The sequence below is a fragment of the Panthera tigris genome, chromosome E2, assembly GCF_018350195.1.
Source record: "Panthera tigris isolate Pti1 chromosome E2, P.tigris_Pti1_mat1.1, whole genome shotgun sequence".
NCBI classification, from domain to species: Eukaryota; Metazoa; Chordata; class Mammalia; order Carnivora; family Felidae; genus Panthera; species Panthera tigris.
This window is the reverse complement of record NC_056674.1, coordinates 12,393,138-12,447,918: the sequence shown is the minus strand read 5'-3', so window position 1 is coordinate 12,447,918 and position 54,781 is coordinate 12,393,138. Positions and strand designations below refer to the sequence as shown.

At 42.5% G+C, this 54,781-nt stretch overlaps 1 protein-coding gene and 1 long non-coding RNA gene across 2 annotated transcripts; both read left to right on the top strand.

Annotated features, from left to right (window-relative positions):
• Positions 1 to 2,243: 2,243 nt before the first annotated feature.
• On the top strand, positions 2,244 to 46,127 carry LOC102970337 (zinc finger protein 234). Its single transcript, XM_042970084.1, is given in 9 exon segments — positions 2,244 to 2,345; positions 7,236 to 7,326; positions 9,688 to 9,814; positions 10,338 to 10,430; positions 18,303 to 19,691; positions 26,476 to 26,586; positions 32,854 to 32,948; positions 35,821 to 35,947; positions 43,877 to 46,127. Coding segments are annotated over 8 exon segments (3,825 nt in total). The 5' UTR covers positions 2,244 to 2,345; positions 7,236 to 7,311; the 3' UTR covers positions 45,745 to 46,127.
• On the top strand, positions 26,856 to 31,714 carry LOC122234029. The gene is made up of 3 exons (XR_006211722.1): positions 26,856 to 27,014; positions 28,675 to 28,746; positions 31,611 to 31,714. It is a non-coding gene; the product is annotated as an uncharacterized LOC122234029 (long non-coding RNA).
• Positions 46,128 to 54,781: the final 8,654 nt, after the last annotated feature.

The window sequence follows — 54,781 nt, the reverse complement described above, 5'->3', positions numbered from 1 at the left end:
GCTATGTAAATTTTTGGACTGTTTTTCCTACTTCTGTAAAAAAAAAAAAGCTGCCATTGGAATCTTGATGGGGATCTCATTGAATCTGTAGATGCTTTTGGTAGTCTTGATATTTTAACAGTATCAATTCTTCTAGTCTATGAACATGGATACTTTTCCATTTATTTGTAACCTATCAGAATAGGGCCCCACTCTAATGACCTATTTAATTGCCTTCTTAAAGAGCCTATCTCCAAATACAGTCATATTGGGGTTTAAGGCATCAGTATGCATGGGCAGGGGGCACAAACCAGTCCATAGTATCTTGAGAGTGGGAAATAGTTTCAAACAGACCAACCTCTCTTTTTGATTGAGATATAATTCACATACCTGAATATTCACACTTGTAAGATGTATAATTGCATGATTTTTGGTATATTCACAAAGATATAAACTATCACCACTGTCTCATTCCAGAGCTTTTTCATCAGCCCACCAACCCCTCCACCCCCCCCCCCATCCATTAGCATTCATTCTCCACTCCCAATGAACACGTCCCTGGTAATAACTAATCAAATTTCTTCCTCTATGGATTGATGTATTATGCACATTTCATATAAATGGGATCATAAAACACATTGTTTATTGTGTCTAGCTTCTTCCACTAAGCATGTTTTCAAGGTCAATCCTTGACTGAATCAGTATTTCATTTTTTTTTTTTTTAACGTTTTTTTATTTATTTTTGGGACAGAGAGAGACAGAGCATGAACGGGGGAGGGGCAGAGAGAGAGGGAGACACAGAATCGGAAACAGGCTCCAGGCTCCGAGCCATCAGCCCAGAGCCTGACGCGGGGCTCGAACTCACAGACCGCGAGATCGTGACCTGGCTGAAGTCGGACGCCTAACCGACTGCGCCACCCAGGCGCCCCAGTATTTCATTTTTTAATTGCAGAGTAAGATCCCATTGTATAAATATATCACATTTTATTTACCTAGTCATCAGTTGCTGGATATTTGGATTGTTTCTACAATTTGGTTATTATCAATAATGCTGCTATAAACATTTTTGTACAACTGTGGGCATATGATTCATTTCTCTTGGGTATATACCTGGGAGCGGAATTTCTGTGTCATAGACCCAATCTTTTTGAAGGTCAGTTTTGCTGATATCCGGCTAGGGCTGACATCATAGATAAATAAAGATACTCATGGCTGTTCAGCTTATAAGACTATGTGTGCTTAAAGAGGTGAGAACATCAGTTAGAATAAAGGAGACTGTATCACTCTTAGGTCCAAGTAGGTGGGGTCAGGCCCTGTGCCTCAGGAGGGCCTACAGTATGCAGTGCCCAAATTTTTCATGTTGCCCTCTGCTGCCTGAGTCTGGTTATGAGTGGTAGTGTTATCCAATTAGGGTGTCTAGAGCCTGGATCTGAACCTGTGTGTGTCCAATCTGGTTTCTCCTTCTGGGGTTGTCTCTGGTCTTTATCCCATTTGAGTGGTCTATCAGATACCCCAGGAAACTTCCAAGACTGGTGCCCATGCGGTTGTGTGGAGGTGCCTTGGTGCTTGCTTCCCCGTGGCACAATATTTTAAGCCATCACACGATTAGTGTACTGCCAGAATGGAGGTGACTCATGGATTCTGGCACTCATGATTCAGACTCATCTGGAAGAGTAATAAAGAATCAGTCAAATTACCATAACTGTCTTGGGCCCATGAATTTTGCAGTACAGTTTTAAAGTATTTTTATCAACAGTTCTGCTGTGTAGATTTCCAAACGCTCAGCTTCTTAAGCCTTCACCTTGTGCATTCTTCAGAGTATCTGAAGTTCACCACTGCAACTGAACTGAACTTTCCAATGATATATTAGGGATATATATCATTTATATATTCCTATATCATATATATATATATATATATATATATATATATATATATATATATATATATATATATGTTTGGATAACAGCTAGGTTTAGTGTTATAGTAGAGACAAAACTAACAGCAGCTTAAATAACCTAGAATATTTTCTGCTGCCGGATTTCGGAGAGGTTAATTCTTGCCCCCACTGTGGGAACCCACGTTACTACTGCCCTCGAAGTCGACAGTATGAACTCCGCCCCCATGACCACTGTGGGAACTATGCTACCGAATCTCTCAGGAGGCGCAAGCACTTCCGGCCAAAGAGGGTGGGAATGGCTTTCTGGGAAGTGTAGTCCGGAAGTCCCGTAGACAGTCGTACGCTTCCCCAAGGCCGTCTGGAAACGTGAATTCTGGGTAGTTGATCCTCCCGCAGCCTGGGGCGGGGCGGTCTCAGGCACTTCCGCTCGGGTGGCCAAGTTGCTACAGGCTCTTCCGTCGCTGTGGTGAGTGGTTTCTGGTTTCGAGACCCTTCTGAACTTCCCTGGGTGCCAGTACCACCGGCCATTGATTTGGGGAAAAGAGCTGCGTCAGACAGCGGTGGTTTGAGGACTGGAGTGGTGTTTCCCTCCCCAGGGACCCTCTTGGCGTTTGGGGATCTTGTGCTGTGCATGGCCCGGTGGGGGGGGGGGGGTTCCCGAGCTCTCTGCCTACGGTCCTGCCCCCCACCCCAGGGCAGCCCACCTTTCCCTCGCTCCGCCTTTTCACTCGGTTGAACATTGAGGGACTTAACATCTGTGTCCAATTTTTATTTTATTTTATTTTTTTTTTGGTAACATTGGGATGACTTTTCTACCTTGCTTATAATACAGCGGTTTGAGAATTAAACAAGATGGGTTAGGTAAAGCCTTAAAGACAGTTCCTGCCACGTGGTGAATGGTGATCTCTTGGTATTAGACTTTAATTTTTTTAAGTGCTCAGTATCCTGAAAGCCATGAATATCGGATGGAGTGAGAGCTTCAGCTGCAGTGACTCCTGTCATTTCTCTTTGATCCCAATCGGAAGCTTCATAGTCCCCAACCGCTTCTGAAGAGTTACTCCTGTGAAAATTAGTGAGAAAACCTCCTTTAGGATGGCGTCCGAGGCTGGCAGGGAGAGCCCTCACACCCTGTCGCTCTTGTCAATTGTAAGAGACCCAGTTGGGAGGCCCAATTGGAAGAGACCACCTTGCAGGCTGATAACTACCGTAGCTCTTCGTTGCTATCCTAGAGGGAACCAGAATGGCTTTCCTCCCCCAGCGCCGCATCAGCCCAACCAATGAAAGATTGTCAAAACTCAGCCAATGAAAAGCCACCATATTTCCAAGTCCCGGTTAATCCAATGGGCTTTTTGTTTATGACAGCTTGCCCAGTTTCTCCCTTTCCTCGGTGAAAGAGTGGGTTTCCCCTTTGTTCTGCGGACTTGCCTGTGGTTTTGCCATATCCTGCTCGTCCTGGATTGCAGTTCTCTACTATTCCAGTAAAATCACTGGCAGTTTTATTTTTAAGGTTAACATTCCCAAACCGTTTCTGGCTGAAAGTAGGGGGTCTGGAGGAGGGCAGAATATCTCATGATTTCTCAGGGACAGAGACATAATTGTGGCATTTCAGAGCCTCCTCTCTTTCCTTGGTTTTTGTCGAAAAAAAAAAATTGTGTTTCTCGCTGCACCATTGTGGTTATGTCTAAAAATTGCTGATACTTTTGGAGTTACTTATGATGAGTTGAAGACACCAAGACCTAGCTGCTGCCAGCTGTCAACTGTCCTTGCCCTTTTTTTTTTTTTATTTCACGCATCTCTTTTTTTCAAGAATTTGGGATTATGCTGTAGAAAATACTTCTTCGTCCCTAAATATTTGTATTGTTAGCAAAAATTCAACTGAGTAAACGTGAAGACTTCATTGGCTTTATTAAGCGGTTCATAAATTGGGTGGCATCCCATAAAACAAGTAGGAGGGATCTCCCAGGAGTTGTACAGAATGGAAGGTTTTTATGGGAAGGAGGGTGGGGCAAGGAAGTTATTAGCAAGCGGAAAGAAAGGATTGTTCTGGGCACGGTCACTTTCCCTTAGAGAGAAGAGCAGGGGATCTTAGGCATCTTGTGGGGATGGAGAGGGTCTGTGTGACAGATTACTGTAGCTGGTGCTTATCGGAGAATTTCTGAGTTTCTGGGGGAGTCTGAAACTGCAATTAGGTTAGGCATTAAGCCCCAGTTTGGTCACTTGGCCTAAGTGACCGCGTTTTAGGGCTGTTTTTCTTTTAAACAGTGTCTATTTTCTATGAACAAGGATATTCTCTTCTATACTCACAGGGTCAAAATCAGAAAATGACATTGTTAATATGCTGTTATCTAACCCACAGTCCATATTTAAATTTGTGCTGTTGTTTTTTTTTTTAATTTTTAAAATATTTTTTGAGAGCAAGAGTGCAGGCTGGGGAGGGGCAGAGAGAGAGAGAGAGGGAAACACTCTTTAATTGACTCCTTTAATCTGGAATGATTCCTTCATTTTGATCATGATGTTTTTGTTCACGATGTGGAAGCACACTGTATTGGAGAAAGTCCATCTTGTGAAGTTTGTGTGATAGATTTCATGGTTTGATTCAAGTTTTTATTTCAATTACAGCTACTTAACATACAGTATAATATTAGTTTCAGGAATAGAATTCAGTGATTCATCACTTACATACGACACCCAATGCTCATCACAAAAAGTGCCCTCCCTGGGGCGCCTGCGTGGCTCCGTCGGTTAAGCATCTGACTCCGGCTCAGGTCATGATCTCGCAGTTTGTGGGTTCGAGCCCCTCTCATCAGGCTCTGTGCTGACAGCTCGGAGCCTGGAGCCTGCTTCTGATTCTGTGTCTCTCCATCTCCCGGCCCCTCCCCTGCTCATGCTCTGTGTCTCTGTCTCTCAATAATAAGTAAATGTTAAAAAAAATTTTTTTAAAGAAAAGTGCCCTCCCTAATACTCATCACCCACTTAACACATCCTGCCATTCACCTCCCCTCCAGCAACCCTCAGTTTGTTTTCCACTTAAGAGTCTCTTTTATAATTTGCCTCTCTCTCTTTTTCCCCCCTACGTTCATCTGTTTTGTTTCTTAAATTCCACACTGAGTGAAATCATATGGTATTTGTCTTTCCCTGAGTGGCTTAATTCACTTAGCGTAATACACTCTAGCTCTACCCATGTCATTGCAAATGGCAAGGTTTCATTCTTTTTGATGGCTGAGTAATATTCCATCATATATATATATATATATATATATATATATATATATATATATACACACACAACACACACACACACACACACACACACACACATATCCATTATATATAGAGAGAGAGGGAGAGAGAGAGAACATCTTCTTTATCCATTCATCCATTCTTGTACATTTGGGCTCTTTCTATACTTCGGCTATTGTTGATAATGCTGCTATAAACATCGGGGTGGAGTAAATACCTAGTAGTGCAATTGCTGGGTCATAGGGTAATTCTTTTTTTTCTTTAATTTTTTTAATGTTTATTTATTTTTGAGAGAGAGACAGAGACCGAGCATGAGCAGAGGAGGGGCAGAGAGAGATGGAGACACAGAATCTGAAACAGGCTCCAGGCTCTGAGCTGTTATCACAGAGCCTGACATGGGGCTCAAATTCACAAGCTGTGAGATCGTGACTTGAGCTGAAGTCGGACGGTTAACTGACTGAGCCATCTAGTCACCCCAGTTCTATTTTTTCATGTTTATTTATTTTTGAGAAAGTGAGAGAGAGCGAGAAAGCACAAGCGGGGGAAGTGCAGAGAGAGAGGGAGTCAGAGGATCTGAAGCAGGCTCTTTGCTGGCAACAGAGGGCCGAATGTGGGGCTCAAACTCAAGAACCATGAGATCACAGCCTGAGCCGAAGTCAGACGCTTGAACAACTGAGCCACCTGGGCACCCCAATAGTTCTATTTTTAACTTTTGAGGAATCTTTATACTGTTTTCCAGAGTGGCTGCACCAGTTTGCAGTCCCACCGACCATGTAAGAGGGTTCCCCTTTCTCCGCATCCTCTCCAACACCCGTTATTTCCTGTGTTGTTCATTTTAGCCATCGGACAGATGTTAGGTGGTATCTCATTGTAGTTTTGACTTGTATTTTTCCTAATGATGAGTGACATTGAGAATCTTTTCATGTGTCTGTTAGCCATCTATAGGTCTTTTTTTGAAAAATGTCTGTTCATGTCTTTTGACCATTTTTTAACTGGATTATCTGTTAAGTCCATCTGGTCAGTGTTTCATTCAAAACCATTGCTTCCTTGTTGATTTTCTGCCTAAATGATTTGTCCATTGATGGAAGGGGAGTATTAAAGTCCCCCACCATTATTGTATTATTATCAATGAATTCCTTTATGTTTGTTATTAATTGGTTTATATATTTGGGTGCTTCCATGTTGTGGGGGAAAACAGTTGTCCACAACAATTTAAAAATTATTGTTCAGCTAACACAATATTAGGGAAGACAATGAAGCAGAGTTAACCGATTTTTCAAAGGTTATGAGTGACCTCAGAATAGTCAATGTCAGATTCGGATATCATACAGTGTCTTTTGGTAGAAAATCACATTTATAAGAGAAATTTCACATTACAGAATGTCATCTTTTTTAATATTGGCTACAAAAATAAGAAACTCTGAGTGTATTCAAAGTGTTCTCCAGCTCTCAACAGCTCTAGGATTTGGAAATATTATTCTCCCATTTGTACAGATGACAAAATTGAGGGAAAGAGATGTTATTAAATTACCCAAGATGATACAACTAGTGAGAAGCTGAGGTAGAATTTGAACCCAGATACGATTGCCCCAGAGATGATTCTTAAGTGTTTTTTTTTTTAACATTTATTTATTTTTGAACAATAGGGATAGAGCATGAGCAGGAGAGAGGCAGAGAGAGAGGGAGACACAGAATCCAAAGCAAACTCTAGACTCTGAGCTGTCAGCACAGAGCCCAGCACAGGGCTCGAACCCATGAACCGCGAGGTCATGACCTGAGCCAAAGTCAGACGCTTAACCCACTGAGCCACCCAGGTGTTCTGCCCCAGAGATGATTCTTGTTGGGTGCATTATGTTGTCTCAATTTCCATCATATCAGAATCTCAGCTGCCACCTTGGAAGCCACAAGACGGCACAAGTCAACACACCAAGTCAACACACAACAGTGAATGTGCGTGGGGGGCAGGAATGGAGTATCCGTGCCCTGATCTGCTCTTCAAGTTGTGTATGGCAGGAGCCACCCCAAGGAAGGGGCTCCTGGGTAATTCACAATAAGCATTCATGTGGGTGAGCATCGTCCCTGGTCACCCATTCATGTCCTTTTCTGCCTTTTCCAGACACTACCAGGCACAGATCTGCCTCAGCAGGACTCTATTCCCAGAATCTGTACATCTCCAGAAGTAGCAAGAGAAAATGACCACATTCAAGGTGCATATGGCTTCCCTTTCTTGCTGGTAAAATTCCATTTCACTCCTCAAAGTGTTACACATTTGTGTCTTTTCCTCGGTGACTCAAGGAGAGCACCAGGCTAAATGACCTGTTTGGTTTTTGGTTTTTGGTTTTTGGTTTTTTGGGGTTTTTTTTAGCATTTGTTTTATTTTGCCATTATTCATTTTTTTTGAAAACAAGTGTGGACAAATTAGTAGGAATGCTTGCTTCACTGCTGACACATTAACTATTTTTATTTCCCCCTACTCTTTCTTGTGCACATTCATAGATTTATTCGCATTCATGATATACACCTAATGTTGACTTGTGTCTTTTTCATTTAGCATTATATAACAGCCCTTATTTATAGTTGCTCCTAGACATTAAGGTGGCTTAGGAGTTTGTTGTAAGGCACACCGCATTGATCATTTTCCTGCCTGCAGCTTTTTCTCCAAAAAATCAATTCTCCGAACACGCTGCCTATTTTTTATCCTCAGCGTACTAAGAACTCAGTAACGAAAGAGTACACATGATACGTGCCGTGTTAGGATTTTGTAGACAGATATTCAAATACAGCAGAGTGCAACAGGCTCTAACCACTGCTTTATGCAAATATTGTTGGAGATTTTCACACAGGAGGAGCTAGATTCTGTGTTTCCTGTGTCTGAGTCATACCCTGCATGTCTCTTATTACTTACTGGTATACTTAAAAAAATTTTTTTGGGTGGGGGGCACCTGTGTGGCTCTGTCGGTTAAGCATCCGACTTCAGCTCGGGTCATGATCTCATGGTTTGTGAGTTCAAGCCCCGCCTTGGGCTCTGTGCTGACAGCTCAGAGCCTGGAGCCTGCTTCAGAGTCTGTGTCTCCCTCTCTCTCTGCCCCTCCCCTGTTCATGCTGTCTCTCTCTCAAAAAAAAAAATAAACATTAAAAAAAAAAGAAACTTAAAAAAATTTTTTTGAAACTTTTTATTATCTTTATTTATTGTTATTATTTAATTATTTTGAGAGAAGGAGAGGGAGGGGCAGAGAAAGGGGGAGAGAGAGAGAATCCCAAGCAAGTTCTGCACTGTCAGCGCAGAGCCCGATGTAGGGCTTGAACCCATGAATGGTTAAGATCATGACCTGAGCCAAAACCAAGAGTCAGGCACTTAACCAACTGAGCCATCCAGGCACCCCCTGGTCTATTTTTATTCCTTCACGTATTGATGAGTTTTTTCAAAATAACATATAACCTTAGGTTTGTATATGTGTTTTTCAATAATAGATTTTATTTTTTTAGGGCAGTTGAGCATTGACAGTAAAATCCAGCAGAAAGTACAGAGATTGCCCGTGTACCCCCTGCCTCCACACACCCACAATCCCTCCCATTGTCAACATCCCCCACCAGAGTGGTGCACTGTTACAGTCGATGAACCTGTATTGGGGCATCATTATCACCCAGAGTCCCTAGATTACATTAAGATTCACTCTTGATGTTGTTCTTTCTGTCGGTTTGGACTTTATAATGATATGGCCCCACCATTATAGTATCATACAGAGTAGTTTCACTGCTCTAAAAAATCCTGTGTTGCACCTATTTACCCCTCCCTTTCCCTAACCCCTGGCAACCACTGATCTCTTTACAGTCTCCACAGTTGTACCTTTTCCAGAATGTTATATGGTTGGAATTGTACAGTATATAACCTTTCAGATTGGCTGCTTATACTTAGTAGTATGAATTTAAGGTAAAAACATATCTTTTTTTTGTGGCTTGATAGTTGTTTTTTTCCCCCCTTAAATTATATTCTGGTGTTGGGCACCTGGGTGGCTCAGTCAGTCGGTTGAGCATCTGACTTCGGCTCAGGTCACGATCTCACGGTTCATGGGTTCAGGCCCTGCATCGGGCTCTGTGCTGACAGCTTGGAGCCTGGAGCCCTTTTTGGATTCTGTGTCTCCCCCTCTCTCTGCCTCTATCTCTCAAAAATGAATAAATATTTAAAAAAAATTTTTTTTAATTATATTCTGGTATGGATGTGCATAGTTTATCCATTCACCACCTAAGGGGCATCTAGCTTGCTTCCAGCTATAAACTAAGGTATAACTTTAGTTTAAAATATCCAGTCTTGCTGGATTTGCCAGGCACTTAGTTCTGTCTCTGCATTTACTCCTCAGAGCTGTTGTATAAGGAGGTTCTTGATTGCATCTTCCACTTACATATGTAAAATACAGGAAACCTGCTCAGGTTCACACAGGAAACCAACGGTCAAGAACATTAGCCATTCCATTGAGTAAAAGTGACAGATAAGAAGATAGTATCTTGGCGCTGTCCCTCACAGTGAAGGTTGGTTGTAAGATTGAGGTTATATGTGCTTGGTGTTGTAGGAGGCAGTGACGTTCAAGGACGTGGCTGTGGTCTTCACGGAGGAGGAGCTGGGGCTGCTGGACCCCACCCAGAGGAAGCTGTACCGAGAAGTGATGCTGGAGAACTTCGGGAACCTGGTCTCTGTGGGTGAGGACATGAGCTCTCTGTAACTGAATGTTAGTCTCCAGGAGTAGCTTTGTATCCGTGGGTTTTTGAGGCTTTGGGGCCCTTGAAATGGTTCTCTGAGTTTGGGGATATGACTTTCCTAATATATTTGGGACACACAGCATTGTTTTGTTTTGTTTTGTTTTGATCAATGGGCAAGTTTTTGTTTTGTTGAAGAACTAAATGAACGGTATACAGCTCTACTTTTTGTATTTCTGACCCTATCATGAGTTATAAAACCAGTACAGGGAGCCCTATTATCAACTTTTAATGAAATAAACAAATGAGATACTAGCAAGCTTTTCCCACTCTTCCAAAACATTGAAGAAGAGTAAGTATTTCCTAACATATGTGTAGGAGACTTGGCAAATGATATTTCTTCAAATGGGTCATGAAAAAAGAAAGTTTGAAAAACACTGCTTCTGAATGCTTGAAGAATATGTAGTGGGAACCTAATTCTCCAGTGAATTTTACCTACAACACGTATGACTTTGTGTGCTCGCAGGGCATCAACCATTCGAACGAGATATGGTCCACTTGGTAAGGGAAGGAAAGTTTTGGATGATGAAGTTAGCAACCCAAGGAAAAGGCAATTCGGGTAAGATCCAAGTAACTGTGAGTCGTGGAGGCAACTCACCCGTCTCTTTCACATTTTTCCATGCTCATTTCCATCGCCTTGTTCTAAACTGCCAAACCTCTTTCCTGGATTATTACAACAGCCTTTTTATGGGTTGTCCTGCTTCCACACTTCCCATCCTACATGTGTTATCCACGGGAGCAGCCAAAGTGATCCTTAGGAAGTGTACACGAGATTGCCATTCCTCTGTTCAAAATCCATTATGGCTTCTTTTTTCCCCCTTAAAGTTAAAACCACTTAAAGTGGCTCTTTTTTTTTTTTTTTTAATTAAAAAAAATTTTTTTTAATGTTTATTTTTTTTTTTGAGAGAGAGAGAAAGACAGAGCTTGAGGTGGGGAGGGGCAGAGAGAGAGGGAGACACAGAATCCGAAGCAGGCTCCAGGCTCCGAGCTGTCCGCACAGAGCCCGATGCGGGGCACGAACCCACAAACCGTGAGATCATGACCTGAAGTGACATCAGGTGCTCAACCGACTAATCCACCCACGTGCCCCTAAAGTGGCTCTTAGAGTCCTCCCTGGCCTGTTCTGCATCCCCACTCCCTCTCCTTTGAATACATCTCCTGTTCTCTCTCCATTTTTCTTTCTTTCTCAAGATTTTAAAAAATTTTTTAGATTTTTAAATTTTTTTAACGTTTATTTACTTTTGAGAGAGAGAGGGACAGAGCACGAGCAGGAGAGGGGCAGAGAGAAAGGAAGACACAGAATCTAAAACAGGCTCCAGGCTGTGAGCTGTCCACACAGAGCCCAATGCGGGGCATGAACCCACGAACCGTGAGATCATGACCTGAAGTGACATCAGATGCTCAACCGACTAATCCACCCACGTGCCCCTAAAGTGGCTCTTAGAGTTCTCTCTGGTCTGCTCTGCATCCCCACTCCCTCTCCTTTGAATACATCTCCTGTTCTCTTTCCGTTTTTCTTTCTTTCTCAAGATTTAAAAAATTTTTTTAAATTTGTTTTTTAATTTTTTTAATGTTTATTTTTGAGAGAGAGAGAGAGAGAGAGAGAGAGAGAGAGAGAGACAGAGCACGAGCAGGGGAGGGGCAGAGAGAAAGGGAGACACAGAATCTGAAACAGGCTCCAGGCTGTGAGCTGTCAGCACAGAGCCCAACGCGGGGCTCAAACCCACAAGCTGTGAGATCATGACCTGAGCCAAAGTCAGACACTTAACCGACTGAGCCACCCAGGCACCTCAAGTTTTTTTTTATTTTTAAGTTGTCTCTACACCCAACATGGGGCTTAAACTCACAACCGAGATCAAGAGCCACATGCTCTTATCGATGGAGCCGACCAGGTGCTCCTCTCGCTCCATTTCTCCACCCATATCGCCCTCCCTGCTGTTACGCGGACCTGCCAAGTATACTGTACTTTGCTTATTGCTGACTTTCCAAATTACTAGGAGTGTAGTAGACTAAACGACAAAATTTTAAGGTGTGTTTGTTCTTGAGGTGTGAACTTTGACACATCTCACTGGGATAATAGCAAGGTGCCTACGGAGCCGTGTTCCTCTTTGGATGCTCGAGGGGAGAGATTTTTCCCTCGGGCTACCAGCATGTGCGGCCTGCCCAGTTCTCGACTCTCATTCTCCCCGCTCCGTCTTCGAAACCAGCGACACTGCATCTCCCTGACCGTTCTTGGGTACTCTCCCTCTGCCCGTCTTCTGCCTCTTGTGTCTGCTGCCTTTCAGGACCCTTCTGATTACATTCCTCCCGGATAATCCAGGACGATCTTCCTCTTTTTCTGATCAGCTGATCAGCAGCCTGCATCGCATCTGCAACCCAGTTAACACAACATAACAAAAGTTCACGGGTTCTGGGGATGGGACACGGACATCTTTCAGGAAACATTATTAAGTCTGTTACAGAAGCTTCTCCCTCAGGGTCCTTTACTTCTTTGCTCTGCCTGGAACAGTCTTTCCCCAAAACTTCCTGCCGGCTCTTCCCTTCTTCCTTCTGGTCTCTGCAGGGTTTTATTACCATGACACAGGCCTTCTGACCATTCTGTTTAAAATACAATGCTGTCTTTACTCTTCCTGCCTTATATTGTGTCTCATATGTCTTTGCCTCTTACCCCCCTCTCTCCAGTGGATATAATCTTCAGGAGGAGAATTTTGATTGATTTGATAATTGATGTGTCCTCAGTGCCTAGACTAGTCCTGGGATATGGCAGATACCTGTAAATATTTATTGACTTAGTGAATGACTTAATGGATAGGAGAAATGGACTGTATTTCTTGCTTGTGGTGATGCAGGATAGTTTATTTTTCTGAACGCTTATTACAGGCTTTTAAATTTATTTTACAGTGCACTAAAAGGTCTTTCATTTGCAATTTGGAAAAAACTGCTGAAGACCAATTTATCTATGTCCAAAGTTTTTCCACGCCATTTTCAACGAAACAGCCCAAAGAAACATCCAGACCTTCTCTAAGAAACCAGTGCATAGGCTTCCTTTTCACCCAGTCACTCCATGACTCATGGAAACCACTAATAAGTGATCCATAAACCAGAGTGAATTGAAGATACTGCAGAACATGTCTTGTCCTCAAATGGCCGGCTATCCAGTTTCTATTTATTTAGATGTAATCACACTTAAGTTTGATTCTTTATGTACCCTTGACTTGTATCACAAGGAAATTTCTTTTTTGATGTTTAAAATATTTATTTACTTTTTATGTATTTTTAATTTATATCCAAGTTAGTTAACATACAGCATAATAATGATTTCAGGAATAGAATTTAGTGATTCATCACTTACTTTGAACACTCAGTGCTCATCCCAACAAATGTCCTCCTTAATGCCCCTCACCCATTTAGCCCATCCCCCCCACCCAACACCCCGCCAGCAACCCTCAGTTTGTTCTCTGTATGTAAGAGTCTCTGATGGTTTGTCCCCCTCCCTGTTTTTATATTATTGTTGCTTCCCTTCCCTTATGTTCATCTGTTTTCACAAGGAAACTTCTAAGCACTGTGCTTGTGACCATACAGGCAAACATGCTTTCCCTATGGCTTTCCTTTTATAGGGGGCATAGTCATTTCTGGAAAGAAATACTTCTTTTTTTAAAGGTTTTTATTGTAATTCCAGTTAATGTGCCATGTTACATCAGTTTCAGGTGTACAATATAGTGATTCAGCAATTGCATACATCACCTCATGCTCATCACAACAGATGCACTCCTTGATCGCCATCAGCCATTTCACCCACCCCCCACACATCTCCCTTCTGGTAACTACCGGTTTTTTCTCTGTAGTTTCTTGGTTGGTCTCTGTTTTTTTTCCCCCCTTTGTTCATTTGTCTTCTTTCTTAAATTCCACGGATGAGTGAAATCACATGGTATTTGTCTTTCTTTGACTTCTTTTACTTAGTATTGTACCCTCTAGATCCATCCATGTCATTGCCCATAGCAAGATTTCGTTCTTTCTTCTAGCCAGATAATGTTCCATTGTGTATATATACCACATCTTTATCCATTTATCGGTTGATGGACACTTGGGCTGCTTCCGTAATTTGGCTATTGTTAATAACACTGCTATAAACATAGGGATGCATGCACGTATCCCTTTGAATTAGTTTTTTAATATTCTTTGGGTGAATAGCTGGTAGTGCAATTGCTGGATGGTAGGTTAGCTCTGTTTTTAACTTTCTGAGGGGCCCCCATACTGTTTCCACAGTGGCTGAACCAGTTTGCATTCCCACCAACAGTACACAACTCCTCACCAACACTTGCTGTCTTCTGTGTTTTTGATTTTAGCCATTCTGACAGGTCTTTTGATAGGGATTGCGTTAAATATGTAGATTGCTTTGGGTAGTACAGACATTTTAACAGTTATTTGCTCTTTCAGTCTCAGAGCATGGGATGTCTTTCCATTTCTTTGTGTCGTCTTCAGTTTCTTTCATCAGTGTTTTATAGTTTTCAGAGTATAGGTCTTTCACTTCTTTGGTTAGCATAATTCCTACGTATCTCATTATTTTTAGTGCATGTGTAAACGGGATTGATTCCTTAGTTTCTTTTTCTGCTGCTTCATTACTGGTGTGTAGAAACGCAACAGATTTCTGTACATTGAATTTGTGTCCTGTGACTCCACTGAATTCATTTATCAGTTCTGGCAGTTTTTTGGTGGAATCTTTCAGGTTTCCTATATAGGGTATTATGGCTTCTGCAAATAGTGAAAGTTTGACTTCTCCTTTACTGATGTGTATGCTTTTTATTTCTTTCATTTATTTATTTATTTTTAATGTTTATTCATTTTTGAGAGAGAGAGACAGAGACAGACAGACAGAGCACGAGCAGGGGAGGGGCAAAGAGAGGGAGACACAGAATCCGAAGCAGGCTCCAACCTCTGAGCTGTCAGCACAGAGCCCGACGTGGGGCTCGAACCCCCAAACCATGAGATCATGACCTGAACTGAAGTCGGACACTTAACCGACTAAGCCACTCAGGTGCCCCCCAGGTGCTCTTCAGATCTCCCGTTTCCATGCTCTATGTCCGTGGGCTGTTTGTCCTGCTTTCCTTCCTTTTAATTTATATCCAGGTTAGTTAACATACAGTGTAATAATGATTTCAGGAATAGAATTTAGTGATTCATCACTTACAGAGCAGCCCCAAAGACTTCAGGCTGTCCCCGAGCCAAGCCTGCTGACTTACAGCTCCAGGCTTTAAGCACCACTGGTTGCAAGAACTCATGAAATTTGGCCCCTCTTGCTTTCCAAGCCAACTGCCGTGGGGATTCATTTTCCCCGTGCGCTCCCATGTGCTCGTCTGTCTCACCCCCTTCTCCACAACTACAGCTCCCTCTTCACCACAGCAGCCATGATCCGTTTCTCTCCCAAACTGTGGCCCCACACTTCCTGACTTCTCTGCGGCTTCTTCTCTACCTTTAGTTACAGAGTTTGTGCTGCCATTGTTCAGGTTGATTTCTGGGGTATTTAGGATGTCTCATAGTTATCTACTTGTATTCATGGGACAGTTCATGGGTACTCTTATTCCATTGCCATCTTCCTTCTTCCCCCCAAATACTTCTCTTTTAAAAAAATATTTTTTTAAGTAATTTCTACACCCGACATGGGGCTTGAACTTACAACACCAAGATCAAGAGTCATGTGCTTTACTGACTGACCCAACCAAGCACCCCTAGAACATCTTTTTTTTTTTTTAATATTTTAAAAGTTTATTTATTTTTAAAGAGACAGAGGCAGCATGAGCAGGGGAGGGGCAGAGACAGGGAGAGAGAGAGAGAATCCCAAATAGGCTCTGCACTGTCAGCACAGAGCCCAACACGGGGCTCAAACTCCCGAACTGTGAGATCATGACCTGAGCCAAAACCAAGAATCGTATGCTTAACCGACTGAGCCACCCAGGCGCCCCAAGAAAATCTTTTTTAAAAATGAGGATTCTGATGTCTTTTCCTAGATAGCTGCCCAACAAGTGGAGAAGAAAAAAAAAATCTCAACTTCCTGATCTCTCAAGATAGTAATCAGCTTGAAAGGTTTTGTTTTGCACAGTTTGCCCATCTACAGCGCATTGGCATCTTACAAAGCCTACATCTACCCCACTGTTGCCAAGTTTCCTCTCCATGTGCCAGAAGGGGAGGAGATGAAAGTAACCCCAGTCACACAGCTGAATGTTGTCTATACCTGATCGTTTTGGTCAAAAATTAAGGTATCTATTTCTGCACCTTTATTTTCTACAAATTTAGCCATTAAAGAATAATCATTTCACATGATTTCCATGCATTTATCATGAAGCCTATTGTTTCATCTGCAGTTGATGAACATTATAACCTGGAAAGTATCAGGAAACAGCCCACTGAAAATTGTCACATCCTTGGAGAGACTTCTTATATCCCCCGCCCAAAGAAAACTATTTTAATGTTTATTTATTTTTGAGAGAGAGACACACACACACACACAAAGTGTGAGCAGGGGAGGGGCAGAGAGAGAGGGAGACACAAAAGCTGAAGCAGGCTCTAGGCTCTGAGCTGAGGGCACAGATCCTGATGCAGGGCTTGAACCCACGAACCATGAGATCATGACCTGAGCTGAAGTCGGATGCTTAACCGACTGAGTCACCCTGATGCCCCAAAGAAAACTATTTTAAAGGGACAGTTTATTAAATATAACCATAAACTAGCATGTACCAAGAGGTGCATACACACCTATTAATATTTTTCCAAGTTTTTGCCCTTAGGAATTTCCATTTGAACGCTTTGTTTAATTATAGACTTGCTGAGTTCCTGAACTAAGTTTTCAAACTTTTTAGAGCACGAGCCCTACTAGGAAATGCATCTTTCAGTGTATCCAAAAGAAACATTTCATTTGTGTGTAGATTTATGTGTACGACTTTATAAGAATTCTTGCAATCACCCCATTCCTATGAATAATGATACTCTGATGATTTCTGTCCCTTTTTTTCTAAATGCTTATTGAATGATTTTAAATTTATTTTACAGCCAACTAAAAGGCTATAGTTTTCAGTCAGAAAAACTCATGTGAAAGCCCAATATTCTACATCCAAAGATTTTCCACACTCTCTTTAGTATGAGACAGTCCAGAAGCCTCAGAAGAAACCGGTACATAAGCCTTTATGTATCCTTTCCACCCCTCGCGGTTCTTGCCATCTTCCAGTTCTTTCATTAGGAACACCACACTCCTTGTGGGTATTCCTGTGGGGTACAAATTTCTGACCTCACAGTAAAACTGCAGTTTCCTGTCCCTTTTTAATTTCAGGTATCTTAATTAAGTTACTACATATATTAGCACAAAAATAAGATGAGCTACACATATTGTGTAGAATTTGCGGGAATACTTAGAACATATAGATAAAATCAGTTCCGGGTGCTTGATATATAGGATTGCAAAGAGTCTAAGCAACTGTAAGGTTTCGAGGGACAGTTCACACAGACCTCCTGTACTTGACACCGACTAAAAGTTTGAGGGGTTCCCAAAATTGCCTTCAGATTGAATAATTTTCTAAAAGGGCTGGTAGAATTCACTGAAAGCTGTTATGCTTAGTTTATTGCAGGAAAGGCATGAGAAAAAGCATAGGAGAGAGAGTTTAGAGAAGTACCATACGCAGTTTCCATTGTCTTGTCTCCATAGAATCAGGGACGTGTTATTGTGTTACTTTCCAAAATGAAAGTGTACGGTTATACACAGGATATTGGCAATTAGGGAAACTCATGTGATGCTCAGTGTCCAGAGTAATTATTGGAGCTCTGTCACATGACCATTCAGTGTAGACTGAATGGTTTCATATGGTTATTCTCAGTCTCTTGGTCCATGCCACCAGGTGATTGAAAGCCCCGCCCAACATCATGTTCTTAGTTTTTCTGGTGTGGTCAGTGTCATCCCTAAATCATACTGTTAAAGTAATCTAATGTGACCGAAGTCCCTATTGCGCTCATTTCAGGCATGACATTCCAGGGGCATAGAACTGTCTCTTTGATGTTGAGGACAGGCCTCGTTGTTTATATAACTTATTTGCTGCATATTTTACTATTTAAGAATTGACACCGATTTATGAAATTGAGTGGAAATCACAAAATTAATATGTATCATTATCATTTTTGTTAATTCTTTGATTTCTAACTTGTCCATTACATGTGAGGCTTAGCATGATTCTAAATTTGTTTCATTGGTGCTTAGTGGATAGGACCCTACTGGATTACCTCTTGGTTTCTGTAGGCATTTAAACCAGAGACCATGGTACACACTAGAAGGATGTAGGGAATATTCCCTGGGTTCATTAAACTCTCATGCTCTTTCCTAACTGTTAAGTCTTGAGGACATCGAACAAAGCCTTCATTTGCCCACATCTCTGCATTCTTTGTCTTTTAGGAGACAAAATCCAACACAAGATGGAGACTATTCCTAAAGTGGAACCACATGAAGAACTTTCCTGCTGGCAAATCTGGCAGCATATTGCGGATGACTTAACCTGGTGTCACGACTCCATGATAAAGAGTTCTCAATTCCACAGACAATGGGATTCACTCAGCCACGTTGAGGCAGCACGGTCTATCACCCACACAGGCCAGAAGACTTCCCTGGGAAATGAGTGCAAAAAGATCTTTAGTGATACCTCCCACTGTGATCTTCAACACATAAACTCAGGGGAGAAGTCTCACACATGTCGCGAGTGTGGGAAATGCTTCTTTTATAGCTCAGCGCTTCGTATTCATCAGAGAGTTCACCTGGGAGAGAAACGGTATAGGTGTGAGGAGTGCGGTAAGGAATTCAGTCAGAGCTCATGCCTGCAAACTCATCAGAAAATCCACACCATAGGGAAGCCATTCAAATGTGGGGAATGTGGGAAAGGCTTCAGTCGTAGATCAGAACTTAGTAATCATTGCAGGTTACACTCGGGAGAGAAACTTTATAAGTGTGAGGGATGTGGAAAGGCCTTCATTAATGCTTGCCATCTTCAGGACCATCAGAGAGTCCATACCGGGGAGAAGCCATTCAAGTGTGATGTCTGTGGTAAGAACTTCCGTCGTAGATCAGCACTTAATAGTCATTGTGTGGTCCACACGGGAGAAAAACCATACAAGTGTGAGGAGTGTGGGAAGTCCTACACTTGGCGTTCACGTCTTCGTATCCATAAGAAGGTCCACATGGGACAGAAACCATACAAATGTGAAGAATGTGGAAAGAGCTTCTTTTCTAGGACACATCTTTATTATCATCGGAGGTTCCACACAGAGGAGAAACCTTATAATTGTAAGGAATGTGGGAAGAGCTTCAGGTGGGTCTCACCCCTTTTGACACATCAGCGAGTCCACAGTGGAGAAAAACCATTCAAATGTGAAGAATGTGGGAAGGGATTTGGTCAGAAATCGTGCCTGCAAGCTCATCAGAAAGTCCACACCAGAGAAAAGCCATACAAGTGTGAGGAATGTGGGAAGGGCTACAAGACGAGCTTGGATCTTGATGTGCACCAGAGTGTCCATTTGGGAGAGAACCCATACACCTGTAGGACATGTGGTAAGCACTTCACTAGGACCTCAAATCTTAAAGTTCATCAGAGAGTCCACACTGGAGAGAAACCGTACAAATGTAATGTGTGTGGTAAGGTCTTCAGTCAATCTGGACATCTAAAATCTCATCAGAGAGTTCACACAGGGGAGAAACCTTACAAGTGTGAGATATGCAGTAAGCAGTTCAGTTCCAGTTCGTATGTTAAAATTCATCACAGAATCCACGTTGAGGATAAATCTCATTCTGTCTCATAGGGAAAACATTTGTTTCATTAAAGTGAATGTTTCAGCCGTAGCTGAATGCGTCCTGGTGATCCCAAGGTCACATAAGTGGTGCAGTGTACAAGGTACAAGAACCTTGGCAGTTGTAGCTATCACTCAAGAAAAAGGCCTAAATATAATAATTTCTTTAGGCCTTTATCAGATTCTAATGGTGGACGTTAAAATCGATGTCCCCTGAAATAGAAGCTTCATGAGGGCAGGGAGTTTGTTTGCTGCTGAGTCTATACAATCAGCATTGAATAGCACTCTGTGTATGCACTTAGTACACATTTGTTAAATGAATCAAAAGGAAGAGAGAACTAGGGAAGATTGTGGAGTAGGAGGACGCTAAGCTCCTCTCCTCTCATCGATGCAACTAGACAACACTCACATCAGCATAAATAACCCAGAAATTGACCCCGACACTGGCAGAACAAAGTCAACATCTAAAGGTAGAGAAGAGGCCATATCAGAGAAGGTAGGAAGGGCAAAGATGCAGTTCGGGAGGGAGCCAGACTGGCCGTCTGTGGAGGGGAAGGAACCAGTGGTGTAGAGAAGACAAAAAACAGACTGTCACACTGGGGAGCCCACATGGGGAAGATGAATCCCTGTAACACTTGGCTTTGAAAGCGAGAGGGGCCAAATGGCATGAGTTCTTAGCAGCCAGCTGGACTTAAAGCCTGGATTTCCAGTGTCTGTGGGCTGGGCTCTGGGAGAGCACGATGAACAGCTGGTGGAGACACAACCAGGAATCAAGTTTGGCAAATGCCAGGGGCAGACAGCAGGGACAGCAATTTACTGAGTGTGGCCTGGAGAGGCAGGGATCACGGGGACACTCCTTTGGGAACAAAGGAGGGAACCATTTCCCTCCCTGGCCCCCCCAGCATAAGCACATGGGTACCTGCTGGAACCAGCACGGCACCCACACTCCTTACCTAACTTGGTTACACCAGCCCCTGCCCCCCTGTGCTCTGGTGGGTCTGCCTTTCCCAATCACACCTGCTTCAGTCCCGGCGCTGTGAAGACCAGAGCAAACCTACCTTGTCTCCTGACCCGTGTGTTTTGCAGAGTATCAGTTCCAGAGGTGGCAGCTTCAACAGGTCTCATTTCACAAGCAGACCAACACATATCATTAAAATGGGCTCTACCCAGCTGGGACCAAACACTGCCCACAATAGGCAAAGAGAGCCTCTGCAGGTGACCAGACTGAATAAAAAGAGCCCAGGACACAGCACTGGGGCACAGGCAACACACATAGGAGACCCTGCCCCTGAAGCGACAGGTCCCAGGAAACAGGAGACCATGCACTGCGGGGCACTACAGGACTTGTTCTTCATAAGGGCATTACCTTCGAGAGCAAGAGACACAGCTGACTTTCCTAATATGCAGAAATAGACATGGAGACAAAATGAGATGGGAATATCTCCCAAATGAAAGTACAGGACCACACCACAGCAAGAGACCTAAGCGAAATGGATATAAGTAATATTCCAGACAGAGAATTTAAAGTAATGATCATAGATACTCACTGGGTTTGAGAAGAGTGGAGGACATCACTGAGACCCTTAATAGATTAAAAAGAACCAAGCAGAGATGAACACAATAAATTAAAAATGCACTTGATGGGATAAGAAGAAGGTGAGATGAAACAGGAATGAATGAATGTCCTGGAAGACAGAGTAATGGAAAGTAAGCCACACAAATGAGAGGAAGAAAATCATGGAGATTGAGGATAGGGAACTCAATGACTCCGTCAAGCATAATAGCATAATAACATTTGCATTAAAGGGACCCCAAAAGAAGAGAAAAGGGGGCAGAAATTTTACCTGAAGAAATAATAGCTAAAAACTCACCTAATGTGAGGAAGGAAACAGATAACCAGATCCAGGAGGCACAGAGATCCACCCAAAAAGTCAGCCCAAGGATGTCCACACCAAGATACATGTTTGTTAAAATGGCAAAAAGTGATAAAATATTTTAAATGAACCAAAGAGGCAAAAAATGTGCAGTCTTTACAAATTGTATCTGGAAAAGGAAACCAGCAAAAAACTAATAAATAATTCTGAGGAACGAATAGTTGAAATGCAGAAATACACTGAGTACTGTGTTCCACATCACTATTTTGGTAGTTTCCTATTATGGTTGGCTCTGGCTATCAGCCTGTGTTCTGAGGTTGAATTCTTATTTTTCATGTCTTGATCTCATAGCCCATGGTTTACACAGTAGCAGTTGAACTCTTGTGATTTTTCTCACATTGCAGACTGAAACAATTTAACTTCACAATAACTGGCCACTGCACATATCTTAATTGAATTTTCTCAACAAAGTTAAGGCAAGGGCTCAAAGAAACACTAAAAACATCAGATTTATATAGTAGTGATAAAAAATTTTTCTTAATTTTGAATTTGTCATTGAGTTTTAAATTTCTGCATTTCCATGTAGTCTTTGATATGATTGCCTTCTAATTGTTGTAGGATTTTTTTTTAATCAAACTTCTGTGGTAGAAATTTATGCCAATTTGAAGGATATTTAATTTGTCAGCTTCCCATATTTTCCCCTCATCCCCATGAAAATAAATACTAGAAAAATTTGGGATTTGGTGACTGCATCAAATACATTAATTACAGGGTGCAGAAATGACAGTTATATGTTTTTCTTGGTGACAATAAAAACTTTTTTGAAAAGCAGTATATTTCAGAATGTGTAACATGCAACTTCGATCTGGAAATCATACTATAGGAACATACTATGAGATTCAAACAATGAAAAAATGAATACCACATCAATAACGTCACAGAGTTTTAACAATGGAAATAACAAGTGTTCAATAAGAATTTGTTTAAATTTCATATATTCCCGTAATAACATGGGGCCATTAAATTAATGTCAAAGACCTGTAATAGCAGGAGAAGAACATAATAAAAGCTTTGTGAAATCAGACCATAGCCTTCCTAGTGTAATAAATTCATAATTCTGTGTATTATGTGTTTATATACATACATAACACAGAAATGGATACTCTAAATGATATTTTTTGGCAAGGAGTATTTGGTGGCGTTTTCCATTCTGTAATTCCACTGTGTGTTTTTATTTCTCAGTGAACATCAATGTGATCAAACTGGCAACTTACAATAGAATTTGAAAGATGATTAGGAGTCCCTTATAGTTGGGTCACCTACTAAGATTGTTCTGCATTATCATATGGCAGATAAGATCAAAACTAAGGAATAAGACACAATTTGTATTCACAGATAAACTAATGAGTATGGTCAACCATGTTTGTTTTTGACGCACAAGATTCATCTTGAGGCATAAGCCAGGGAGCAGGCAAATACTGGAGATAGTAAAGTGGTTATGTTGTGGAGGTTAAGAAAAATGCTTTGAAGAAAAAATGTGCATGGGTAGGGATCTTACAGAGCATTATAGCGTTGGAGCCTCTAAGGAGAAAGAAGCTTTGGATGCCATTCCACACTCCGTGGATGCCATGGTGATATTTTAAGTGTATTGACTGAGGGGTTTACTTACAAAGTGTATCTAATAGATTCATTTTCATAATCAATTTTCTGGGCTCTATCTCCACAGAATACTAGATTCTGCGATCCATGCTATCTCAATTTGCATAGTGGCTTGAGGGTCCCTTCTACCACCTTCAGGTTCTGTGACTTGCTGAGAGGACACAGAATATAGTTGGATTTAGGACTATATTTCAGTGAAAGAATACATGTGTGAAATGTCTACAATAGGACTACAAAAGAAAGGGGTTTTAAAAGGGGTTCTTTAAAAAAAAATATTCATTTTTGATAGCATGAGTGGGGGAGGCACAGGGACAGAGGGGGACAGAGGATCCGAAGTGGACTCTGCACTGACAGGAGCAAGCCCAATGTGGGGTTTGAACTCACAAACTGAGCTCATGACCTGAGCCAAAGTTGGATGCTCAACCCACTGAGCTACCCAGGCACCCCTGAGAACCTAGGGTTCTTTTTTTTTTCTTTTTTTAATGTTTATTCATTTTTGAGAGACAGACCGTGTGAGTGAGTGGAGGAGGGGCAGAGAGAGAGGGAGTCACAGAAGCTGACGTAGGCTCCCGGCTCTGAGCTGTCATGACAGAGTCCGACGCGGGGCTCGAACCCACGAGCCGTGAAATCATGACCTGAGCCGAAGTCGGACGCCTAACCGACTGAGCCACCCAGGCGCCCCTGAGAACCTAGGGTTCTTAATGAGGGCTGGTCATGTAGGCCCTCTACTTAGCATGCCATCTACTTAGCATGTGACAAAACTCAAACCTTCAACAGAGAAAGCAGATGTTCAAAAGAAACCTTGTGCAGTTGAGACACAGTGAACAGCTCTGACCAGTGATGGACGGAGTAAGTCTTCCCAAATTCATGTTCCCCCGACACCAGCCAAAATCCAGCGTTGCAAGCAAGCCTAAGGACCATATATAATAGCAAACCTGCTACTCCTCAGGGGATGTGCCAAAACGCTTAATTCATCCAGAAACACACCAGTAGTTGGACACGTTGGGCTTATTATTTGTTGCAGTGGAGTACACCCACCAGGGAAAACCATGAAGCGTCCCGAGAGAAAGAGGGTGTCAGAAAGAATCTACTCTAGGATTTGAGCTTTGTTCGGGTGGTTTAGGGGAGGCCTAAAGAAGCAGGGTTCCTGGAGATGAACTACTGTCGGAAAGCAGGAGGAATTCTAAGAGTGAGTATTTCAATAGGTGTTACCTTTTGGGAAGGCAGCCTGGAACAAGAATAAAGGTCCAAGTGACAAAGAAGTAGCAGTCGCCCATCTAGCAAAAAAGGGATGCTTGGCATCGTGTGATGGCACAGCGACCTCGTTTTTGTGTGCACCTCGACAAAATTAAGAAGGGGACTTGTTTCGTCTCACTTTACCATGGTCTCAGAGAACGCTCATTTGAGGATGGTGTTCTGTGATTCATTTATGTCCCAAAGGAGACTAACATGGCCTAGCTTCGAGGGCTACACCAGCTTCCAGATGTCGGGCCGTTTCGTTTTTAGTTCTCAGTCCATCCAGTGTAACATTCTACAGCCATCATTTGGAAGGAGTTAGACTTTTTGCAAAATTTTTTTAAATGTTTCTATTTATTTTTGAGACAGAGAGAGACAGAGCATGAGCAGGGGAGGGGCAGAGAGAGAGGGAGACACAGAATCCGAAGCAGGTTCCAGGCTCCGAGCTGTCAGCACAGAGCCGGACGCAGGGCTCAAACTCACAGACGGCGAGATCGTGACCTGAGCTGAAGTCGGATGCTTAACCAACTGAGCCACCCAAGCGCCCCTAGACTTTCAAAACTGATATTACAAAATGATCAGCTTATATGGATATAGAACGTGAGACTTCATTTTATTTTTCAATTACTTTTTTTTTTAGAGAGAAAGAGAGATTGTGTGTTTGTGGGGGGTGGTCAGAGGGGCAGAAGGAGAAAGAGAATCTTAAGTAGGCTCCACACCCAGCACAGACCCTGACAAAGGGCTTGATCTCACCACGGTGAGATCATGACCTGAGCCAAAATCAAGAGTGAGACACTCAACCAACTGAACCACCCATGCACCCTGAGACTTCATTTTATTTTATTTTTTTTAACTTTTTTTATTTTTGAGACAGAGAGAGACAGAGCATGAATGGGGGAGGGGCAGAGAGAGAGGGAGACACAGAATCCAAAACAGGCTCCAGGCTCTGAGCCATCAGCCCAGAGCCCGACGCGGGGCTCGAACTCACGGACCGCGAGATCGTGACCTGAGCTGAAGTCGGCCGCTTAACCGACTGAGCCACCCAGGCGCCCCGAGACTTCATTTTAAAAATTAAATATATATGTTGATAGCTAGCTAGCTAGATATGGATAGATATAGATATATATTGATATATGTTTATGGGGAGACAATTTTTATCTTCAGGAGGAAGGATTCTAGGTGCATTTTTCTTATTTTGCTTCATACTATGTTTAGTTTTTAGTAACATACATCTCTTAAAATTAACTATATGCAATAAAATAACTATAAAATATAAAACATTTTTATCAGAAAGTATAAAGGAAAAAACTCTTAATACTAAAATATGCTCTCCCACCTACAGAATCCTCCTCCGTGATTTGCCTTTAAATCATGGGCTTTGGGTGTCAGAATAAGTCCAATATCAAGTTCTGCAGCTATTACCCTTGCTTTGAGATACTGGACAATTTTGTAACTTCACAGAAGCTTGACATGTTCACCTCCAAAGTAGGGATAATAATTTTTAAAAAAATTTTATTTTAGAGAGAGAGTGAGCGAGAGAGCGCACGCGCGCGCACACACACACACACACACACACACACACACACACACACACACACACACGGGAGGGGCAAAAGGAGAGAATCCCAAGCAGGCTCCCTGATCAGCGCAGAGGCCAATGTGGGGCCGGATCCCACCACCCTGAGATCATGACCCGAGCCCAAATCAAGAATCACATGCTCAACCTGCTGAGCCCCCCAGGCACCCCGGGATAATAATTTTAATATACAGTTTAAATAAGGGAAGCGTGCTTTTCCATGAGGACAAGCTTCCACTTGGGCCCTAAATTCCTCCCAAGTCTGTGGTGTGTCTGGAGTAGAAGCGGGTAACTTCCTCGCTTCTCGCCGCCCCTCCCGCATAATTCTCCCTCACCCATTCTTTGAACTCTGTTTTGGCCTCATATCGTCAGATTACATTAAACATCCTCCCCCTCTCAGTCGTCTAGTGTCCCTTAAGCAATCATTCCCCGTTAATTTCTTGAAGATTGTACCTCCTCACCTAATCCCTTTCCAACAACACTCCTGTCACAACTGGAGGCATTTCGAATTCGGAAGTCGTGTCCATGGAATAATTTCGCTGAGGACTCAGGCAGAGGTAACGCAGACTCTTAACAAGGAAACCCGTATTACCACCTAGGAAGTCGGGACTGCGCGACCCCTTCCATTCTGGCATTTGGGGAAGCGTAGACAAGGAGCTTCCAGCAGCCGCAACTTGTTTAGGAGCGCGAGCCTAAGAGCGTTTTGCCTTTAGCATTCTGGGAGATGTAGTCCCCGCGCTCCGTGTAGTCGCGCTCACTTCCGCTCAGGAAGGCGGGTCTGGTGCATCCTGGGAGATGTAGTCCAGAAGCTCCAGGTTCTCGCGGGCACTTCCGCTGGGGGAGTGGGAGGTTGCTCCTGAATTTTCTATGGAAGCGGTGCGTCAGTTCCGCCTCTCCCAGCGCTTCCAAACTTCCTGAATCTGAGCTTGGAACCTGCAGCGACAGGGCGACTTAGGGGGGAAAAAAGCCTGAGCGGAGCACGCAGGTATTAGCGGGGGGGAAGGCAGTGGTGTGCGTCTCTGGGGGAGTCTCTGCGTTCGTGGTGGGTCCCGAGGCCCGGGGTGGGGCGTGGGGTGGGGTCACCTATCGCCTGGCTTGAGTTTCTGCTTGTCTCAGCTCGCCCCGTCCGCCTCCCTACACCCACGCGTGCCTGTGCTTCCTGGTGTTCCAGGATTGTAAGAGGTGGTGAAAGAGGACTTCAGCTGCCTCCATTTTGACCTCAAACTTTCTGGCTGGCTTCTTTCCAGCTTGTCTCTTGGCGCAGGTGGCACAGCCTTGGGGGCAAAGCAGCCCCTGGTGCGAACCTAAACTAACCCCTCAAGCCGTAAGGGCTGCCCTGCGCCAGCAAGACCCCGTTTGTGATTGACCCCAAGATAGTAATCCGTTTGACCTTCGCTGCCCACCTGCAGTACCCGCCCGCCTTCACCCCACCTTTTGCTTACATAAACTTGGACGTATTTTCAGGCACTTTGAAGACAGTCTTGGAGCCGTTAGTCTGCAGTCTTTTGGCGTTCGCCTTACTGAGATAAATTCTTTTCTTATTCCCCTGGACTAGATTCTCTGCCTTCGGATTTTGTCAGCAGCGAGGGACCAAGTGGGGTCTGTTTGGGACCTCCCCAAAGCCAGATGCTCTTGCCCCCTCCTCCCCACCCCGCCCCCGCTCGCCAGCTAGGGTTAGGGTCCCCCAGGTTAGGGTCACATATCCAACTGCGGTGATCTTTGCTCTTCTCTGATTCCTGCTGGATCAGGTTGCTGGATCATCCTGGGCCCCTTCTTTTAAAAAAAAAATTTTTTTTAATGTTTTTATTTATTTTTGGGAGAGAGAGCATGAGTGGGGGAGGGGCAGAGAGAGGGAGACACAGAATTCGAAGCAGGCTCCAGGCTCTAAGCCATCAGGACAGAGCCTAATGTGGGGCTCAAACCTACAAACTGTGAGATCATGACCTGAGCCGAAGCTAGACGCTCAACTGACTGAGCCACTCGGGCGCCCCATCCTGGGCCCCTTCTAATCTCTCTTTTCAGAAGGTGCCGGTAGTAATGGAACTAAGGTTGAGTTCCCACCTTGGTGACTCAGAAACCTTACCAGATTGAGTTGTTGCATAAAGAAAACTTTGATTTGCAAGCAAAGAAGGAAATCACAGGGGAATAGCTTCCGCAGCCGGGAATCCCCAAAAGAGGGTGGATGGGTTCCTTTTGTTTAGGGTTAGGATGGATATTTAGATAGGGAAGGCTTGTCATGGTAGGTAGAGGCAGGCATAGGGATGAGCATGCGCCCTAAGGAAACATGCCTATATGTTGTGTGTTATGTACATGAGGCTGAGGCTCCTCCTTGGGCAGAAATTTTAGGATTATAATGAGGTAAAGGTAATTGTAGGTCAGTCCAGAAGCCACTCTGTGCAGGCACAAGTTGGGGGTCTAGCTCAGAAGTTCTGGGTGGTCTGGGTCTGCGGCAGGTCTTGTCAGGGCAGTTGTCATCACCTGAGGTGGTTTCTGGTTTCCCTGGGATCACGACCTGGGGCGAAATCAAGAGTCTCTTGCACAACCAACCAGCTGAGTCACCCCAGGCGGGGCGCCTAGATTGCACTGTTACTGAGGACAGTGACATGATCATGGCATTTCATGACATTATTTTTTTTCTTCCCCAGCCTGATTTCTCAGAAAGGGCTGCACAGAGGTGGAAAGAGTGACTCCCCTGGCTACTGACAGCAAAGTTCCACGTGAGTGGGATTTGGCTTCTTTCTTTCTTTCTTTTTCTTTCTTTCTTTCTTTCTTTCTTTCTTTCTTTCTTTCTTTCTCTCTCTCTCTCTCTTTCTCTCTTTCTCTCTTTCTCTCTCTTTCTTTCTTTCTCTCTTTCTCTCTTTCTTTCTTTCTTTCTTTCTTTCTTTCTTTCTTTCTTTCTTTCTTTCTTTCTTATGTTTATTTATTTTGAGAGAAAGCGTGTGTGGGTGAGTTGGGGAGGGGGAGAGAGAGAGAGAATCCCAAGCAGGCCCTCTGCTGTCAGCACAGAGCCTGTCCTGGCCTGGGAAAAGGAAGGGGGTTGCTTATTCTCCCTACCTGAGATCATGACCTGAGCAGAAATCAGGAGACAGACGCTTAACGGACTGAGCCACCCAGGGGCCCCTGGGCATTTTTCTTTTACAACGATAGTCACGTCAATTAGATAATGTATAGGTTGTGTAATTGGGCATGGGTATTAGTAATAATTAATCCTTAATTGCCAACCTCAACCATGGCGGTTTTATACAAATAAATATATTGGGCTATACCACAGCTATGCGAAGAAATTCTGCCTTTTTTTTTTTTTTTCCTGGTCAATAAAATGAGATTGAGACCCAGGGAGCATAAGTGATTTGCCCACAGTCCCCACCTAGTAAGAGGCTGAACTGGGGTTGGAATGAAGGCAGCCTGAGTCCAGAGCTCAGGTTGCTAATCTCTTGAGCATGTTCTGCAGCTGTAGGAACCAGCAGGCACCAGACCCTGGGGTAGTTGGTACTTGGGTCTGGAGGACCTTAAAAGCAAGGCTAACGGGCTTTGACTTTTCTGAGTTTTTAAAAACATTGTCAACTATTTTATTCTTACTAGTAATATGCTTTATTCTTTTTTTTGAAGTTTATGTATTTTGAGAGAGACAGAGGCATTGTGAGTGGGGGAGGGGCAGAAAGAGAGAATCCCAAGTAGGCTGAGCAGTGCCAGCACATAGCCCAATATAGGGGCCCGGACCCATGAAACCGTGAGACATGACCTGAGCTGAAACTAAGAGTCGGACACCTAACCGACTGAGCCACCCAGGTGCCTCCTTAAAGAACTGTATCATTATGGAACAATCAAAAAATACAGAAATATGAGGGAAAAATTATTTTATTTTTTAAGAAATTTTTTAAATGTTTACTTTTTGAGAGAGACAGAGTGTGAGTGCGGGAGAGACAGAGAGGGAGACACAATCCTAAGCAGGCTCCAGGCTCCAAGCTGTCAGCACAGAGCCCTACGCAGGGTTTGAACTCGGGAACCACGAGATCATGACCTGGGCCGAAGTTGGACACTTAACCGACTGAGCCACCCAGGCGCGCTGGAAAAAATTTTTTTAATTACCCGGTAATCGAGGATGTAAAGATAATAACTGTGAAACTTTTAATGCATTTCTGTTTGGTGGTTGTTTGTGTATATTTGTATGTTTGTTTATGAACATTTTGCACATTGATCATATTTTTCTGTGTTTAGCCTCTGATGTATTTTAACTATGGAAATTTTGTTTACGATTTAAAAAAAATTTTTTTTAATGTTTATTTATTTTTGAGAGAGAGAGAGAGAGAGAGAGACAGAGCACAAGCAGGGGTGGGGCAGAGAGGGAGACAGAATCCAAAGCAAGCTTCAGGCTCTGAACTGACAGCACAGAGCCTGACGCTGGGCTCGAGTTCATGAACTGTGACTTCCTGACCTGAGCTGAAGTCAGAGGCTTAACCGACTGAGCCACCCTTTTTTTTTTTTTTTACGATTTTTAAGTAACCTCTACACCCATTGTGGGGCTCATATGATCAAGAGTTAAGCCAGCTAGGTCCCACAGAGCTATGGCCAATTTTTAAACATTGCCAAGAAAAATAAATTTCCATTTAATTTCACGATTGTCTTTATTATCCCCGTTATTATTGTTGTTCCTGTGAGTGTTTCCTGACAGTATAAGACTTTATTTTTGCATAATTTAAAATTAAAAATTTTTCCATTGAAAAGTTGCAAAAATAGTGTAAGGAGTTCTCATATACTTTTTTTTTAAGTTGTTTTCTTTTTTCTAATTTATGTGTTTTGAGAGAGAGCGAGTTGAAGAGGGGCAGAGAGAGAGGGAGAGAGAGAAAATCCCAAGCAGGCTCCTTGCTATCTTGTGCAGAGCCTGATGCAGGGCTCAATCCCACGAACCTTGAAGTCACTACCTGAGCTGAGACCAAGAGCCAGATGCTTACCTGATTGAGCCATCTAGGTGCCCCCTCAAATACTCTTTACACAAATTCCCCAGTTGTTTACATTCTGTCTGTCTTGTGGCTCCGTCAGCCACGAAACACCAGGAATATACCTGCAATTCAATGACAGCTTCTTTTAGCTTTCTGAAGGAAGGAAGCCCCACATATGGGTAATCAGGTATCTTGGTAAAAAGGATTCAGGGGAGGCTGATTATAGAATTTTAACATCCCGTGCTTGGTAATATTGGATGTTATACTATATGATAGAGTTATCTATCAGATGTTAGATGTTTAGTAAGTAATTACGAATAGTAGTTAATGGTGTTGTTACTTATTAAATAATGCTAGATAACATATAACATCCTGGTTTGTACTCTGCAGTCTTCTATTTAATTTTGTTCTGTGTTTCATGTAAACGCCTTATAACCAGTCTCCCCTCCCCCATCTCATTTCAAAGTCCAATTTTATGTACTACCTTAAACTGTATATTTGTTGATAGACATTGTACAAAACTTTTATCATAAACTTGATGTTCTTTAATGTGGAATGCATTCCATAATCTTTGTCTTTTTTGTTGATGGTGCTTCTTTTTTTTTTTTTTTTTTTTTTTTACTTTTTGTTTTTCACGTAAGCTCTACACCCAACGTGGGGCCCGAACTCACAACCCGGAGAGCAAGAGTCACACGTGCCATCGACTGAGCCAGGTGCCCCTGTTCTTGATGCTTTTGAAGAGTGTAGAGGCAAGTTAGTTTGGAGAAAGTTCTTCATTTGGGGTTTATCAGATGTACTTACTACGTGTTTAGGTTCAGTAATGCGTCATTAGCAGGGATCCCGTAGAACATTGAGGCGTCCTTGACATTGTAGCATAACAGGAGCCAAAGGACGTCGGTCTGTCCGTATATCGGTGAACTCAACGTTCTTACCTAAGCTAAGGTGATTTCTATTAGGTTTCTCCACTGCGAAGTCACTAATTTTTATTTATTATATTTTTTTAAAGATTGTATTTTTTAAGTAATCTCTATACCCAGCGTGGGGCTGGAACTCACAACCCCCAGATCTAGAGTCCCACGCTTTACCGACTGAACCAGCCAGACTTCCCTAAAGTTACTATTTTTTAAATCAAAATGAGTAAAGTTTATGGGGAGATACACTTACTGGTTGGCATTCTGCTGTGAGGCCAGGCTTCCCCATGTTCCCTGCTTATTCACTCAAATATAAATACCTTTATCAAGATGCACTCAGAATCTGTCAGTTAGTTTTGTGATTTAAATGACACGTAGATGAACAAACATTTATTAATATCAACTTGATGTGTATTGTACATATCATAGAATCTGCCCATTTTAGTTGCACAAATCAGTGATTTTTAGTAACTTCGTTGAGTGGTGCAGCCATTGCTGTAATTCAGTTTAGAACATGTTCATTCCCCCAGTTGGATTCCTCAGGCCCATTTTCAGTTCACCTCCATTTTCTCCCCTAATACCCAGGTGACCACCAACCTGCTTTCTTTCTCCTTAGATTTGCCTCTTCTGGACATTTTCTAGAAATGGAATCATAAAATATCTGGCCTTTTGTGACTGGCTTCTTTGACTTTCAGCAGCGTTTACCAGGTTCATCCATGTTGCGGCGTGATCCTTAACTTCATTCCTTTTAATTACAGTAAAAGCATCTGAAAAACATTCCACTGTACAGATTTGTCACAATTTGTTTATTTGTGCATAAGTCATAGGTCAACATTTCGGTGGTTTCCGGTTGGAGGGTTATCAGGAATAATGGTGCTGTGAACACTCATGTTCGGATTTCCAGTAATCATCCCGGGACGGGAGGGGAGTGACATCCCGGGCTACCTTTAATGTCTTTTTTCCGCCTCCCTAGGCCCCCCACCAGGTGCGGTTCTGCCTTCCTAGGATCTGTGCAACTCTGTGCTCTGCACACTGCCAGAAGTAGGAGGACCCGTGACCATGTTCAAGGTGAGTAGGGCTTGCCTTTCTCACTTTCCAAATTCCATCTCATTATTCAGTTGGTCACACCTTTTTCTGGGGATGACTCGAGCAGAGCTCCAGGCGTTGGAGGACCTGTTTTGTGCCAGGGTCTTCCCTTGTCCCTTTTGAATTTACTTTGCATGTATTTTTAGTTTTTGTTTTATTATTATTTTTCTTACGGAGTAGAAAAATTACTAGAAATGAGCAATTCTTCCAATTCATTACTTCCTTTCTGACAAGTGAGCTATTTTTATTTTCTCCCTCTCTTATCCTTGTCAATATCCATAACTGAATTTGTATTCGTGATATACATCTAATTTTAATTCTGATGTTTTTCCTTTAATGTTTTGTAATGTTCGTTTTTCACAGTTGCATCCTGTCCCCATTGAATCGATGTACTTTTTATCTTTACTTCCTGTTCAAAGACATGTATGTGGTTTAGGGATTTTACTGTTTTTTATTTTTTTATTTTTGAGAGAGAGCGTGAGCAGGGGTGGAGAGGAGAGAGAGAGAGAGAGAGAGAGAGAGAGAGAGAGAGAATAAAAGCAGGCTCCATGCTGTCAACACAGAGTCCAGTGCAGGGCTTGAACCCACAAACCATGAGATCGTGACCTGAGCTGAAACCAAGAATCAGACGTTTAACCAACCGAGCCACCCAGGCACCCCTCGAGAGATGATTTCCACAGCTGGCCTGCTCCCTGACCCCCTTCTCAGAGTCACCCCGCCACACTGACCTGCTCAGCACTGCAGGCACGTTGATAGCAGTTAGCACAGTCATTTATAAAATTTAAATTTTAAATGTAAAATCTTTAAATTTCTCTGTGGCCAGAGATACCTGATACGGAATTACCAGGAGCAACAACCTGAGGCAAAAATACTTGCGGGATGCCAAAATAAAAAGGCAGAGCCCATAAGAGGAATCTTATGCATATGGTAAAGGGCAAAAATCCAGTGAAATACAAACAAGGATGAGAGTAAGCATGTGAAAAATGAGAAACACAAATAAACATCTCCAAGGGAGTTATGTTAATTTACAGTCAAATAAGTGGCAATAATAATACAAGTTGTTCTTGTAAACCAGATTAGCAAAACCATGGAAAAATGTATAGCCTGCTCTTGGCTGTCATTTGGAGACCCAGGACTGTTGTATTCTTCTTTTTTTTTTTTTTAATTTTTTTTTTAACGTTTATTTATTTTTGAGACAGAGAGAGACAGAGCATGAACGGGAGAGGGTCAAAGAGAGAGGGAGACACAGAATCTGAAGCAGGCTCCAGGCTCTGAGCTGTCAGCACAGAGCCCGATGCAGGGCTCGAACTCACGGACCGCGAGATCGTGACCTGAGCCAAAGTCGGACGCTTAACCGACTGAGCCACCCAGGCACCCCAGGGCTGTTGTATTCTTTTGAAAGATTAGCGGTGTAGGAAAAAGAGGGGGAAGAAAATCTGCCATCATATGATCACAATTTTAAACGTGCTCATTTTTGACGTTTTAATTTTCCTTTGCGATCATTTTCAAGTGGTCAGGGAAACAAGGTCTATGTAAAATGATGTTCTTTGCAGGATACGTTGTAATGAGAAAAATACGTAAAATTAAATACTGTTTAATCGGTATCGTTAAGTATAGTTTTCTGTTCTCTGGGATAACAGCCACAAAATGAGATGAAATATTTTTTTAATTTATTTATTTTAGAGAGCCAGAGCAAGTGGGGGAGGGGCAGAGAGAGAAGAAGAGAGAGAATCCCAAGTGGGTTCTGCACTGCCAGCACAGAGCCTGATGTGGGGCTTGAACTCTCTAACCATGAGATCATGACCTGAGCTGAAATGAAGAGTTGGACACTTAACCAATGAGCCACCCAGTCACCCTGAGAGGAAATATTTTTATTTTTTATTTTTTTAGAGAGCTTGGGAGCAAGTGTATGCAGGTGGGGGAAGGGCAGAGGGAGAGAGAGAATCCCAAGCAGGCTCCACGCCTGGTGCGGACCCCACCCTGGGGCTCGAGTTCACAACCGTGAGATCTGAGATCATGACCTGAGCCAAAATCAAGATTGGACGCTAACCAGCTGAACCACCCGGGTGCCCTGATGAGATAGTTGTTGATAATGGCAACGTGAAGAAATAATATGAATAATAACAAAGGTCTGTTAGGCACTTATTCTGTGCCATGCACTGTTCCAAGTGCTAGGGATATTCCCTGGTTTAATCCTTGAAGGAGCTCTGTCACAGAAGGACCACATACGGAGAAGAAACTCAAGCACATGGACAGACTTGTCCAAAGTCACACAGCTAGTAAGGCACAGGCCCTTGGGAATCGCACAGAGGCCTGCTGGTTCCGGAACATGATGCCGAACATTACATGGGAGAACCACGGAGCTGTCCCACAAGGTTAGCAAAAGCTCGTTAGTGGCACATGTGAAAGCAAAGTGATAGGGTTCGTGCGTGTGTGAGAGGAGGAAGGTGGGTGTTGTCAAACGTTTGAACTAAATTGCTGAATGCTTCTGGGGCAGTCAGCACCACGCGTCGCGAAGTAAAACGTGTGTTGTCCAGGATGCGTGTTTAGAGTTTTTGGCGGTTACTTGTAAGTAGACTCCACGAGGACACAAAAACACAAGGACGTTGTAAGTAGACTCCACGAGGACACAAAAACACAAGGACGTTGTCATTGCCACACATTTTGGTGAGGCTGATGAAACTCACCGTGGCATTGGCAGGGTAGAAGGAGAAGCGCCTGGAAGCCTACAGATGGACTTGAGCCCCTCACACTCTGGAACTACGTCCCACCATCCTCTCCAGCTTTTCCGTGCTGCCCCGCTCCCAGTGGCCATTGGGTGCGAGATTGAGGTTATGTGTGCTTGGTGTTGTAGGAGGCAGTGACGTTCAAGGACGTGGCTGTGGTCTTCACGGAGGAGGAGCTGGGGCTGCTTGACCCCGCCCAGAAGAAGCTGTATGGAGACGTGATGCTGGAGAACTTCCGGAACCTGCTCTCTCTGGGTGAGGACAGGCGCTCTGTGACTCAGTGTCAGCTTCCTGGATTGGCTTTGTGTGTTTGTGTGTTCAAAGCTTTGGGGGTCTTGAAATGGTCCCTTGTATTTATGGTGTACTAACAATTTGTAATAACATAAAGTGGGAAATCTCAGTTCATTAGAACAGAATATATTGCAGCAAGATCTCCCGCCAATTTTGTCAGTGGTGTAGGAGCCTGGTGGGAGATTTAGTGAAAATAGACATTGGTTAGAAATAGGTGTTTGTAATGCACGTTTCTGCATGTATGTCTGGGTCTTGAAATACGGGCCATGTTTGTTTGGTTTTTTTTATTTTTTTTAGTGTTTGTTTATTTTTGAGAGAGAGACACAGAGTGTGAGCAGGGGAGGGTCAGAGAGAGGGAGACACAGAATCCAAAGCAGGCTCCAGGCTCTGAGCGGTCGGCACAGAGCCCGACTCGGGGCTCAAACCCACAAACCGCGAGATCATGGGCTGAGCCGAAGTCGGAGGCTTAACCGACTGAGCCACCCAGGTGCCCCAATATGGGCCACGTTTTTAAAAATGTTTGAAAAATGCTGGTTTTGATTAATTGATCAGTATGTGCAGGAATCCAAATGTTCAGTCGATTGTACCTTTAGTGTGTGCGTTCTATTTATTTCTAAATGTCTTTCTAGTTTTGAGAGAGGGAGCATGTGTGCTCAAGCACGTGAGTGGGCGAGGGGCGGAGAGAAGGAGAGAGGGGATCTGAAGTGGGTTCGAGCTCACAAACCATGACATCATGCGCTGAGCCAAAGTTAGATCCTTAACCACCTGAGCCACCCAAGCGCCTGTAATGTGTTCGTTATAAATACGGACTTTGCATGTTCACAAAGCACCGCCTCTTCAAACATGATACATTCCGCTTAGAGAAGGTAAAAACGCTTTGGACGATGCTAGCAAGCCACAGACGAGAGAAATCAGGTAAGAGCCAAGCAGGTGGGAGTCCTCGTAGGTGTTCTCCTGTGTGTCTTCGCTTCTTTCCGCCCCCTTTGCTGTCACCTGGTCCAAACTGCTAAACTGTTTCTTGAATCCTTTCAGCCGCTTGCCTGTTTCCACGCTTCCTCTTGTTTGTCTGTTCTCCGCGTAGCAGCCCGTGTGATCCGTAGGAACTGGAAGTCAGAGCCCCGTTCCTCTGCTCAAGACCCTTTGGGGCTTATTTTTCCCGGAGTTGAAACCTCTCGAAGTGGCTTCTTGAGTCCCCCACTTCCTCTCTGAATACCTCGCCCGTCCCCTTCCTCTCGCTCCGCCTCGCCCACCCACACCATGCCCCTCGGGGCTCCCAGACCTGCCAGGGACGCTCTAGCGCCTGCTGCCGGAACAAACTGCCACGCACTTCATGGCCTAGAGCAACACGGTTGATTACGCTTCTCTGGGTCAGAAGTGTGGCATGGTTCTTAACCAGGCCACAGTCGCGGTGTCTGCACGGTTGCATTTCTTTCTGGAGGCTCTAGGGGAGGATCTGTGTCTTGGCTTTTTCAGCTTCTAGAGGTTGCCCCCCGTTTTTGAACTTACGGCCCCTTTCTTTCGTCTTCACCGCCACACCCTGCTTCTCCCTGCCCGTTCTCTTGTGGTCACATTGCCTTCCTCCGCCCTTCTTCCGTAGCTTTCTTGCACTGTGAAGGATCCTCTTGATTGCCTTGAGTCCAGCTGGGCAATAGAAGATAGTCTTCCATTTTAAGGTCAGCTGATTAGCAGCCTTCATTTCCATCTGCAGCCTTAATTCCTCTTTGCCATATACTTAACGTATTTTAGGCTCCAAAAATCAGGACGTGGATTCTTCCGGAGCCAATTAATCTGCCTACTACACATACTTCTGCCTCAGAGCCCTTCCTTACTCTCTGTGGCTCTCTCTGACATATTTTTTTGCCTGAAATCCTTTTGTCCCTTCACTCCTTCCCTCCCTCCTTCCTTCCTCCCTTTCTGTGTCTGCTCAGTTTTAATGTCACAGGAACGGCCTTCTCTGACCAACTTAAGTAAAACATCACCCTCTTTACTTTTCTTGTTCTGCCTTAGGTTGTGCCTCATACGTTTTTGTTTGCTTGTTCATCTCCTCTCTGTCCCCGCTGGAGTTTGATCCCCTCCCCCCCCACCCCGGCGAGGGATTTTGCCTCTTTCGTTCATTGCTCTATTCTCAGTGCCTAGAATCGTCTGGTATGTGGCAGGTGTTCTGGAAACATGTATTGGCTTCGTGAATGTGCTAATGGAAAGGAGACCTCCACGTGTCCATGGGTCCTGGAGATAGCTATAGGTCGTGTGCAAACCAGAGCGAAGGAAGGATGTTGCAGAACATTGTTTGTTTTCTGATGAATGCCTATCCAGTTTCTTTCTGTTTGTTACTTTCTTGGGTGCCCTTGGCATGAAAGTGTGTTTGGGTATGTGCACTTGACCCGTGTCCCAGGGCAACTGGTAAGCATTGTGCTTGTGGTCATACTGAGTAACATGCTTTGTCTCTGTGCTCTGTGGCTTTCTTGGAACCTTCTGTTGGGGAGCATTTTCTTTTTTTTTTTTCTTTTTTAATTTTTTTTTAATGTTTGTTTATTTTTGAGAGAGAGACAGAGTATGAGCAAGGGAGGAACAGAGAAAGGGGGAGACACAGAATCCGAAGCAGGCTCCAGGTTCTCGGCTGTCAGCACAGAGCCTGACACGGGGCCCAAACTGACAGACAGTGAGATCATGACCTGAGCAGAAGTCAGAAGCTTAACTGACTGAGCCCCCCAGGCGCCTCAGGGGAGCATTTTCATTTCTGGGAAGAATACTTTTGGAATGACAATTTTTTTTCTTTTTTTTTTTGAGAGCATGTGTGTCCTGGGGAGAGGGGCGGGAGGATGGAGAGAATCTCATGCAGGCGCCACACCCAGTGCTGAGCCTGATGCAGGGCTTGATCTCATGACTATGAGATAACGACGTGAGCTGAAATCAAGAGCCAGATGCTTGGGGCACCTGGGTGGCTCAGTCGGTTAAACGTCTCTTTTTTTGGTTTTGTTTTTGTGTTTAAATTTATTTTTATTTATTTTGAGACAGAGAGCAAGCCAGGGAGGGGCAGAGAGAGGGAGACAGAATCCCAAGAAGGCCCCGCACTGTCAGCACAGAGCCTGATGCAGGGCTCACACTCATGAACCATGAGATCGAGATCTGAGCCGAAATCAAGAGTCGGACGCTTAACCGACTGAGCCACCCAGGCGCCCCTGGAATGAGGATTCTGATGTCCTGTTCTCAGATCCCCCAACAGAAGGAAGAAAGATATGTTTCCTCTTTCTTCTTCTATGTTTCTTCTACTGTATCAGGCAGTATCAGCCAGGTTGCAAGCTGCCTTCCTTTTGAAGAGTTGCCATCTGCAGCCCATTTGCCTCTTTCAAAGCACCCACCCACGTTACTGCCTCCAGGTTTCCCCTTCCCTGTCCTCGGAGGGGAAGATTTAAGGTGAGAGCGATAGGAGACACATACCCGAATGCTGCCTGCATCTGGTTCAAAACTAGATCATGCTTTTTATTTTCTACAAAGTTAGCCATTAAGCAAATGTGAAAGAATATAGATTTCATACAATTTTTCCTTGATTTTTTATTCTTTTTTTAATTTTTTTTTTTAATATTTATTTATTTTTGAGACAGAGAGAGAGAGAGAGAGCATGAACAGGGAAGGGTCAGAGGAAGAGGGAGACATAGAATCTGAAACAGGCTCCAGGCTCTGAGCTGTCAGCATAGAGCCCGACGCAGGGCTCGAACCCACAGACCGCGAGATCATGACCTGAGCCGAAGCCGGATGCCCAACCGACTGAGCCACCCAGGCGCCCCATTTCCTTGATTTTTTAAATGAAGATTTGGTGCTTTTCAATTAGTAAACATTCATTGTGTTTTAATTAGAACTTGTTTTTTTTAATTTTAGACCGAGAGAGAGCAAGTAGGGGAGAGGGGCAGAGAGGAGAGAGAGAGAATCTTACATAGGCTCCATGCTTAGCACAGAGCTAGACACGGGGCTCGATCCCGTGACCCTGGGATCATGACCTGAGCCAAAATCAAAAGTCGGACATTCAACCAACTGAGCTACCCAGGTGCCCTTCAACTAGTGAACATTCTGACGTAGAAAGAATCAGGAAATTTCCTGCTTAAAATTGTCAACATCCTCAGAGAGACTCCCTGTTCCCCTCACACAACTCCTCCTTTTAGGGGTCAGTTTGTTAAATATAACCATAAACGGAATTACTCACCAAAAAGTACATACTCACCTATTAGCGTTTTCCCAAGATTCTAGTAACTTATCTTTCCATTTGAACAATTTAATTAGGGACTGGGTAACTTGTGGAAGCAAAGTTTCCAAGTCTTTTTGAGCATGAGCCATAGTAAGAAACACATCTTTCATTGTAACCAGAACATTTTGCATGTTGTAGATTTATATGTGACTTTCACAGGCATCTCACATAATGACACCTGTCCTGTTGGCAGTGATGCTCTGAGAGTTTCTGTCCTGGTTCTTTTTTCTGAGAGCTTATTACAAGCTTTTAAATCTTTCCAGCTTACTAGAGTCTCGAAAGTTTTTGAGTTTGAAAAACTGTTGTGGTGGGTTATGTTATCCACACATCCATACATCCACAGTTCTTCCACATCCTATTATCACAGAGATAGTCCTAAAGCTTCAGAAGGAACCAGCAATAGGCCTTCCTTTCTTTTCACCCTAGAGACGCTTGCCACCTTTTATTGTTTTTGTTAGCATCCTGGTTGAGGTACCCCCGTCTCTCGATGTCCCCTGTGCAGCTTTTCAGCTTCCCAGCAAAACTGCAATATTCTTTCCCTTTCCTGTATCAAATAACTTACCTGGAAAAGATATTTTCTTTCTAGGATGTGGCTTCAACTCTCACCAGAATAGTTGAACCAGGATTCATTTATTTCATTTAACATGCACTTGTGGAGTACTTGCCACACTCCAGGCAGAGTTCTGGACATTGGTTATAAAGTCAGAAAGTGTAAAATGTGTTCACCGTACAAGGTATAACGTGCTTCCCTCCTTGGTGCTGCATTGTGGTGGGAAAGACATATGGTGCCCGACAGATGACCTAGCAAGTCACATGGTGAGAGGGGTGCATGGAACATAAGGAAGGATGGGAGTTGCCGGAGGTGAACTGGGGGCGGACAGGGCTGATTATTTTACGCTGGGCCGTAAAGTGGCTTGTTGCTGGACTGACTTTGAGCAGAGACCTACAGGTCATGAGGAATCATCCATGTGTCTGTCCAGGAAGTGTTCCTGGCAAGACCAGACTCCCACAGTTGGGCTGGTTTTCAGAGGTTACACCATAACCTCATCTTTTCCTTTTCCCAGGCTCTGTCTCTATTGTTTTTACTTTTTTTTCTAGACCTCTGAATTACCATCAGGTTTTAGAACCATGTATGTTTTCTGTTCAACTTTATTTCCCTTTTGTCCTCACGAAGGAAACTTGCCCGTAGAAGATAAAGTTCTGCTGTCTGCTTTATGCTACGTTTTAGTCAGTGTGCCATTAGGTATTTGCTCCCAGACCTGCAAGTCATTCTAGATATTCCAGGTCACCTGGACGCTGAAGTAACTTTCCAATAAAGTGACCCAAAGCAGGGCTCTGTAGAGGCTGTTTCCCACACGTCTAGTGGATCGAAACGGGGACAGCTTTTAATTGACTATTCATACGGGGAGGCGAGTGAATTTCCCTTTTAAACATTTCTTCAGCAGTGTTTTCAAAGACTATCTTTCTAGAGCAGTTTTAGGTTCGCAGCAAAATTGAGCGAAAGAGACAGAGATATCCCATATATCCCCTACCCCCACACACTCACCTCTTACATGATCAGTATCCCCACCAGATACAATTGATGAACCTATATTGACACATCATTGTCACTGAGTCTATAGTATACATTAGGGTTTACTCATGGTATCATACATTATATAGACTTGGACAAATGGATAAAGCCACATATCCATCTTTATAGTATTATATAGAGTAGTTACACTGCCCTAAAAAATCCTCTGTCCTCTGCCCGTTCATCCCTCCCCTCTAACCCTTAGCCACCATTGATCTTTTTACTGTCTCCATACTTTTACCTTTTCAATAATGTCATATAGTTGGACTCATACTTTTCAGTTTGGCTTTTTTCACTTAGTAATACGCATTTACATTTCCTCCATATCTTTTCATGGATTAGTAGCTCATTTCTTTTTAGCACCAAATAATATTCCATTGTGTGTATGTACCACAGTGAATTTTTATCTGTCCGCCTACTGAAGGACATCTTGGTTCATTCAAAGTTTGGTCCTTGGGGCACCTGGGTGGCTCAGTTGGTTCAGCGTCCGGCTTCTGCTTAGGTCACGATCTCACGGTTTGTGAGTTCAAGCCCCGCGTCGAGCTCTGTGCTGACAGCTCGGAGTCTGGAGCCTGCTTCGAATTCTGTGTCTCCCTCTCTCTCTGCTCCTCCCCGCTCGTGCTCTGTCTCTCTCTCTCCTTCAAAAATAAATAAAAACACTAAATAAATAAATAAATAAACTCCTGAAATCTTTAAAAAAAAAAACAAAAAACAAAGTTTGGTCCTTGTGAATAAACCTTGTCCAGGTTTTGTCTGTGTATAGATTTCTGTGTGGGCGTACATTTTCAGCTCCCTTTGGTTAATAGCAAACTGTGCAGTAGTGGGAGAGTATGGTAAGGGTATGTTTAGTTTTGTAAGAAACCACCAAACTGTCTTCCAAAGTGTCTATACTATTTTGTATTCCTACCAGCGATGAATGAGTTCCTGGTGCTCCACGTCATGGCCAGCACTGGTGGTGTTGGTGTTCTAGATTTTGGCCATCCTAATACATGTGTAATGGTATCTTGGTGTTTGGATTTGCATAAAATAACATGGGGAGCATCTTGTCATACACTTATTGCCATCTGTAGATCCTCTTCAATGTTTTTTTTTTTTTTTTTAATGTTTATTTCTGAGAGAGAGAGAGAGCATGAGCGGGGGAGGGGCAGAGAGAGAGACACACACAGAATCTGAAGCAGGCTCCAAGCTCTGAGCCATCAGCACAGAGCCTGATGCAGGCCTCGAACCCACGAGCCATGAGATCATGACCTGAGCCAAAGTCAGACGCTTAACCAACTGAGCCACCCAGGCGCCCCGATCCCCTTCGATGTTAAGAAGGTCTTTGGTCCATTTTTTAATCAGGTTCTTTTTCCTTATTGTTGAGTTTTAAGAAAAGTACTTTTTGAAAAGTTTATTGAAAAAATAATCTTCAAATGTTTAGATAATCTTTATGTAAATACAGAGACTTGGGACTATGAATAGGGTAAATGTTTTAGAAAACACATTTCTGAACTTAAGTTATTAGAGGTGGTCAAAAGTTTGTAATAGTAGCCAATCCATTTAATGTCTGTCAACACAGAAAGATAAGGTTAGGTGAACATGTGCAGAATTTCCAGGAATACTTTGAATACAGAAATATAAATATTTCAAGGTATTTGGTATTAGGACATATAATAAATCCAAAATTTGGTTATGTTACTGCTTTTCTTGAAGTTCTAATTGATTGATATTATCTATATAACTTTTCTAACTACATAACTTATTAACTACATGATTTTCTATTCAATATTCTACACTGACTTTCAAATTCAATAGAAATGGCCATAGAGGCAAACCATAAGAGACTCTTAAATACAGAGAACAAACTGAGGGTTGATGGGGGGAGGGGGGAGGGAATATGGGCTTAGTGATTAGGAGCCCACTAGCCCCCCTCCGGTGTTCCCTACACTTGCAAATTAGAGACTGTGATACATGGTGGAAAAGACCGACTGGACATTCTCTGGGTTCAGTAAAGTCTTACGGTCTCTCCTAAATGCGAAATCTTGAAAATACTGAACAAAGCCTTCAGTTGTCCACATCTCTGCATTCTCTGTCTTTACAGGAGGAAAGATCCAAAATAAAATGAAGACTGTTTTAGAAACAGAACCACACAAAGAGCTTTCCTGCTGGCAGATCTGGCAACAGATTGCAAGTGACTTAACCCAGTGTGAAGGCTCCATGATAAAGAGTTCTCAGTTCCCCAAACAAGGTGATTCACCTGGACAGGTTGGGGCCGGACTGTCTGAAACTCACACAGGTCAGAAACCTGATCAGTGCAGTGAATTTAAGAAATATTTCAGTGATGTCTCCAACTTTGATCTTCATCAACAAGCACACTCAGGAGTGAAGTCTCACACATGTCGTGAGTGTGGAAAAAGCTTCTGTTACAGTTCAGCACTTCATATTCATCAGAGAGTTCACCTGGGAGAGAAACGCTATAAGTGTGATGAGTGTGGGAAGGAATTCAGTCAGAGCTCATGCCTGCAAACTCATCAGAAAGTCCACACCGTAGAGAAGCCATTCAAATGTGAGCAGTGTGGGAACGGCTTCTGTCGTAGGTCAGCACTTAATGTTCATTATAAATTGCACATGGAGGAGAAACCTTATCGTTGTGACCAATGTGGAAGGGCCTTCATTCATGCTTCCCATCTTCAGGAACATCAGCGAATCCACACCGGGGAGAAGCCCTTCAAATGTGATAAATGCGGTAAGAATTTTCGTCGTAGATCGTCACTTAATAGTCATTGTATGGTCCACACGGGAGAAAAACTGTACAAATGTGAGGAGTGCGGGAAGTGTTTCTTCTGTAGCACAAATCTTCACATCCATCAGAAGGGCCACACGCGAGAGAAACCTTATAAATGTGAGGAGTGTGGGAAGGGCTTCATTCAGCCTTCTCATTTTCGGGCCCATCAGAGAATCCATACTGGTGAGAAACCATATGTATGCAAAGTGTGTGGTAAAGGCTTCACTATGAGTTCAAATCTTCAGGCACATCAGAGAGTCCACACAGGAGAGAAACCATACAGATGCAACGAGTGTGGAAAGAACTTCGGGACGAAAACCCGTTACCAGGTTCATCTGGTGGTACACACGGGAGAGAGACCCTATAAATGTGAAGTATGTGGGAAGGACTTCAGTCAGAGAGCGTATCTGCAGTCCCATCTGAAGACGCACAGCGTGGAGAAACCTTACAAGTGTGAGGAATGCGGGCAGGGCTTCAATCAGAGTTCCCGACTTCAGATTCACCAGCTGATCCACACCGGAGAGAAGCCACACAAATGTGAAGAGTGTGGGAAGGGATTCAATCGTAGAGCAGATCTCAAAATTCACTGCAGAATCCACACTGGAGAGAAACCATTTAATTGTGAGGAGTGTGGGAAAGTATTCAGGCAGGCCGCGAATCTTCTGGCACACCAGAGAATCCACAGCGGAGAGAAACCTTTCAAGTGTGCGGAGTGCGGGAAGAGCTTTGGTCGCAGTTCACACCTGCAAGCCCACCAAAAAGTGCACACTGGAGAAAAGCCGTACAAGTGTGAGGAGTGTGGGAAGGGCTTCAAGTGGAGCTTGAATCTGGACATGCATCAGAGGGTCCACACAGGAGAGAAACCCTACAAGTGTGGGGAGTGTGGGAAGCACTTCAGTCAGGCCTCGAGTCTTAAGGTTCATCAGAGTGTCCACAGTGAGGAGAAACCGTACAAATGTGATGTGTGCGGCAAGGTCTTCCGCCACTCTTCACAGCTACAGTCTCATCAGAGAGTTCACACAGGGGAGACCCCTTACAAGTGTGAGACCTGTGGTCAGAGCTTCCGTTGGCGATCCAAACTTTCACATCATCGCAAAACTCATGGTGGCAGTACGGTTTATGAAGGTAACAAGAGTGGTAAGAACATGAAGGAATTGTGTGTGGAAAGAAGTTCTCCAAAATGACGTTGTGTGAAACCCTGAATTCTTACCATCATCGAGTCTCATAAGAGAGAAAATACTTGTTTGGTTTAGTTGGTATTGAAGCAATAATTGAACCTGTCTCGGTTTTCACCAGATCACACAGTGGAGAACCCTTAAGTGGTGTGATACGTCTTTGTTCAGAAGCACTTAGATAGTACTTAGGAATAGAGTTTGGTCTGGCCTTTAACACAAGCATAATGGTGTGCATGCCAGAATTCATATGCACTAGAATGTAAGCTGCATGAGGACAGGGACTTTGCTGCTAAATATACGTAGCCCTCAAAGCTGGAGGCGTCATAATTCTGGACTTCAAGTTATATTACAAAACTGTAACAAACAAAATAGTATTGTACTGGCACAAAAATAGACACATAGGTCACTACGACAGAATAGAAAACCCAGAAATGAACCCACAAATACATGGTCAGTTAATCTACAACAAAGCAGGAAAGAATATCCAATGGGAAAAATAGCGTTGGGAAGACTGGACAGTAACATGCAAGAGAGTGAAATTGGACTGCATTGTTACCCCATACACAAAAAAATAAATCCAAAATAGATTAAAGACCTAAGTGTGAGACCTGAAACCATAAAAGTCCTTGAAGAAAGCATAGGCAGTAATTTCTCTGATATCAGCTGTAGCAACTTTTTTTTCTAGATAGATCTCCTGAGGTAAGAGAAACAAAAGCAAAAATAAACTATTGGAACTACATCAAAAGAAAAAGGTGCACGGCAAAGGAAACCACAAAACTAAAAGGCAGCCTACTGAATAGGATATTTGCAACTGGTGCATTCGGTGAGGAGTTACTATCCAAAATATATGAAGAAATTGTAAAACTCAACACCCCCTCCCCCAAAAATCCAATTACAAAATGGGCAGAAGACCTGATTAGACATTTCTCCAAAAAGACATCTAGATGGCCAGCAGACACATGAAAAGATGCTCAACGTCTCTTCTCAGAGAAATGCAAATCAAAATTACAATGCGCTATCACCTCACACCTGTCAGCATGGCTAAACTCAAGAACAAAAACAACAGGTGTTGGCAAGGATGTGGAGAAAGGGGAACCCTCCTGCACTGTTGACAAGAATGCAAACTGGTGCAGCCACTGTTAAAAACAGTATGGAGGTACCTCAGAAAATTAAAAATAGAACTGCCCTATGGTCCAACAATTGCACTATTAGGAATTTACCCAAAGAATACGAAAACACTAATTTAAAGGGATACATGCACTCCGATGTTTATAGCAGCATTGTTTACAATAGCCAAAATACGGAAAGAACCCAAGTATTCATAAGTTGATAACTGGGTAAGGAAGATGTGGTATGTGTATATATATACGATGGAATATTACTCAGCCATAGAAAAGAATGAAATCTTGACATTGGCAATGATGTAGATGGATCTAAAGGGTATATTGCTAAGTGAAATAAGTCAAAGACAAATATGTAATTACACTCCTATGCGGAATCGAAGAAACAAGAAACCAGCAAAGGGCAAAGGAGAGGCAAACCAAGAAACACTCTTAACTATAGAGAACAAACTGATGGTTATCAGAAGGGAGGTGGGTGGGGGGATGGTTTAAATAGTTGATGGTGATTAAGGAGTGCACTTGTGATGAGCATCGGGTGATATGTGGAATTTCTGAAGCACTATATTGTACACCTGAAACTAATACACTGTATGTTAACTAACTGGAATTTAAATAAAAACTTTACAAAAAAAAAAAAGTCTGCACAGCCTTAATATTGACTAGCCCTTGTAGGTGTGCTCTCCACCTGTATGTTAAATAAACAACATATGAAAATTGTACCCAGAGGAGGAAACCTGCAAAGTAAATTTCAGTACAAAGCAGTACATTTGTTGAACTGTAGAAAACCTCTGGATATTACAATTCACAACGTTAATGTTACTCCTCTACTATAAATGGCTCCTCTCCTCCCACAGCCTCTGTTCTCAAGTTGGGTTCTTATCTGGGGCCCTGTGTACTTTTCCAAGCATTGTATACAGTTATGTTGAACTGTCTTTTGTCATTTTTCTGACACTACAGACTGAGAAAGTTTTGTTTGCAAGGACTTAACTACATTTCACACAGCTGCTTTTATCTATCAATGTTAAGGCAAGAATTTACTGTAACACTTTGAAAATGTCACAATTAATTACCAATAACAATTTTCTTAACTGACCTTGAGTTTATTGTTGATTTATAACTCTGCATTTCCATCCAACTCAAAATGTTGCCTTCTAATTACTGTAACAATTTTTTTAAATCAAAATTTCATGTGGGGTCTATGCCCTCTTTCTCCCCCATGCTCATGAAAGGAATACCCCACACACACACACATTTGTGGGAATTTGATAATTTGATCAAATGTTTTTTTTTTATTTTTTTAATGTTTATTTAGTTTTGAGACAGAGAGAGACACAGCATGAGCAGGGAAGGGGCAGAGAGAGAGGGAGACACAGAATGTGAAGCAGGCTCCAGGCTCTGAGCTGTCAGCACAGAGCCCGACGCGGGGCTCGAACTCACGAACTGTGAGATCATGACCTGAGCTGAAGTCGGACGCTTAACCGACTGAGCCACCCAGGCACCCCTGATCAAATGTATTTTTGAGGGGAAATTGATACATGCTTTTCCCTACTGGCAGCACTAAAGCATGGTTCTTGGAAAGGAGTATATGTCAGAATATAGGTTGTACATCTCTGATTTGTAAATCATAAAATCAGAAGTTAACATTATGAGATTAAAATACCAAGAAGATGAGCACCACATTGATGATATCACTGATTTTTTAATAGGAATAAGTGCACGTCTGTAGGAACTTGAATTTTGCTATATTCATATATTAACTTGAAGCCATTAAGATTATGGCAGATATCTGTGACGAGAGGAGAAATATACGGGCTTTGAGAAATCATAGATTGTAGCCTTCATAGCATAATCACACGTAAATCTTTGTGAGTGTGTTTGTGGGAAGGTATGTATCTACATACATAGATAATGTGAAAAGGGATCCTTTTTCATAGTGGTTTTTCTTGGCAAGAAACATTTTATAGCATTTTCGCATTTTTCATCCCCCCCATATTCTTCCATTTAAGTTATGTTTCAGTTTTTCATGGAATAGTACCAAAGCAGTAAATTACAATGGAATTTGGGAAAGTACCAAATAATTATCCCTTGCAGTTAAGCTGCTCTGAATGTTCTGTATTGTCATCTGGCGTATAAGATCAAAATTAAGGTATGGTCTCTGGAAGCCAGTTGCAAAACCAAAGAATTCTCTGGTGGTTTTGCATATACAAAGAATTGGATGAATTTTAACAATTGTAGTTAACGCATGCTGTGCTTTAAGTATAAATTCATAACAGGGAGAAGGCAAATCCTGGAGCTACAAACAACATTGGTATAAATGCATTGTGGAGGCATTAAAAAACAAAACATTTCCTTTTGAAAAGGTATGCGTGAAGGAAGAACATAACAGCAATGTGGACCCTCTGGCTGTGGAACCAGTAAAGGTGAAGACCAGGTTTGGATGCTGTTACATAGATATGATAGTGATTATTCATTATAGTTGATTAAAGGGGCTTTCCTCAGCAAACTCTATTTACTAGAGACAGATTCCCACGATTGATTTTGTGGACCACACCTTCTTCGGATGTTAGGTACTTAATTAGGTCCATGCTGTTTCAGTTTTGTGCATTGGGGGTTCCTAAAGCTGTTCCATGTTCTTTCATTCCCTAGGAGTACCCAACAACTGATCTGTTAACTGAAAGGATACAAAATAAAATGAGCAAAAGGAGAAGGTACATGGGATGAAGTCCGGAGGAGGAAATTGGGTGCAAGCTTCCAAAAGTTCTCTCCCTGTGGAATCACAGTGTACCGAATTCCTTTGGCACTGAATTGTGGTAACACATGTGAAGTGTCACCATCAGAGACTCTGTGCCCTAGGGTTTTTTTGGAGGCCGGTTACTTAGGCATTCTCTGCCTGGCATGTACCAAAATTAGAGATTCTCGGAAGGAAAAGAGATATTCAGGATAAATCACTTTGCACAAAGAGCTTAGGGACTGTTAACTACTTAAATGGTAGGAATCCTCCTGACCAATCCAACTACCCAGGTATTTGTCAAGAGCCAGCCTTGCACACCGGCCTTTCTAAGGGTCTCAGTCTCAGCTCTATGTTAAACTTTTCTGTACACATGACATCAGAAGCCCAGTGCCTTCATTTTGGTTTCGTTTCTTTGTTTTTGTTTTTTTTGTATTTTGTTTACCATTTTTTGCTGTCATACCATAATGTGTCGTCAGGGAATTTGTGACAGAAAACTCAGTAGATGAAAAAAAAAAAAAGATTTGCCCTCACAACTTCTAAGACTGCAGGTACGGCTTACTGGTTGAAAGTTACTGAAAAACAGGATGGGTGCTACAGAGCCCAAAATATCTCCACAAAGTACAGTATTATTATAAAAAGAAATATAGGAGCACCTGGGTGGCTCAGTTGGTTAAGCTTCCGACTTTGGCTCAGGTCATGATCTCACAGTTTGTGAGTTCGAGCCCCGCGTTGGGCTCTGTGCTGACAGCTCAGAGCCTGGAGCCTGCTTCGGATTCCGTGTCTCCCTCTCTCTCTGCCTCTTCCCCTGCTCACACTCTGTGTCTCTCTCACAAATAAAAACACATTAAAAAAAAATTTTTAAAGGAAATGTAGGTATATCATGGAGAAATCTGGGTGAACACTCCCTTAGCCAAGATGTTCATATTATTGATAATAGAACAAACCTACATTTTAGGTCTGATATGTACCAAGAAGGACATGATGTTGCTTCACTGTTATTACTGCCAATGCAATATTTTTGTGTTTTTGTATCCTGCATTCTGAGGGAATAGCAGATAAACCCAAATTGATAGTTTCTTCACAATTGCCCGACTGCAGGAGTATAATCGGCCAAAGGGCCCAGCTGCTGTGCTCTAAAATGCACCACCACGCTACATTTACATGGAGGCCAATCTTCCCATGATTGCTCCCCGTCAACACAATAGGGGTCCTAAAACGGATCCATTCTTGGAGGCTGGGACTCCTCTGTCCAAAGCCTTTTCTTCAGGGACCCCCTCCCCTGACAGCTTTCAAGAACTCAGATATAAGGCAGTCTAGGATGATCACCAAATGTTCCAAAACTCCTTCACTCAGGGTCACGTTTGTACCATGATCTGATGATTCTGATGATTCCCTCCCTGAGCTCCCAGCCATTTTCTCTCTCAGATGTTTCCCCCTAATAAAATATCTGTTCTTTAATAGTCTTGCTTAACATCTTGGCGTCCACTCCTTGGAGAACCAGGACAAACCCAACATCTTAGAAACACACCTCTCGGGCTCATTCCCGTTATTTCCTTTTCCCGGTGGTAGCCACTGACTCAATCAATGGCGCAGATTCATTTAGCCTGTTCTGTATTTTATATAAGTGGAATTATACAGTATACACAAAATACATACACGCTGGCTTCATTCACTCAACATCACGTTATGACATTCACCAACATTGTTGGGAGCAGAGGACTTTGTTTAATTGGTGGAGATCATTGTAGTGTGTAAACATAGCATAATCTATTCATCCTATTGTTGATGGGTATCGGGTAATTTCTAATTTTTGGATATCACATTTAGTACTGACATGAACTAAAATGTGTCTTGTGCTTAATATATGATACATTTACTTGAGGAATATTTATATGGATGGAACCAAAACATGAGAGGTAAATGTTCAACTTTAGTAGATAGTTAGAATATTCCAAAGTAGTGACACCAGTGTAGTCATACTTTCTCAGTAGTGATATGCAAGTGTTGGCATCTTTACTCAATATTTTTTTGTTTGTTTTTTTTTTTTTAATTTTAGCCTTTCTAATCAGAGTGTGCTGGTATCTCATAACAACATAATTTGTATTTCCCTTATGACATGGAGTTTAGTACCTTTTCATGATTACTGGCTCACTTGACATCCTCTTTTCTGAATTTACTCAAGTCTTTTTTCCATATTTTGTGTCGGGATGCCTGTCTTATTGATCGGAAGACTTAGATTTTACATAAGAGTCCTTTGTTGCACACATTTTGAAAATCTCTCTTTTTGCCTTTTCATTCTTTCAGTGTGTTTTGATTAGCAGTGTTTCTTAACTTCAAAATAGTACCAGGGAATGCAAGCTGGTGCAGCCACTCTGGAAAACAGTATGAAGATTCCTCGAAAAACTAAAAATAGGACTACCCTACGACCCAGCAATTGCATTTATCCATAGGATACAGGTGTGCTGTTTCAAAGGGACACATGCACCTCCATGTTTATAGCAGCACTATAAACAATGGCCAAAGTATGAAAAGAGCCCAAATGTCCATCGATGGATGAATGAATAAAGAAGATGTGGTATATAGATACAATGGAGTATTACTCGGCAATCAAAAAGAATGAAATCTTGCCATTTGCAACTACGTGGATGGAACTGGAGGGTTATTATGCCAGGTGAAATTAGAGAAAGACAAAAATCATATGACTTCACTCAAATGAGGACGTTAAGAGACAAAACAGATGAACATAAAGGAGGGGACACAAAAATAATATAAAAACAGGGAGGGGGTCAAAACAGAAGAGATTCATGGAGAACAAACAGGGTTATGGGAGGGGTTGTGGGAGGGGGGATGGGCTAAATGGGTAAGAGGCACTAAGGAATCTACTGAAATCATTGTTGCACTATATGCTAACTAATTTGGATGTAAATTAAAAAAAAAAATAAAACAAGTTTAAAAAGTATATAAAATAGTACAATTTTTCAATTTTTTATTTCACAGTGTGATTTTTGTTTATTTTTGGTTTTTTTTTTTGGTTAAGAAATTCTTCCTACTTAAAAAGAGGGAGGGAGAAATTCTTTCCAGTCCAAGTAAGAAAGAAGTTCTGTTTCTTTCCCTTTTTTAAAAAAACTTATTCTAATTTATCTTTTTAAATTTATTTTTGAGAGCAAGAGAGAGCATGAGCAGGGGAGGGGCAGGGAGTGAGGGAGACACAGAATCCGAAACAAGCTCTGAGCTGTCAGCACAGAGCCTGACACGGGGCTCAAACTCACAGACCGTGAGATCATGAACTGAGCTGAAGTCAGACGCTTTACCAACTGAGCCACCCAGGCGCCCCTGTTTCTTTCCTAAATTATCATTGTTTGCTCTTCAAATTTAAATCTGCAGACCTTTTGGAATTTGTATTTTTATATTCTATGAGACAGTGATCAGCATTTTTTCCCTGTAGACATATCCAACTGACTGAGAACTGTATATTAGTGAGACCTCTTTACCCTCTCTGTTGTAGTGTTTTCTTTATACACATCAAGGTGTAATGTCTGTTTCAATATAGATTTTGATGTCTATTCACTCATTCGTCTATTCTTGAGCAAACTCCAGACTTACAGATTTTTAAGATTTAGTGTATACTAATATAAATAAGTCCTCTGTTTTATTCTTATTTAGACTCTTCTTAGCTCTTTTGTAATGTTTCTAATCATCATTTTCTAGGGGAAAATGCTGATATTGTTATTGGAGTTTGATTGATACTATAGATCATTTTGGTGAGTATTGAGATCTTTGTAATACTGAGTCTTGAAGCCATGAATATCATTATTTATTTTTTAAGAGTATTTCTTCGAGAACATAAAAGTGAATCCCCATATAATAAGATGCACATACATAGACTCCAAAACATTTAAAGGACCTACATATGAAAGACAGGTCTAGAAATTTATTTTAAGCAGGAAGAAATAGATACCTTTCCCTTAGGAGTTTCAAAGGACAGAGATTAAGAAGAAATTTAGTAGTTATCTTACAATTAATGATTTCTATTCAATGAAGGACACAATAGACACAATTTAAAAACACATGCCCACTTAGGAAAGAATATTTGTAATTTCTAAAACTGACAAGGTATCAATAATCAGAATGTGCAATGAAAATGAGGAAAGAAAAAGGTAGCATCCACAAGAGAAAAGGGGCCAAGGGTATAAGTAGGCATTTACAAATGAGGCTCCTGAGCATTTGAAAAAATTATCACACTTATTAGAAACTAGAGCAACTTAATTAAAACTGTGTGATACTACTATACATTTAATAGTATCATAGTTATACTGCCAGTAGTAACAACTGGCAAAAGTTAGGGTGACAAGTCTTCCAAATGGAGGTGAAGAGATAGTTATACAAAAAGACAGCTCTTGTTAACGTGGACTGGTATAATGATTCAATCTGGCTGATACTAAATTTAAGTATACATGTATGCTACGAAGTAATTTCCCTCTTGGATAGGTCTTCCCAAGAAATTCTCACATAGGTCCGTAAGTGAACATGTGTGTTCATTTCATTGTTTCTGGCAGTAGGAATGGGAAGAGTAGATCGATGAAATGTTGGGAAAAAAGGTAGAGGCAAACCGAGAGACAGACTCTTAACTATACAGAACAAACTGATGGTTGCCAGAGGGGAGGTGTGTGTGGGATGGGTTAAATAGGTGATGGGAGGGGCACCTGCCTGGTTCAGTCAGTAGAGCAATACAACTCTTGATCTCAGGGTTGTTGAGTTCACTCCCCATGTTGGGTGTGAAGCCTACTTAAAAAAAATAAATAAAATCTTAAATGAATAGGATAGAATAGAATAGAATAGAATAGAATAGAATAGAATAGAATAGAATAGAATTAAGGAGTGCACTTACTGTGATGAGTACCAGGTATTGTATGTAAGTGCTGAATCACTAAATTATACACCCGAAACTAATATTACACTGTATGTTAACTAACTCGGATTTAAATACAAACTTTAAAAAAATGTGGGTGCAGAAAATGGAGTTCTATAAACTAGATAAGATGGGTGGATAAATCTTAAAAACATACAGCTGAGTGGATAATATAAACACCAGGATAAATTTTATGACACAGTATCACTTATATAATAAGTAAAAACACGTGCACAAACTGCATCATACTACATTCAAGATTTCAATTGACTTGTACATTGGGAA